This window comes from Cyprinus carpio, chromosome A24 (assembly GCF_018340385.1).
Source record: "Cyprinus carpio isolate SPL01 chromosome A24, ASM1834038v1, whole genome shotgun sequence".
Taxonomy (NCBI): domain Eukaryota; kingdom Metazoa; phylum Chordata; class Actinopteri; order Cypriniformes; family Cyprinidae; genus Cyprinus; species Cyprinus carpio.
In genome coordinates, this window is record NC_056595.1 from 3,163,128 (window position 1) to 3,235,216 (window position 72,089).

At 34.7% G+C, this 72,089-nt stretch overlaps 4 protein-coding genes across 4 annotated transcripts; 3 read left to right on the forward strand and 1 right to left on the reverse strand.

Annotated features, from left to right (window-relative positions):
* Positions 1-1,970: 1,970 nt before the first annotated feature.
* On the forward strand, positions 1,971-16,955 carry dipk1c (divergent protein kinase domain 1C). The gene is made up of 4 exons (XM_042714885.1): positions 1,971-3,090; positions 11,545-12,279; positions 14,841-14,981; positions 16,701-16,955. The coding sequence occupies exons 1-4, from the start codon at positions 2,905-2,907 to the stop codon at positions 16,953-16,955; spliced, it is 1,317 nt and encodes a 438-aa protein (XP_042570819.1). The 5' UTR covers positions 1,971-2,904.
* Positions 16,956-46,065: 29,110 nt separating this feature from the next.
* Positions 46,066-52,957, reverse strand: LOC122135442 (uncharacterized protein C18orf63-like). The gene is made up of 9 exons (XM_042714886.1): positions 52,940-52,957; positions 52,662-52,773; positions 51,787-51,828; positions 50,342-50,415; positions 49,555-49,557; positions 49,401-49,509; positions 49,072-49,166; positions 47,204-47,292; positions 46,066-46,305 (listed from the first exon to the last, which is right to left on the reverse strand). Exons 1-9 carry the CDS (start codon positions 52,955-52,957, stop codon positions 46,176-46,178), a joined length of 672 nt encoding a protein of 223 aa, XP_042570820.1. The 3' UTR covers positions 46,066-46,175.
* Positions 52,958-54,704: 1,747 nt separating this feature from the next.
* Positions 54,705-58,373, forward strand: LOC109049123 (cytochrome b5-like). The gene is made up of 5 exons (XM_019066816.2): positions 54,705-54,934; positions 55,574-55,702; positions 57,440-57,469; positions 57,595-57,629; positions 57,820-58,373. The coding sequence occupies exons 1-5, from the start codon at positions 54,800-54,802 to the stop codon at positions 57,902-57,904; spliced, it is 414 nt and encodes a 137-aa protein (XP_018922361.1). The 5' UTR covers positions 54,705-54,799; the 3' UTR covers positions 57,905-58,373.
* A 5,565-nt stretch (positions 58,374-63,938) lies between these two features.
* On the forward strand, positions 63,939-65,088 carry LOC109049117 (protein phosphatase 1 regulatory subunit 3G-like). Its single transcript, XM_019066810.2, has one exon. It carries the CDS (start codon positions 63,975-63,977, stop codon positions 64,791-64,793), a length of 819 nt encoding a protein of 272 aa, XP_018922355.2. The 5' UTR covers positions 63,939-63,974; the 3' UTR covers positions 64,794-65,088.
* Positions 65,089-72,089: the final 7,001 nt, after the last annotated feature.

The window sequence follows — 72,089 nt, forward strand, 5'->3', positions numbered from 1 at the left end:
CAAATACTTTAGTTTTCCATAAATGCAGCAATGCACTTTAACCATATTTTAAAAACAAAATAAATAATAATGATATATTACATATAAAGATAAGAACTAATAAGTGGTTTAAAAAGCATTTTATTTAATAAAATTTCATTTAATACACATTTAAACTATAAAACATTTTAATTTAATTGTATATAAAACTTTACATTCAGGTCACACTTAAGTAAATTTTTATAAAGTATACTATTCCTGTAATAAGCATTTTTTAATTTTATTTTAAATTAACTGCCTGGAAACATCCTTAGAACACATCAATAGTCCATCTCAGATACTACTGTATACTAAAATAAAAGAGGACACATGCAGAAATGTGCTATGTCAGGTTAAAAACTGTTAAAAAAAATGTTTAGTCGTTTAAAATTTCCTTTGTGATAAAAACCTAAAACTAAATTATGGTAAAAGTGTTCTGGGCTGTTATTGATGTCTTCCACCAGGGGGCGTTTGATGGCTGAGAAATTATGATCCATTGAGCCACATTCAAATGGGAGTTTTGGTCTTGAGTTAAAGAGAGATGTGCAGTACTTTCACTATTTGACCGTCTGAACAGTAAAACACCCTCCTGCAAAGCAGCATCTTTTAATTCATCCTCTAGTGACAATCCACAAGCACTGTGTTTATATGATATGGTATGGTACTTCAAGCTCAAAACAGTCCAACAGCGTACAAACACAAGCTTTTCCATCCTGCAGCTCATCATCTTGCTGTTTTTGAACACAAGATTGCTCACTAAAGACAGTTTCAGTTTAATAAAAATTAAAATAAGAGTTAAAATAAGAGATTATCACAACACAGCAGCACTTATTATGAACAAACCCAAAGAAAAATCTCTGAAGCAATGCAAATGTATTAGCCTACGAGGAGAAGCTCAGTGTTTATAGTAAATATTCATATAGGCACTGATGCCATCATTAACCATATGTTGCTGTATCAGTAATCCTACCAGTTCTAATAACAGACTGAGCAATATTCTTGAAATAAAGACTTTTATATGTTTTTTCAGAGACCGGTAAAGATTTAGAATGCCTTGGAATAATGGAGAAATGATTCAAGTACCAAAGCTGCTTCAGAACACCACCAGAGAACCATAAAAACCCTGAAAGGAGAGGATGAGTTCTTTCTTTCTTTCTTTCTTTCTTTATGCATGCACATTTATAACACAATATTATATTATTATATTACCCTTGCATCTAATGCAGCGTCTGTGGGAGTGATGGTAAATTTGTGTGTAACAGTATCAAAGAACCACAAGATGGCAGGATTAAACTTTGTGTAAAAAAAACTCAGTTTGCTTTTTCTGTGACCTCTAAAATTGTGTTGTTTATATATTTCTCAGACCATAATTATTGCTTTACAAACAATACTATATGTAAATAAATGCTTTTATTCAGCAAGGATGCATTAAAGTAAATACATTCTGTTACTTCAAACTTTCTATCCAAGAATCCTGAAAAATAGAATACATCACAGCCCGTTTTCAAAACTGGTAATAATCAGAAATGTTTTTTGAGCAGCAAATCAGCATATTCGAATGATTTCTGAAGATCATGTGGCACTGAAGACTGGAGGAATGATGCTGAAAATACAGCTGCACATCACAGAAATAATTTACATTTTACAATATATTCAAAAAGAAAACAGCTATTTTAAAAATTTAAATTTTTTTCACAATATTACCATTTTTACTGATCAAATAAATGCAGCCTTGATGAACATTCAAAAACCTTAAAAATCATTTGAACGGTCATTCAACAACTTAACTACCATCCAAATGACCTCATACGAGCCCTTAAGCAAGCCCCTGAAGGTGAAAACAAATACAAGTCCATGTGCAAACAATGTGCTCATTCAGCGCTTCACAGACTATGAGAAAGCGCAGGAGATCTGAAGAGTATCGGTGATTTGCTGATAGCATAAATATGTTTGAAGACACAATCGCTCACAGAGTGCACAAGGCTATCTAATTGGCAATTAAAGTAACCCGAGACACTTGTCTCCGACGTGTCTAGATTTAAAGAAAAACACATAAAACAGATGAACAATGCTCGCTCTTGGCTAGAAAGCACTTTCTTTTATGAGGCGAGTGATTAGGGATTCTGTTCACCTGCGGCTGCTCCTGCAATCGAAGGAAAAAACGACCGCTGAGATTCCCACCGCTGCTGTTACCGGCAGAACTGCAAGCTCAGCCCTCAAGCAGCGATAGCAAATCAAATATGTGGGCATTACCACCGTGAGAGAATCTGTCCCTAATCAAATAACCATTAATACTGCTACACGCCGGCTTCTTGTTTTGTTCGCAGTGCTACACCTGATGCAAACAGATTTCAAGTGAATAATCCGAGGGTCTACGTCTGGCACAAGGGACGGATCTGGCACTGTGCGCCGTCAGGAAAGGCCCGGCTGCCTTGGAAACAGAGAAGAAGGCGACCCAAAGGAGGAAAGCACTCAAGAAGGGGGCGGGAGGCAGAGGGAAAAAAGGTGGAGTGTTGTATGAAGAGAGAGAGGGAAGAGAGAGCCAGAGGCAGAGTGAAAACACATTGGAGCCTAGAGTGAGAGTAACTGAATGAGGCAGAGCAAGTCTGGCCTTGACTCTGAGGCGTTCTTCACACTCCAGCGCTCGCCTCGTTCATTCACAAAACAAACGCAGGAAGGAAGCCGAGAGAGATATCCGCACCACATAACAGGAGGCAGTGCAGCAACGGAGCGCCGTGACCAGGCATGCGAGGAGGAGGTTAACTGCAATCACCGTCCCCGAGTGAGAGCAGCGAAGCGCACATCCTCCACAACGCCACAGATGCCACAGACTCCCTCATCCTTGAGTGCAAAACAGAGGGCTCCTGCCGAAGGGGGTCCCGACAGATGCGGCGGTCCCTGCGCAGGGCCCTCAGGTGTCTGGGGGTAAAGGTGTGCCGGAGGAGCGCTCTGCTGGTCATCCTGCTGTGGTTGGCCTCGTGGCTCTTCCTCAACGGCCTGGTGTTCGTGCACAGGAACATGTTCTCTGACTTCTGCACTGACGACAAGAGCAAAGAGATCCTGCAGAGGGTGGTAAGGCTATCTTTGCCGATCGTTCTTTTCGATATTTAATCAAGGAGTCTCTACTACTGGATATCAACTTGATGAGAGCAAATAAAAAAGTATTTGTCTGCATTTGTAAATTAAGGGAAGACACTAGAGGTGAACAAGGTGACTACTTTAACTAATAGAGATCAACATACTTTCTGGAATTTTATGTTTAGATATGCCAATGAGGCTTTATACAAACAACTATGCACTAATTTGTATACACTTCCAGAATCTGAACAGTGGATAAAGCCAGGTTCAAAAATCAGGTTTCATTTTGTTGACATATTAGAAAAGGATTTTAAAGAGGGGATTTTGGATTCCTCTATTTCCTCATTGCATGAATCAGAAAATACTTTCAATAGCCGGGGGGAAAAATCCCCATGTTTTAGGAATAAAATCTTGTGTAAAAATAGTGTTGTTATATTAACCAAGACTAAAATGTTAACTGAAATAAAAATTTTTAAAAGTCTATTTCTTTTTATTAGTTATTTAGTTTAACTTTATGTACTAAAATAACTAAAGCTTGAAATTCAAAAAGAAAAACAAACTACTCAAAATTACAAACACAACAAAATAACTCTTAAGTTTGCTTTATGTAAATGCTTCTGAAGTAAACTCACAGCCTTTCAAGTTAACTATTAGAATTAGACACAAATAGATAAATAAATGTAATAAAATAAACATGTGTATTTTGGATGCTTTCTTTTCACCAGTCTTTGCACTAGAAGCAAAATAGGTTTAAATCTCAAAACTGACCAGTGCACGAAAAACACCGGTTCGTCTGTAGTATTTTGCTTTAAACTTCAAATGTCCTACAGAACTTTAACAACAGATCAATTGGCACATTTTTCAAAATATAATTCAATACAATCAGCAAATCAGCTGTCATGTCACAGTTGTAGCTCTATCTCAGGGGATTTTGATGAATCTTCCACCAAAAGACACACAAAGAATTTCATCGGATTATTCAGTCAAGCATTGAATCATGGGTACCAGCAGAAACGCGCCTCCATTAAAGGCTTAAGCTTTGTTCCTCGGGGGAAACCTAAAGCTCTTTTAGAGCCACTGGATTATGTGATGTCAAGTGAGTGCTGAAAGAACATTTTGTTTTTTGTCACATTGGGAGCCGCAAATTCCTGGTGGCCTTTAAAGGGGGATTGAAATATGATTACTGGCATCAATTAATGGGAAAGTTTTTGCACGCAAACTATCATTACTAAAACTGAATGTGTTGGCAGGAGCAGGCTCACCAAGTTTATAAATAATATTAACACTAAAATGTGAAACTGTAAAAAAAAGTTTTTTTTTTTAGTTTTTAGAAATGTAAATAAAAATTTCTACTTTCTACAAAATTTCATGTTTAATTTAATGTTACCTGATGTTTTAAAAAAAAAAGAAATTTGATTTTTTTTTTTTTTTAAGTAAATCTAACATCAAATGTTCTGTGTAGTACAATTATATATATAATGAATGATTAGATACAGTACATTAACTGATATACAGTATATATATATATATATATATATATAAAAAAAAACACACACACACACACACACACACACACACACACACACATATATATATATATATATATATATATATATACACACACACACACACACACACACGCAAACATATATGTATATATATATATATATATATATATATATCAAAGTATGTGTATATATATAACTATTTCATTTTATATCATACTTTTGAAGTAACTCTGACTGCTGCAATCTTTTTAACTGTCATGAATGTGAAATATACTGAGTGAATTACATTTTTTGCTCCTGTAATATCTACGATCAGGACACAAAAGTCGTCTAATTCTTAATATTTAAGCAGGCTAAGATAAATATTATACTGGATTCAACAGCTGCAAGCCAACAGAATACAAATGATGACTGGGTGGAGATACTAACTATGAGGTGCATGTCATTTTGGCAGTGAGGATGAAGTGAAAATAACAGACTGGCTGCTGTAATTGTTGGGTCGTAGTCAATTTGAAATTCTCAGGGATGTTTAATGAGAACATTTTGGTTCAGGTTTCACACTTCAAGGCTCTACAAAGAGTTATGGACAAGGAGTTAATTCCACACAATATATTTTAATTTAATCATTTTATTTTGTGTGATTTTCTTTAAATAGCTGATAATAACCCATACTCTTTGCTAAAACATTTTCAACCTGCGCAGCCAAAAGGTACACTGTAACATAATTGTAAAACGTAAAATATAGAAGAATGAAGATCCGCACACATCAAGATCTACGCACCTGAAGGCATGTTTACAGTTTTTCCTGGATTTGTGTTTGCTGCTACTGTATTTTTTCTTCTTAGTACTTTTTACAATAAAATTATATTTAGTTTTTTTTTTTTCTACTTTTCAACATTTTCATGTTTAATTCGATGTGTTACTTGTCATTTCTTTGTAATTATTTGTGAATTTCTTTTTTCTTCTATTCCCATTTCACACTGAAATTCAAAACACCTCTCTCATTAATTCTGTAACATCCATTGTTTTACAAGGAGAGAAAAACAGTCATCAATAGGATGGCAAAATTTAGTTTACATGCATTAATTTAGCAGATGCTTTTATCCAGAGCGACTTCCAAATAAGTGTAATATAAGCTTTAGAGTTTTGATTTGTTTATCCTGGAGGTTTTAGTTATGAAAACGTGCCTTGCCCATCATTCAGTACATCTTCAAAACACTAAAGCCTACTTCTCAGTTGATGAATTGTAAAAACATTCTGATAATCTCCTAAACAGTTAGCTTTTCTAAGGGCTTCAGCATTGCAATAAACAGCGCAGAGTGGTGGATGTTCACACAATAAACTGTTTATAGTTTTGGCAGCATGTGGCTGAGAAGCTTTGGGCAGATACTCTTTGAACTACACAAGAGCTTTTTTTAATCAGCGGTGCCATCTGTCACCTGTGCAACCAGGCCTGTGTATAATAGAATTGTTGGCATGAGTGTTCTTTCAGTGGCGCGCTGCTGCAGGCTCTCGAGTCGGTTTCATGCTTTGTTTATACTCTAATGTGAAGGTTAAGCTCAGATGGTCTTTCATGCGGTGGGTAGACATGGTCCACTGACTTGATGGACTTTCATGGAAAGATAATTGTTTTGTAGTAGGTTTAATGCTTCAGATGTGTCATTTTGATAGTTTCAAGATATGAAATTGTATTTGTTGGAGAGAACAAATATTCATTTGCAGATATACAGCCATATACTTTATATAAGGGCTACAAAAGTCTATTCTGCTCACCAAACCTGCATGTATTTGACCAAAAATACAGTAAAAACATTAATATTGTGAATTATTATTACCATTTAAAATATCTGTTTTCTATGTGAATATATAATAAAATGTAATTGATTTCTGTGATCAAAGCTGTATTTTCAGCATCATTACTCCAGTCTTCAGTGTCACATGATCTTCAGAAATTATTCTAATATACTGATTTGACACTGAAGAAACTTTTCTGATTATTATCAATGTTGAAGTCACATGATCTTCAGAAATTATTCTAATATACTGATTTCACACTGAAGTATATATATATATATATATATATATATATATATATATATATATATATATATATATATATATATATATATATATATATTTATATATGTTTAATTTATTTATTTTTTTCATGATTCTTCGATGAGTTCAAAAGAACAGCATTTATTAGAAATAAACCGGTCACTTTTGATCAATTTAATGCATCCTTGCCGATTAAAAATATTAAAACTTATTCAAAATATACCTGACTCCAACATTAAAATGGCTCTGAAAAATGTTACAAGAAATATTATTTGAGCATGTAATTTGAGCATCATTTGTTTGCAGATCCCAGCTGATTTAATATTTTGTATATAATAAAATGTAATGTTTTTAAATTGAGCTTTTTGGGGCCACTGTATGTGTTTATTGGCATACGAGAGTATACCGGCAGACAATAGGCCCTTTTCTCATTTTGTATCCCAGTTTTAGTGAGTTTCTTGTAAAGTGAAAATGATGGAGTGACCCAGAGCAGCCTATACAGACATTCTTGGCATGCCGGGACTGGCCTGCGCTCAGGCCAGATGGCAATAGAAATAGACTGCTATTCTCTAAGGGGCTAATGTTTAATCATTACCTTACATGCTCAGAAGCATAAAGAAAATATTGTTTCCCTCTTATTTCATGTCCTCACTCAGCGCTGGAGTTGTGCTTGCTTACTGGTGCGACTCTCAAGAGTCTTTTAGTTTTCTGCTCCCTAGATATGGCTCAGTATCTTCCCTTCTTCAATGTGCGAGTGTGGGTTTTCTGTTTTTTCACCAGCTGAAAAATATATGTGTGTGAAAAATGGAAGTGCAATTGCTTAGTAACAGCACACCTCCCTTCAGCAATACACACGGGTTGCGGTATCATTCATGTCTGTCGCACAAACTGTGCAGGATGAGTTAGTAAGAGGGTTTAATGCTGTACAAATCACCAACTCTAAGTATAAGCTATAGTATTAGTGATGCTTGATGCAAACAGTGCTAAATATGTAACTATCAACAGCACGACAGGATAAATGATGCACACTGACACCAAACTAAAAGTATGCATGTATGTCACTAAGCCAAAAGTATTCACTGGTTGTAGATTTTTCCATGACAACAAAAATAAAATAATTACCTAAATATGTTAAGATTATTATATTCAGTCAATGCAACCAAACTTTAAAAAATAAATAAATAAATAATGTAAAGATAATCACTATCGAATATGACTGTAGTGGATTTAATATATTCAGATTAAAAGCATCATGATGTGCCAAACCAACCGAATGTATGTTATAAGTTATTCAAAAAGTTATTTCTGAATGTTTTCTAAACCTTCAAAATGTCAAAAAAAAAACTTTTTTCTTTATTTTGTCATTCTTTATTAAAAAATGTTGGAACATTGTATTTTTAGAATTCTGCAAACATTATGGGAACTTTACTTTTGAATGTTCCCTGAACATCTACGTCTAGTAACATTTTAAAATAATAATAATAAAAAAAAAACCTCTAGATGTACGTCCAGTTAAACTGTTTTAGAAGAAAAATGTCCTATGAAATATATATAAATACATTTTTTTGCTAATGTTTTGAACATGATTAAAGACCAGATAAGTTTGAAATAACACAGCGTTACTGGAAAACATTTGTTGATCATTTTGAGAGAACCTTGCCGGAACGTTAGCCAAAGTTCCGAGAACTTTCAAATCCAGCAATTAATCTTCTTTCTTGAACCGAAGGGAAAAAATGACCAGTTTTTGTGATCCTAACCACTAGATAACAAACACAGCCATGATTTACAACAAACGAGTCACTTTCTCTGAGCCGAGTCTCACTCCTCAGTTTTCCCTGCCTACACACATTCATTTCTCAAATCTCTAAACACAGTGAGTGTGCTTTCAATACTGAACACACAAACATACAGTGGATTTGGGCCTCACAGTGGGAAAGTTTACATGCAAACGTGAGCTGTTGTCCCATCTGAAGCAAAGTCTGGGAATTAAAACATATGTGGGAAATTTAGCTGGCACTAAAAATTTAGCTCCCCACAAGCCTAGAACAGAAGCCTCGGAGTGACCACAGAGCTCAACATGTGTGTTTGGCCCACATAAACACCGTGAGAGGCCCATGAGAGGGTCTGTAGGGAGGAAGCTCTTTCTATCTTTAGACTCAGTCGAGTTGATAACAGACCGCTGAGATTCAAGTATGTTGTCATGGTAAAGCCACCAGCTGGGAGTAATTCAGGTAATTACTGATGCTGGCTATTATTATTACTCACTCACTCACTCACACCGTCAGATATAATATGCGTCTTTGGAGAGAAAGTGTACAGTGATTTAGTTGTCTTCAGTATGGTCTGTGATTGCTTTAAATGCATGATCACAATCAGAATTAGGAAAATGCTAAATTCACTTTCAAAAGTGCACATGATGGTAATTTAATACACTGTTGTTAAAGGAATATTTCAGAATGAGAGTCCAAACAGCTGATAAAAACATCACAATAATCCACAAGCAACCCACACCACCTCCAGTCCATCAAGGAACATCTTATGATGCCATAAGCTGCATGTTTGTAAGAAACAAATCCATTATTGAGACATTTTTAACTTCAAACCATTGCTTCCAGCTAAAATATGAGTCCTCTACTCTACCAATAACACTTCCACATCCACATGATGTTGGCATAGTGACATTCGCTCACATTGTCTTCAGAGAATGCAAAAATCTAGTGTTATTACTGCCATTTTTAGCCAAGTTTATACAAATGTGTGATTATATTTTATGTAGGGGGACAAGCAAGTAATGGGAGAGCATCCACCGAACCATTATGATTGATAATGATAACATTCTAAAGCCAATGCAGATTCTGTAGGAGACGGACCAGAGCCGGACTGAGTCCAGATAACAGCTGTTTACTCTGGAAGGTGACAGAGGACGATTTGCAGTGTGATCTCTGTGGAACTCAAATCATCCGAAGCCCTGGAGCCCCTGAACTGACATATATATGTGCAAACTGCAGCAACAACCAGTAATTAGCTCATTTTTCATGAGAGGGTTAAAGAGGAAAGATGCAAGAGTAAAACCGGGGCTGTTTTAACAACGTGCATAAAATGATTATTAGACTGTTTTGCGAGATTAAATGTGTGAATTTACTGCATGCCAGTAAAATATGCTGACAGGTGGCATTGGTGCCATTTCTCAACATAGACACATATTCAATAAGTGTGATATGAGACGGAATTAAAAACCGAAACTATGAAAGCTGACACTTACACTTGACTTGCATATTAATTGCTTTAATGTTTCAAATAAATTTTGTGAATATAATATAATTCTGACCTGTACTGAAAGAATAAGTGATCATATTAAATTGTATCTTATGAAATTTGTATTATTTCCCAAAGTTACAGTAAAAGCAGTAATATTGTGAAATATGATTTCAATTTAAAAGAAATGTTTTCTGTTTTAATATATATTTTAAAATTAAATTTTCAGCATCATTACTCCAGTCTTCAGTGTCACATGATCTTCAGAAATCATTATAATATGCTGATTTGCTGCTCAAGAAACATTTCTGATTATTATCAATGTTGAAAACTATGGAAGCCCATTTCCGCCATTGCATAAAAGTAAAAAAAAAATATTTGTGACTTTTTCTGTCACAACTCTTACTTTTTTCTTACAATTGTGTGATATAAACTTGCAGTTCTAACTTTTTTCACAGAATTGCAATATAAACTCACAATTAGGAGAAATTAAGTCAGAATTGCAAGATATAAACACATAATTGCAAAATATAAACTTGTAATTGTGAGAAATATAGTCAGAATTGTGAGATATAAACTCGCAATTGCAAGATATAAACTCACAATTAGGAGAAATAAAGTCAGAATTGCTAGATATAAACTTGTAATTGTGAGAAAAAAAGTCATAACTGCAAGAAAAAAAAAGTCAGAATTGTGAGATATAAAGTCAGAATTGCGAGATATAAACTCGTAATTGTGAGAAATAAAGAATTCTGAGAATTGCGAGATAATAAAGTCACAAATTAGGCGAGATATAAACTCGTAATTGTGAGAAATATAGTCAGAATTCTGAGATATAAACTCGCAATTGCAAGATATAAACTCACAATTAGGAGAAATAAAGTCAGAATTGTGAGATATAAACTCGTAATTGCGAGAAATAAAGTCAGAATTGCGAGATATAAAGTCAGAATTGTGAGATATAAAGTCAGAATTGTGAGATATAAAGTCAGAATTGTGAGATATAAAGTCAGAATTGTGAGATATAAACTCGCAATTGCGAGATATAAAGTAAGAAATGCGAGATAAAAAGTCAGAATTGTGAGATATAAAGTCAGAATTGCGAGATATAAAGTCGTAATTGTGAGAAATATAGTCAGAATTGTGAGATATAAACTCATAATTGCGAGAAATGAAGTCAAAAATGCAAGATATAAACTCATAACTGTGAGAAATAAAGTCAGAATTGCGAGAAATAAAGTCAGAATTGCGAGATATAAACTCATAATTGCGAGAAATGAAGTCAAAAATGCAAGATATAAACTCATAATTGCGAGAAATGAAGTCAAAAATGCAAGATATAAACTCATAATTGCAAGATATAAACTCATAATTGTGAGAAATAAAGTCAGAATTGCGAGATATATAGTCGCTACTGCAAGAAATAATATCAGAACTGTGAGTGACTTTAAAATATGCAGTTCTGACTTGTGAGTTTATATCTTGCAATTGTGAAAAGAAAACCATCATATATATATATATGATGGCTTGGTGTTTTGACAATGGGGTCTAAGTCACTGCTGATAGACGCCGAAACACAACCACTGTGCACATTTGTCTTCTAATGGGAAAAATGTCTTTGTTTCAGTGTGACGAGTATCAGCAGGGAGTTCTGACCGGTGACCTCTGCGAGGACCTCTGCGTGGCCGGTCGTGTGGAATACAAACGCTGTCTCTATTACGAGAATGGCAAGAAGGTCATGGCCGCCAGCTGGCGTGGGGTGCCTATCGTTCTCAAGTCAAAGCTGGAGAACTTCTCCTCCTATGAGGCTTTAGCTCTGCTGGAGTACCAGGATACAGCGGGAGGAATGGGAGGCGAGGAGGAGCTCTCGCCGCTGGATGTCATCTTCTATGCCACGCTGGAGATCAAGAACTCTCTGGGCTTGGAGACGGGAACTAACTTGACGTTGCCCCGCTTATGGGGCCAAAAGCTGAAGGAGAACGAGCGGACGTACTCGCGAGCGGAGCTGGCCTCGCTCTGGGCTCTCCTTCAGCAGGAGGAGTACACCTTCCTCAGGGTCCTGCAGGATTTAACCCACCACGTGGCCAAGATCCTAGGCTCCTGTGGTCACTTTTACGCTGTGGAGTACTTGGCGGCCGGACATGCGTGGGACCAGCACATATTCTCATTGGAAGAGCTGACGCTGAGCCCCTCTCCGAACCCTTGGGGCGGACAGGAGAAGATGATAACCGCGAGAGACATGGTGCCCCGAGTGGCTCTGAGCTTTCTAGAGATGGTGGAGCATTTCGAGAATGACTTTTCTCACCACTTACACCTCTGTGATATCAAACCAGAGAACTTTGCTATCAGGAAGGACCTGACGGTGAGTAAACACTTAACAGCAGAGATTCTGCAGGGTTTATGAAGGTATATTTAAGACTTTTAATATAATTTTAAGACCAAGTAATACAATTGTAGTCATAAATTAAAGGGAATACAATACGTCAATATATTCTCTAAATGTAAATGTCTAGGGAGCAACAATGACTTGTATTAGCAACATTTAAAAGTCTGAAAATATAGATTTAAAAAAAAAAAAAAAAACATTTTAGTGGTGGAAAAAAAGCTTGAGGCTTGAATAGCTCCTTTTTCAAACACTTTGATCACACCGCAAAAAAGTGATGTACGTCATTAGTATTTTTTGCTTGTGTTCCAGTGCAAATGTTTAAAGATTCTTCAATCAAGATATATTTACTTGAGAAACAAAATGACACAAGATCAGAAGTCTTGTTTTTTGAGAAATTGAACAAAATGAACTGAGTTTGTGATTAAAACAAGAACAAACATCAATGGGCTCAGAAAAATCTACTATATTCAAATGGAATAAAAGTTTGTTTTTAAACAGTATCGACAGATTTTTAGTTTGTAAGCATAAACTCACTTGATTTTGTTATTCAAAAAAAAACAAGATTTAAGGATTTTTAGATATTTGTATTTGAAAACAAGATTGTATTTGAAAACTGAGGAAGAGTGATTTTTTGCAATGCAGTTTATGACTTTTTAAAGCCTTAAATTGTAGAAGGACAAATTAAGACTTTTTAAGACCCGCAGAAACCCTGCAACAGGCACATCAGATCAATGAAATCCAAACGGTTCAAAACTCCCACTCCAACATAGAGTATTATACATCAAATATGTATTGATTGGCTCTTATTGTGGCATGTAGCAGAGGAAGTTACACAATTTTATTGTGGATAGACATATTTCTTCACTTCACTAGTCACTAGAAAATGTATGCTCTTAGACAGAAGTAATGCACATTTCTCCTCCAAACTGTGTATTTAGCCACAATTTAACCGTAATTACCGAGAAACACCATCATTTTTGGTAGAATTTGTGAAACTTGTTATAGACATCATTAATGTTCATCTCTTATTTGCTTAAAGTTGAGCATTTCTCAACTTTTCGGCACCTTAACCAGTTGGTTAAACAATGCTGATAGTCATGAAAATAATGGCAAACTCATTCAGGAGTGGATCTACCTTACAAATGATCCGCCATATCATTTTATTTAATCAGAAAACTATGAAGTGATGAAACAGATTTAAGAAGGACGTAAATGCAAGTGGTTCACAGTTTATTGCAATGTGAATGTAGTTAAATTAAAGGATCCAAATCTTATTAAAACATTAAAGATGAGTACATATTCAACAATGTTTCTTTCCAGTATCAGATTAGATTGTTATTGTAATAATTAGATTATTGTTCTTAGATTATTCTGCAGTCTTTTTTATAGTCAAGTATTATAGGAATTAGATACAATTAATGAGAAATTCCATTTTCCAAAGATTTCCTTATAAATCTGCTGCCTGGGGCTTGTTATGGTCCAAATATTCCAGGTTTAGATGATTATGAATTATGGATTATTATGTTTTATTATATTAATTATTATAACGTGGAGTTCATCAAATACAAGCCAAGTTATTATACAAGCAAGATAAAATATAATGTGAACTAAAATATTTATGACTCAAAATCGGATGAAAGGTTAATATTTAGAGTCTGTAGATCTATACATCAAATGATATTTGTGTTCCAGCGGAGCCGAAGAGATTGAGATAAATGAGGGTTTCATGGGTTTTTCTACCACACTGTAAACAACACCTGACATCATGCAGCTTGTGTTGCTATGACTACCATCAATCAATGCCAGATCAACCATATGCCATTTTTGTAAATGCGTTTAAGATTCTTCTGAAGATTTCTGCTAGTCTGTATTGGCTGTGTAAACACTTTGGCCATATCACAGACTGTCCTGTCCTGTTATGTAGAAAGATATGTTAATTTCATTCACAAATTCTTATTAATATTCAGATAGAACAAAAAGTTCAGCATGAGGCAACAGAAGAACAGCTTTGTCAATGCCTACTGCATCTTATTTGTCTAAGAGCTGACCACAGAGGATTTGTATACAGTATCTATCTAGATCTGAAATATATTACATCATTAATATATTTTTTCATTACAAATCAATGTATAATTTCAGTTTCATCTAATCTTGATTATAAGTCTTAGTATTTGATTTTTTTACAATGTAAGCAGGAACATCTGACATATACAAAGACGCTTGTCAATTTGTCAGAAAATTGTCTCTTAGTTGATTAGAGTCCTAAAAAAAATAATGCAGAATATTATATATTCTTTTAATTTGTTATTTTTCTGCAGCCTCTTCTTCTTGTTTTTTATTTCTAGATTTCAATTAGATTTTCAATACCAGATTATTTATGTGACCCCGCTGTGTGTGTGTGTGTGTGTGTGTGTGTGTGTGTGTGTGTATATTTATATATATATATATGTTATATATATATTATGTGACCCCGCTGTGTGTGTGTGTATATATATATATATATATATATGATTATTATTTTGTTTTTCACTGGTCAGGTGGTGGCTATAGATGTGGACATGGATTTTTTTGAGCAGAACTGCACCAGCGACAATGACTGCAACTTCTTCGACTGCATTTCCAAGTGTGATAAAGCTAAAAACAGATGTGGGCCGAAACGCAAAAACAGTAACCTTCAGGTGAGTGAGACATTCATTATTCTGCAATGTGTAATTTTTATTCTTCTATATTTTAGCATTCGATAATCTTATGGCGTATGATATGGTTAGCAATTATGTGATAAGGTGCTGAAAGTGGAAAGAAAATAACTTTGTTTTGGAAAAATGTCACAAAGGAATACCAGTAAAATAGCCGGAGGAGACAATCATTCTTCAGCTGTAAAGCTGTGAAAAGATGAATGGGAGGATTGGTTGATTGTTAATGGTTAATGTTAAGGGTGTAGGGTATCGGTTTGATTTGTGATTAATGACACAATGGGGGTTAACAGGGTCGAATAAAGGGAGCTCCTTATATTAAGCGCGAGTAACAGATCATCATCAGTTGTGGCTACGGTCAACTAGCTAGACGTTTGTGTAATAAATCGTTATAAAAAAAAAAAAATGGCTGTATTCAAACTGCAAACCAACAATTCCAGTTTTCAAATTTTTCTGAGAGGTTGTTCACATGACTTTTTAAAAAACATAGCACATATCAGATGTTTCTAGACTGACCCGTATGTGAGAAACACCCTACACTGGCATGTTCACCAGCGGCAGTCTTAGTTTTATTGATTCAGATTAAACATTTTCAAAACTTATATTACATTAAGAATAAAAATTAAGCCACACCGAGTGAAAATTACAAAAAATTGTGACTATACCACTTAAGTTAATTAAAAATAATATTTATAAAAGGTAATTGAGTGTTTTTATGACAAAAAAAATTGTGACTATACCACTTAAGTTATACTGCGATGTAATTCTGAGAAAAAAAGTCAGAATTGTGAGATATACTGTAAACTGAGAATTGCAAAATAAAAGGTTCTGTGGTGGAAATAAGCTTCCATAAAAACAGATCTGTGCCACATTAGGGAAAAAAAGTTCCAAAGCTACTATTTGCAATGAAATTACTCGAGACAGATGACCGTAAACAGAGTAACTATTTAACTATTTTTATGAATGCTGCCACAATTAAATTTATTTGCTACTTTTTTAACAGTTCTTTTTCTTGCAGTTTTGATATGTCAAAAGTTTACCTCTTTTTTCCCCAGAATTCTGTTTATATAAATTCTGAGAAGAAATCAGAATTGTGAAATAAAGTCGCAATTACCTTTTTAATTTTGCCTCACCTTAGTGAAAAAAAGGTTCAAGCATACTGTACAACATCGGTGAGCAAAGTTATGAAAATACTATTTGCAATGAAATAAGAAGAAAATAAATACTGTTTTCCAGAATGCCGCCACCATTACCAGTAAATGCAGGTTTCAGTTCTCCATAAGATACTTTGCGGCAGTCACGCGACGTCTTTCATCTGTTCGTTGCGGTTTGTTGGTAGTCATCACCTGCTGTCAGTGCCAGCTCCCTTAAGGAGAACAAGCTAACAGACGAGTCCGGGCCACAGGTGGCTGAGACAGAGCCCATCTCTCCGTTCCCGATCACTTAACGCAACCCTTGGTGACCTCTACCTTCCCATTGTATGGCCTGCCATTCAGAACAATGAGGGCTTTGTAATGTTCAGGCCGTTGGGTCAAGGAGACCATCGCTTTCAAACGGTACGCATAGCGAATATGGCTGATGATTGCTCTGGAGATGATGAAACGAGACCAGGATGGCGCTAATGGCCGCTTCCCTCATCCATACCCATGCTTTTCCCTTTGGGGTCGATAGCTGTCATGCTTCTCTCTTTCTGTCTCTCTGCAGGTGATCTGTGAGAAGATCTTCAGGCCTTGGTTTTCTCCCACGCTGCTCGGTGCTAAAGCAGGGCTCCCCCTGCAGGTGGAGCTGCAGCGGGCCGTGCAGGAGTGCGCTGAGATAGACGGCGGGGAGGACGCCAAGCATATGTGGGCCGTGAGAAAACAGCTACAGGATCTGCTCGTGGAGCTCATTCAGGAGGACACGGGAAACCAGGGTGAAGGCCAGGAACACAAGATGAGACGCGTCCATACGGCAACTTAATTTTCTAACTCTCGAAAAGGCTACGAAAGAACAAACTCATTCATGTGCAATTCTGGAGAACATCTCAGATGACTATCACAGTCGAGATTATGGTTTTCCAACAGTCAGATACATTAGCATAGTAGTTATACTACTAATATTCAAAATGTCTGTTAACCCTCTGGTGCTGTTGGCTGTTCAGTCATTTTGAAATTTTACATTTAGTTTTTTTTCCACCCAATTTTTTTTTTTTTTTACTTCATCAGAATGGTACGAAAGTGGTTTTGGCACTACCTATGGGAACACACAAAAATCATGGACATGATTAGAAAAGGATAAATAGTTCAGAAAAAAAGTCACATTTCTACTGTTTTGTGGTCAAAATGACCTTGTCTGTTTTTTCAGTTTTGGAAAAAAATTCTTATAAGATTTGTAAAAAAGTATTTTTGTGCATTTGTAATAATGATACACTTCTATTTTTTTTTTTTTTAGTTTCAAGTTTTTTTTTTTTCTTTTTTTTGTCTGCCATGTGGTTTATTTATAAAGATACCAAATGTAATCTGTGCTCCAAAGCATTCAAGATTGTAAATTTAATTTTCAGGTCTATGCTCAAAAAGCGTCTAATAAATAATGAATGGATAATAACTATTTCATAAATATAATTTAGTACCATGAAATCCCCTTAAAAATTTAAAATATCAAATAAAACATTATCAAACTAAAATATAGTACATTCATTTCATTGGGAACAATAAATAAATAAATGAATAAATAAAATTGGAGCAGCACCAGAGGGTTAGTTCAGCTAAAAATTAAGATCCATATTAATTTTTCTCACTGTCATGTTGTTCCAAACTTGTACGAGTTTTTGTGACCGACAAAACACGTTTTTTTTACGTGTTCCATAGAAGGAAAAATCCATACAGGTTTGTAATTTTTGGGTAAACTATCCCTTTAAAGGTTAAGATAAGGTTGTCATCTGCCCCTTTAAATACTCAAGCTTTTTCAAAGCAGGAGGGGTTCTGATTGGCTGTCAATGTTTATTTCATTCATCACCCGGTAAAAAAAAAAAATATTTTGAAAGTGATTCCAGCTATATTGTTCCACTATGTTGTTATAGTTGAGTGGAAATTTTTAATGATTTTTAAACCTATATCTTTATTGTTATCGTAAAAGTCATCGTCCTTGGTGTAACAGACCTAAAGAATAAAAGTGAGGTCACATTTATCATTGTTCGGTAAATTTTTGCTGGCAAATCTAATAATTTCACAAGGAATCCCACATGACTGGAATTTTCGAATGAGAGTGAAATATTCAAGGTTCAAGTTGGACATGAACTGATTCATCACGCTAACCGGCAAAACCTGCTTGGTTTCTTCTCTGTGAGCTGCTTCATACCTCTCTACACTACTGACAACAGACTATGGACATTTTTTCCAGTGAAATTTCACTAATGTGACTGAACCTTAAGGCTTTTACAAAAAAAAAAAAAAAAAAAAAAAAAACTCTGGATCATCTCAGCTAATGTATCCCTTTTATTTGCTTAAGGAAAATTGTCTACCTGTGATTTTGAATAAACATTTCAATAAACCATGGCTCAGGCACAATCCTTCTGTTTGGTCTCTTACCCGCAGCGGCACGCCGTCACGCCACATTATAGTCTGTTTGCATATCTACACTATGCAGAGGATCTAACCGAAAGCTCAAAGATCAAACCAACATTTGGTTCCTATTGACGGAAGAGGAACAATCTGTAGATCTGTTTGGATCTACCTTCAGCCTCGTGGTCTTCACAGGAGATCAGGTTCTGGTCTGCCTCCAGTCTGTCAGGAGACGGGGTAAGAGAGACCAAACACAAGCATTGGACCAGGAAAGGATGAAACCAGTAATGCATTACAATACTGCATTACTCCCTAAGAAAGTAACTAATTGTGTTTCGTACTTACTTTTTATGGAAAGTGATGCGTTACATTACTTTCACGTTACTTTTGCTCATCTTGCCTGGGCTTGTTTGTTTGTTTTAATATAAAAACATTCTATTTTTGGCAAATGTAAAAGACCTTTCACATGTGAAATGAATGCGCCTCAGGCTGAAGGAAATGTAAATTCAGATCTGTACAGTTGAGGGAGCAGCTCAAACAAACCTTTCAGGAAGCAGGAGAAGAGAGTTTATCTAAAAGTTTTCAAATGTTTATCTAAGATATTTTTGTATATTAGTATGGTTGGATTGGATCATCAAAAGTCAGCAGCAAAGACACAGATGAATAAAATGGGATTAAATGCATAAAGTATGTGTTATGTAACTTATTTAATTATAAGCGCACACAACACCTCTGCACTCACTCCTGATTCTTTCTCAACATGAAGAAAAAGAGAGCTGCCAGTCAATACACGGAAAAAACTAAGTAACAGGCATTACTTGTTTGAAAAAGTAACTCTTTCTAGTAAATTAAAAAGAAATGTGTTACTTTACTAGTTACTTGAAAAAAAGTAATCTGATGACATAACTTGCAACACTAGATGAGACGCATGGGTTAGAAAGACTGGAGGCTGGAGCTTATAGGAACAGATCACCTGCTGGTGAACTTCACTGATTTATGATCTTCCTGCCTTGTTTGGACTCCAAACGTTTTCCCCAGCTTTGGCTTGCAGCGGTCATCAAATTATGCATCTCCATGGCAACGACAGGGGTCTGGTTTTGATCTGCTCAGACGTAACATACTGACGGCAATGAGGACATCAATTTGATGTATTGTGCTCGAATGTGGTCAAACAATGATTAAACCAAAGAGCGGAAATCAAGAGGATTTGGTCGAGATTCATGTAGTTGTTTATCTTGACACGGATTGGCAGTGAATCCTACATTTTTCAAGAGGTATTGCATTATTTCAAACTAGCTGTGAAATAATGAAGCACAGTGCAATGGTTATCTACTGTTTACACCACCGCTCCAGTGTTTAAAAAGCTGGAACAAACTGCAGGTTTTATTATTCAACTGGCCACATTAACAACTGCTTTGTGCTGAATAATTCTGTCTTCAAGCTCTGAGAAATGTTGGAGACTTACTCAAAGCTCTGGAAGGCTTCGCAACATATAATACTTTACAACCATGTACAGTGACTGATGTGTTTTCCAAAGCGCAAAAGCCAGTACGTGAGTGCACTCAAAGTCTTTAAAGGAAGCATCTGAATATAATTTGACCATAATTTCAGATTTTGTTTTTAGAAAACTACAGAAAGCTATTCAAGTGGAAAAGGAATTATATTGATTCATTTGTAAATAAAATTAAAAGGACGAATAATACTGCTTGGCTTTGTGATGACAAAATTATTCTTGAATTTGAATTAACAGCATGTAAATAAATTCATAGTTTCCCTACTTTAATTATTTCTTATAATTGTGACTTCATATCTTGTGACTTTTACTTTGTCATTACCTTCTAAATATTAAACCAAGTGGAATTAATTTTAATAAATAAAATCTAAGAAACTTCAAGCAAAATATTTCATGAAAGAGGTTTCTCATACTGTAGATAATTGGTAGATTGTTCAGAATTGAAGCAAAATATTTGGATATTCTGTGGTTGTCAGAAGCCAGTAGATAATGTTCACAGGTAATGTGATGAAGGACCTGTGGTTACTCTGACACTTGTGTGAAATTGCGGTAAACTGCAGTTCCAGGTGAGCTACGGTGAATGCAAACATTGAAATCTATCAGTTTATAAATCATGCACTAAAAGTGTTATGAGGTGATAACGTAGTATTAGTATTAACACTGTAGAATTGTGAAAGGAACCTTGTGGAAGTGAGACCTCATTCATTGATAATCTGCCTTGTGATCATAATTTACTCAAGAAAAAAAATATATATATAAAAAAAAAGATAAATAAATGTAGTTGGTGTTTACTGTGTTTTTTTTTTTTGTAAATTGTATTTATAGGTACATTTTTGGAGTTTTGCAAAAATGTTGGTAGAGGCATGTTTTTCCAGTGAGTCTAGGATGGTTATTTTACATAAAACAAAACAAAAGGTGAGTGATTAACTTTACATTCGTTGTCTATAAGCTCCCTTGAGAAAAGCCTTAATATTACAAAAAAAACAGCACAGGATATTAAGATATTAAAATAACGTTGCAAAATAATTAATATTCACAAGATTTCTTTGCCACTATGTTTCACATGTTTCCAGTGCAACAACTTGGCTACTTTTGTATCATCTACAATTCATAATTTTCCTGGTGTTGATGAAGCCTCTGTTTTCATAAGTTATGAATGCCAATTAAAGGACTGTTTCAGATCTCTGTTCTGATGAAGAAAAACAACTCATCTACATCTTGGATGGCCAGAGGGTGAGTAAATATTCAGCAAAATTTTGTTTTTGGGTGAACTATTCTTCTCCCAAAGTCGTATTTGTAAATTCGCCCTCTGCACTTTGGTAACAAATTCACAACTACATTTCAGGATAATTACTGCCCGTCTTAAAATCAACTGTATGTTTTTTTTTTTTAAGGTGTAATTATGTTTTATTTTGTTCATGATGTCTAGCTTATTTGTGGCTCTTCCTAATGTAAAATGTGAAAATGTAACATTCAAAAAAATTGAAATTTCCTGCAACATAACATGCTTTGAACTTTCTTTCACAATAAAATTATAGATCTGATATTGCAGCACAAATCTAAGCCATCTGAGTGGTACTCTCACGCTGTGAAATTGCTCCCATATTTTCTTTGTTTTTGGTCTACCGAGAGTCATTACATGTTATCAAACCCCAGATGCAGAGTTTAAAGGGAACACAAAGCCACATTTATTTCATGTTAAGAGTGACAATCTAATGCCAGTACTCCCTGAATTACAATGGAGAGCAGATATCCTTTCATTTATGAAAAGCAGATTTCAGGATCATTTCAGACATGGAGGTCTGGAAGGAATTGGCTGCTTTGTAGACAAGCATCTCTGAGCTGAAGTATCCAGTATTTGGGTATTGTGCAAACAGGCAGCACCGGCTGCTGCGTGCATGGTTTGGATGGCAGAATGCCAGCAAAGAGCACTGCATTTATAATCTCTAAAACACATCTCAGTTCATCGCAATCTTTCAAATATCTGTTATAACACAATAAATACATGCATAATGAATATATTTTATTATGTCTACAATCATTCCCGCAGGAAGTAGGGGTGCTGAGGGTGCCCCCTGTTTTTGGATTTTCCCCTTACTTCAAACGAATGCTTAGTTTGTCGCTCATTATTAGCCTATTATTACTAATAATAAAACATGCGAAAACAGTACGATGACAAATTCACTTATATTAAACTTTGAACTTTTATTAGCAATATGAATAAGGAAAATGTTTTATCCGCATTGTAACAAAAAACGTGTGGTTCATTATTAGCCTATTAATTAAAACACATCAGCCATAAAACAATACAATGGGAAGTTCGCATAGGCATTTAAACATCTAACTTTTATTAACAAAAACGAATAAGACAGATATAGCATTGTTACCCAAATAAATAAGGTATTTTCCCTCTTTTAAAACAAATGCTTAGTTTCTGGTTCAATTTTTTATTTATTTATTTATTTTTAATGAAAACAGCAACAATAAAGACAAACTCGCTTATATTAAAGGAAGAAATTAAACTTTTATTAACAAAGGTGCACTTTTGTATCAGTATCTCGCGTCACTCCAGTCAGGTGACCAACCAAACCCTGTTATAGCCTAAATAGAAACTCTGCATACGCTTGCACCTGTTAATCGTTTATATTATATATTAGTTCATGCTGTTTTTGTGCAATAGATGAATAACAATTTATTTGTACATTGGCTATGAATGAACATTAAATTACAACTTAATGACCAAATTGGAAATAACAAGCCAAATAAAGGTATTTTGAAACAATATGTTTTGTGAAAAGTGCTATATAAACAAATTAACAAGAATGTCAACGCTACAATGTAAGTGCATTTACAGTACATGTGAATTCTTATTACTTACTTAATGGTTAAAACAATTATAATATTACAATATTAATATTAGAAGATATAATGGAAACTTTCTTTAAATAATTGCGTTTGTGTCATTTACATCCAAGAACATGCAGCTTTTCACTTCACAAGATGTTAACTGATGGACTGGAGTGCTGTGGATTACTTGTGGATACTTGTGTGATAAATTACAAAAATCTGTTTAGATAAAGAAATGTTCATTTTTTGGGTGAATAACTCCTTAAACTTGCTTGTGTGCGGTCATTGTATAGGACACTAAAACTTAGAAAAGCCTTCCACTTAAATAGGTTCTTGTAATAAAGAAGTATCTTGAAATTGGCAAAATTATCTCTGAGTATCAAATATAAAGCTTTGGCATAAATATCATGGCCTGGAATGATCTGCAAGTCTCTGCAAGGCTTTAACAACTAACCTGTAATTGTATCCACAGACTACTCCCAAGTTGTTCATTCATTTCAGCTTTTATGATGTTTATAAATACTTTTAACCATTCATTTTGGCAAATGCTTAAACCTGTAAAAACTTTACACTCATTGTAATTAAATTTTGATTTATTATAGGTGTTGTTTTATGACATTTTTGGATCTAATGTTTCTGCAATGTATTAATTGACTCCTATGAATAAAGACCGCATCACGTCTGTTACAGTCACACAATGTTAGAAAGTGTATTCAGGGTTAATGTGAAATACAAGCTCATGCCAAAAACCATGCATATAATCCACACTACAAATGAAATTTTCACTATAAAACGCAGCTGGCAGAAGGTGGACAGGCCCTGCTGTGATATGAGCTGAAAGAAAGAAAGAAAGAAAGAAAGAAAGAAAGAAAGAAAGAAAGAAAGAAAGAAAGAAAGAAAAAGAAAGCTGTTTGGAGTAAACCCTCAAAAATTAAAAATAAATAAATACATACAACACATTCTTTCTGATGAATGAAAAAAAAGAAGAAGAAAAAAATCTGGCATTCATCTTAAATTCTGGTATGGTCTGAATGTGGACAACTTATCAGTCAACAGCCCTGCTATTAGCAACATTAGACCTTGACAGAATAATGGGATGCAAAGGGAAAACTCTGGAGCAGATAGTGAATGCAGCTTGCATCGGTCTTCTCCGGTGGGGCTGCTGATAAATAAGAGTACGCTCTACAAGCGCTGCCTGGGAAAATGGCAAGAAAAATGCACTGCAGCTGTTTTTTGTGGGATGTTCCTCAAATTACAGAGATTCAATTGTACAAAGAAAATACCGCTGTTAGTAGGGTGTTAATCGCAAAGGTCAATGCAATTTGCCTCACTAAGCATATCTTGAAGCCATTATAAAGGAAGTATAGAAATCACCATATGGGAAATATTACTCTAGCATCTTTTATCCTGCACAGCCAAAATTGTCGCTCTGGTGACATTTTAACCTCAGTTCAAAGCATTTGCAATCTTTGGGTATTATATTATGTGTTTTTTTATATATTTGAAAGAATTAAAGCACATAATTATTATTTTTAATTGCTTTAAATTATTTTTGGAGCCTATACCTTTGTTATATAGAGAGGAGAAGCTTTTTTTTTTTTTTTTGTTTTTTTTTTTGCTCTATTCAAAGTTGGCATGAAATAAAAATTAACTTTCTATTTTTTTAAATTCTATCCATTTTCTAAATGCATGTTGCATATATTAATCTGAAACATTCAACCATGCGACCAAACTTCATTTTTACCTGCTGCTTTCTTACAGTCGACTGCAAGCTCTGATTCTGATCTGCCTCCATCATCAGACAGGATCTTGTTCCCACCTTACATTTTTTCTGTTTCAACAATATGTTTAACTCGGATGTACATCACTAAACAGAAGAAAATATCTGTTGCTACTTCCGTTACATTGTGTCTTTAAAGATTAAGTAAAAAAAACAATATACTAAGGGAAACGTTTTTTTTACTCCATAGTCAGACACAAAGCTTTTATTGGGAGGTGCTTCTCTTCAGCTCTGAAAATGAAAGGCATCATTAGGTAATGGAAAAAGAGCCAGTAATGGAAAGACACTGAACGAAGGAAAGAAAGAACAGCGTCTGTTTCCTTTTACTACTGCTTTTTGACCTGGAACATGTATCGAGTCTCTGGCCAAGGGAAAATCACCTGACTCAAACTGACAGTTGCCTTGAGCAACAGAGGAAAATATATAAATATGCTGAAGAAAGACGGTGCATAACTTGCACTGGCTAAACAAGAATAAGCCCTGAAGCAACACCTGAGTCTAATTAGGCTTTTATGTGAGCTGATCTTAAGAGAACACCTGAGGTGATCGGAAACCTGCTCTCGTTAAGCTCATGATAGCTTATATTTCTTCTAAACAAACTGAATAGATCCCTAATGTTTAAATAAGGACAAAACACAAATGAATATGATTATGAAACAAACACAAACAATGCATGATAAAAATAATACCACTACACCTGATTATGACTTTTTTATGAGATTTCTTAAAAATTAGTTTTATTTGTAAGCAAAACTAGGGCTTCTGAGACTTTGAATGTCGTTGTGAACAATGGGGTGCCTTGGAGTCAAAAAGTCTGAGAACCACTGATCTAGGTAATACAGATATTTCATTGAGAAATAAAGAAACCTGACATAGCATATTGCAGAAAAAAAAGAAAAAAAAAGTATCATGGTAGATGACATGATATTCTAAACTAAATGTCCAGTAAAAGCTTCTTGAGTCCCTCATTATTTATTCATTATTCTGAATTTAAATTTGACTAGCAGTGTTGTAAAGAATGATTTCTTTCAGCTTAGAGCTATTGCAAAGCTGAAATTTCTCATTTGGTGATCTTGGGCATTAATCAGTCCTCACTGTCTCGTCTGCAGCTAAATCAGAATAATGCTACTGGGCTCTTGACTAACACCAGGAAGAGGGACCATTTATCACGGGTTATGTATCTGAACTCACTGACTTCCAACACACCCAGAGATCCCTCAGATGAGGCAACCAAATAGATCATATCTATTGACTTCAAAATATCTATTTGCACTCCAGAGCAAATGAAGAGCTTAGGCAATTAAAACCCCAGGTCCAGTGTGGGACGAACCAATAAAGATGGTCTTGTAAAGAACTGCAGTCTTGTACCACTGCAGATGTTTTCAAAATGCCAATGCTATTAGAAACCACAGAGGACAGCTCTGAAAAACAAGAATGGATGCATTCATTGGTAAAGACGCTCCAGCTCACAAACTCGAAGCAAACAAAATGTCCAGGACAACCTACTGAAGTGGAACACAAGAAATGTCATCCAACAAAACGAAGTGTCTGGCTCAAGGGCAGAGAAAGACTAAAAGCATTGTGCGGTTGCCAGTTCCTTTTGTCCATTGACTTTCAAGGCCAGCCTTTTAACTGCACTGTAAAAAATGACCGTGAAATTTACAGAAAAACTATGTAAAAATCCACTATTTAAACCCCAAAACATATCTATTCACAGTGGAATTTTTGTAAAAACCTTTCGTTATATTTACAATAACAATAGATTGTAATCAAAATTATTTGTTAAAATTACTATTGGTATCAAAAACAGAGAATACTGTGAACTCATAACAAAACAATTTTGATTGACATGCACCTTTGGCTAATAGTCACAGGTCACTTTACAAGTTTGCTGTGACCTAATTTTAGCATGATTGATGAAACGATGCATTTTTTTTCCACAAAAAAATAAAAATAACTGCAAACCTGAGAGGTGGCCATCTATAACACATTATTTGTTTGTAGCATCATAAGTGTCATTTTAACTGTCAATTTTGTAAAAACGCTACAAAAAAAGTGTGTAATAGGTTATTGTACTTTGATCATCTAACCAGACATTTCATGTAATTTACAGTAAAATGCTGATAATTTTACAGTTTTTAGAATGTTATAATTGCACTGTAAACTGATATTCCCCAGAATTCCCACACTCCAAAAGTATTTTGTTAATAATCATGTTTTTTAATAGTTTTTTGTTATCTACATGTGGGCTTTATGTTACATCTTCTGCTGTTTAATGAAAGTTTATTGAAAGCTAAAGTCACCATGATGGTGTGTTTGTGTTTGCATGAATGACTTTGTGCACCCTTCTATATAAAATAACTGCTTGTGGCGAAGCTACTTGTGATGAACTTCGATTCAATGTGGCTTTCTCTTTTTAAACCAGTGTGTATTTCAGTATGTTTAAAGGTCGATTTTAATAGCCGTGGACTGGTTTACATTCATAATTTTCTTGTTTGTAAATAACAGTTTTTTTCTGTCAAAACTCAGTTTTTGGCCGTAATTGTGTTTACAGTTTTTCTGTATTTTTACAAAATTTCTGGCAACCACACAATTTTGGCCATTCTTTTTTTTTTACAGTTGTAAAAGACAGAATTCACAGTTTTTCGCAAAAGTATTCTCAAAAGCTGCCGCTTTTTCTGTGGGGATTCCAACTCTTTTGCAAGCTCGCACAGAAGAATGCTTTCACCTGCTTATTGATCATAGCAAACCCAGGTGGCTGTGACCGAGAATGCATTTAAATACTGCAAATTCATTTGATATTTATCACGAGAAGGATAATCACTTAAATTTGTGCACAGCACACTCGTTGAACTGAGGTGAGTCACATTTCTATTGGGTGCTAAAGCTTTAAAGTGATTATAACACACAGCAAAGTTTGGCAAGGCTCCAATGACACATAGTTTTCTACTCAGGTTTTTTGAGGATTTGATTTCTTGAACACATTGGACATTATGGGTAGGTTTGTAATAATTTTTTTGCTGAGTTTTTTTCTTGATTGATTTGTTGATTAAGATGGGTTTTAAGGGAAGTTAGACAGAATTCACTCACCGCTCAAGATCTCGCTGTGAGATCTCGATGAACTGAGGTGAGTGAGCTTTTTAGTGATTATACACTGTGAGATCTCGGATACCCTCGTCGAAATAGCAAATGATTAACCCTCAGTGACAGTTGTCTTAGACTGCATTAAGCCTAGAGAAGCACAAAGAAACTTACAAATTTCAGAAGCGTGGATTTCTCTACCAGCATCAAGGATGATTTTTTTGTTTTATTAAATGAGGAAAGGAAAAGGAAAAGATGGGTATGTTATTGGGTACATCTTATTTTTGAGAAAAGAGAAGAGCACGGAGAGTTCATTAGATTAACAGTGTGTGTGTTATCTTTCTACTTGCCTTTGTTAGAAAAAGAAGCAAATTATGCTGTTAAAAAAAAAAATTGATGTTGCATTTTTCTCAGTGTTGTTTATAATAAAATAATGTTATATAATACAGCATTTTTCTTCAGTGTAAACACTGGTTTTCAAAACAGCTTTCTGTGCTATAGCGCCACCACCCTCGCCCCCGGGGGAAATATAGGCTATATATAAAACAGCAAACGGGATTATTGAAAATGCACATTTATTTTCTGCCAGCGGGAGGTGCTTTAGGAGCAGCAGAAATAGTGGTTTCCCCGGTAACGGCTGTAAACAAAACAGCACTGCGCTCATGAATGCTGCTTTATCAGGCATTATTACAGCGTTTTCGTTCAAGAAGGATGATTATGTTATCGCCCACTGTTCTGTTGATCATAAGCATACGATGCAGTTGTTGTTTGCTTTAAATGCTGTGCTCTTTAAAGGTGGATTCTGATTGGCTGTCAATGTTTTTTATCATTCATCAGTAAGATAAAGTTGTTATGAAAGTGTTTTTATTGTTATAGCTGTAGTGTGGACTTCCCTATTCTCTAAAACTTTGACAGAACAGAAGAAGGACAAGTCAACTTTTAGCTTAAGCTGGGCGCCTAAATGGTCAAATACAGGTCCTTCTCAAAAAATTAGCATATTGTGATAAAAGTTCATTATTTTCCATAATGTAATGATAAAAATTAAAGTTTCATATATTTTAGATTCATTGCACACCAACTGAAATATTTCAGGTCTTTTATTGTTTTAATACTGATGATTTTGGCATACAGCTCATGAAAACCCAAAATTCCTATCTCAAAAAATTAGCATATCATGAAAAGGTTCTCTAAACGAGCTATTAACCTAATCATCTGAATCAACTAATTAACTCTAAACACCTGCAAAAGATTCCTGAGGCTTTTAAAAACTCCCAGCCTGGTTCATTACTCAAAACCGCAATCATGGGTAAGACTGCCGACCTGACTGCTGTCCAGAAGGCCATCATTGACACCCTCAAGCGAGAGGGTAAGACACAGAAAGAAATTTCTGAACGAATAGGCTGTTCCCAGAGTGCTGTATCAAGGCACCTCAGTGGGAAGTCTGTGGGAAGGAAAAAGTGTGGCAAAAAACGCTGCACAACGAGAAGAGGTGACCGGACCCTGAGGAAGATTGTGGAGAAGGACCGATTCCAGACCTTGGGGGACCTGCGGAAGCAGTGGACTGAGTCTGGAGTAGAAACATCCAGAGCCACCGTGCACAGGCGTGTGCTTTTGAACCAGAAACAGCGGCAGAAGCGCCTGACCTGGGCTACAGAGAAGCAGCACTGGACTGTTGCTCAGTGGTCCAAAGTACTTTTTTTCGGATGAAAGCAAATTTTGCATGTCATTCGGAAATCAAGGTGCCAGAGTCTGGAGGAATACTGGGGAGAAGGAAATGCCAAAATGCCTGAAGTCCAGTGTCAAGTACCCACAGTCAGTGATGGTCTGGGGTGCCATGTCAGCTGCTGGTGTTGGTCCACTGTGTTTTATCAAGGGCAGGGTCAATGCAGCTAGCTATCAGGAGATTTTGGAGCACTTCATGCTTCCATCTGCTGAAAAGCTTTATGGAGATGAAGATTTCGTTTTTCAGCACGACCTGGCACCTGCTCACAGTGCCAAAACCACTGGTAAATGGTTTACTGACCATGGTATTACTGTGCTCAATTGGCCTGCCAACTCTCCTGACCTGAACCCCATAGAGAATCTGTGGGATATTGTGAAGAGAAAGTTGAGAGACGCAAGACCGAACACTCTGGATGAGCTTAAGGCCGCTATCGAAGCATCCTGGGCCTCCATAACACCTCAGCAGTGCCACAGGCTGATTGCCTCCATGCCACGCCGCATTGAAGCAGTCATTTCTGCAAAAGGATTCCCGACCAAGTATTGAGTGCATAACTGAACATACTTATTTGAAGGTTGACTTTTTTTGTATTAAAACACTTTTCTTTTATTGGTCGGATGAAATATGCTAATTTTTTGAGATAGGAATTTTGGGTTTTCATGAGCTATATGCCCAAAATCATCAGTATTAAAACAATAAAAGACCTGAAATATTTCAGTTGGTGTGTAATGAATCTAAAATATATGAAAGTTTAATTTTTATCATTACATTATGGAGAATAATAAACTTTTATCACAATGTGCTAATTTTTTGAGAAGGACCTGTACATGCAAAAATGTGTCAAAATGCGGTGCTTGGTGATTATTCACATAAACCCTCGTCGGTTATGTAATAAGTGAACATAAACAGTTGAGAATGAAAATACGTGCTTAACCTAAGTAACAGCACGCATATATTCCTGCTGCTGACTGTGTGATTAATATTAATCAAACAACAAAAGACAAATCACTCACTGCTCTTGACTGAAGGACTTTAGTAGCTTTAATAAGAAACAAAGAAACTGTAATTCTTAGAGTGAAGACTATGCTGTTTTATTTTACATTCAGTTATTCAATTTCTGAAGTAGGCTGTTAGCTGAATACTTTAGACTTTTGTAAAAAAAAAAAAAAAAGCTTAAAGCAGTTTGTTTAATTTGTATCTATTTTTCTATCTGTTTTGGACACAATCAAGCAGCCCTACAGAAAGCCTCATACATTAGTGACAAACAAACACAACAGGTTACAAATATCATTGCCTTTTCTTACGTTAAGAATAAAGTGTATATTTTGAAATGAACACTGCTCTTATTTCAGGGCTTTAATCCAAACTTTTGAATCCAAGCTCTTGTTAAATCCAGTGCATGTCGAGCCTTGCCTTAAACTGCTCAGAGGAAGGATTAATTCACCTGTCATGCCTGCCTCCACCTGCTCTCTATCTCCACATACATGACCTGAGCATTTCCCATTGAACATATCTCACTAGGGACAGACGTTTCTTTCAGATTATGTAATCAAATGTCTCTGTATTCTATCTCAAACCAGAACAATGCATGCTTTGTGCTTTATCAAAGAAATAACGGTGTTTGGCACCTCAGTTGACTGCCGGGTTTCCATTAATATCAATGGGAGTTTTTTTAAATGCTTGTGATGATATGAGGAGATTTTTAACAGAATACAACAAATCTAATGAATGAGAGATTCTGTCAGGATCCAAAACCCTCATGTCGTTCCAAATCCTTTGCTTTCTTTCTAATGTGGAACGTTAATGAATTTACTTGGGGTGAACTATCCCTTTAAGGAATATAAAAGAGCTGCCAGTTTCTGCTCGTCTGGGTGTTAAATATGGATGAATACTTTTTTCTCTTTGTATTGAAGGTCTAAAAGACAAGCATAGAAATTATCTCTGTCTTTACGACCACAGTCCAGCAACTGTGATTTCGAATTCTCCTCATTTTGTAAAAGCTCTACACAGGGAGCGTTTAGGTCAGATCAAGTAGGTGGAGTAATTTATTTTCTCAGAAGAAATCGATTTATTTTGCTCTACACATAGATCATTCTTGATCATTTGCATAAATTGCATCTTTCACTTCCAGAACCGTATGGGCAGGTGAGATGTAGCACGGAAACAAAAATATGACAGGCACGTCCAGCAAGTCAAGAACAAAACAACACACGCATAGAAAACACATAAATAAACAATGACTTGGCTAGTGAAGAGATGTTAGATATCCTATGAGAAATGCTCTTTCTCACCAGAAAAACTAAAAACAAAGTAAAAAGAGCAGCGAGGAGCTTCTCAGTTCATTTTGATTCTGGAAGGATATCTGCAGTGAATCTTTTGACTCTGAATTAAGACTTACAACATTAAATATCAACAGTGCTGGACTGGAGGCTTGACTTGATTGGAACAAATGAATATGATTTTTTTTTTTTTTTTTTTTTACATGGTACAATTAATTTTAAATGTAAAAAAAATGTAAAAAAAAAAATGCATGCATAAATATAAAAATGTAAAAAAAAATAATATGTAATATATATAAAAGAGAGCGATTCTCGTTACATAACAAGTTTGGTATTATTCACTATTAATAAGGTAAATAGTTATTGCAAATAATATGCATCTCTGCAGATAACAGGATATCTGTCTCATCTATGTAGAAAGCAGAATCACAGAAGTCACATGTTCTGTTCAGAGATGAAAACACAGCTGATATTCTACACCACACCGTACCTGTCATACACACATACTTGATAGAAACTCTTCAGCGTCTGGTTTACATCAAGATACGTGTTATCCACACTATGATCCTGAGCTTCACAGACTCTCACTCTCCTCTTTTATTTCTAGATGTGAGAGTGTTTGGCTCTACAGTATGCTGAGAGGCATGAAAGTCTGTATTGAGGAACAGTGTATTATGGTGGAACACAGTCTTTTACTCTTTGACAGAGTCCTAAAACAACTTGACATGATCTCTAAGATCAGAGGAAGAGAGCTGAGCACAAAGTGTGAATGAATTTGCTCTTTGCAGAACATGAATGATACTGTACCTCAAACGATGTTGCTTGTAGAAGAGAAGTGTGCAATTGCCAGACAAAAAATACCTTAGACATTCATTGAAAGAAAATACAAAACATCACAGACTTGGGCCTAGCAATCATTCAGAACAACCTAGCAACCAAAAACACCATGCTAACACTCACTCGAATCACCAAAGCAACCAAAGTAGTGAACTAGCAGTGAAAAGCACCGAGAGAAACAGTGTTGTCAAGCTTTACTGTCATTCCAGTGTATGTGGAAACATATAAAGCAATGAAATGTCATGCGTCACATGACCAGGATGATACATATATAAATGACTATAACATACATATACCTAATTTATTAATCTAATTAGACATAAACACCTTACATATGCTAAACATTTAAACACATCCTGTTATCGTTAACTGAAAGCAACACTGTTAAATAATGTGTTAAATGAAATAAAACTGAAATAAAATTTAAAACCTCAACTTAAATATCTTCAATGGAAATTAGAAATGTTGCCTTGGAATCTGAATGAAATAAAATAAGCTGAAGTACTAAAATGACTAAAACTAAAACTGAAATAAAAACTAAGCTATATAGAAATATACAAAAATAATAATAATAAAATTGGCAAAGCACATAAAATTACTAAAGCTAAAATTAAAATAAAAACTGAAAATATAAATATAAAATCTAATTAATAATAATAAAAATGGCAATACTAACAATAAATATATAAATAATACTAAAATAGCCCACACACCTTTAAAAAAACGCTTTAATAGGGATTTTTTTTTTTATTTTTTTTTTGCACGGCCATTTAATAGACAAACAATAAACATAAAAAAAAAAAAAAACTGTGGTGACCAGTTGTTTTGAATGCAACTGATTTTAATTGTAAGAATGCTATTAGATAGATTTGTGTAATTTCTGTATCACTTGCAGCATAAAACTGAATTAAAATAAAATTAACATTTTTAAAACAGGATACTCTGTTCATTGTTTGTCCTCCATCATTGTTCAGCCAAACAGGAAGTCCCGCCCCAAACACACTCCATCAGTGTAATCAAAAGTGACATGTTAAAGTGTATATACTCTTCAGGAAGTCCGCCTACCAATAGCTTACTCATAACTGTCACTACATATAGGGCAGGAAAAAGTACACTGCCATCTGAAAATGTACATATTTGCAAGCTTTTCATTCAATTTGTCTTGAACTTCCTGGAGTGAAATGTTAACACATACCCATATATCTCAGTGGCTGTAAACTAATGGCCATGAAATCCTGCTGAAAACATTTCTTTTTCTTGAGGCGGACTGCTTCAACAGAACCCATTCTTGCATTGGTGGCACAGTTCAGCGAGTTTAGAAACACAATGGAGCGTTTTTACACACTGACCTCTATAAACCAGTCCCTCCGTGAGAGCCAAACTGAAAGAGTGACATTGTGATATTTTATATAAGGAGCAAAGTGAACTTAATGGAAAGCATGAGCATTTCTTTCTTTTTTCTCAAAAACCTCCAAAAATTCAGGCAAGGGCTGTCAGCATTCTTGTGTGGAAATGGAAACCAGACACTGGGATAGTCTGCAGATGCCTCAAGGGAAAACGCAAGAGCCCTCAAACCACAAACTCTGTAATTAACTTATGACCGACTTTCACGAACACTGAAATCAGAACAAAAATGAAAGGCATTCATCTATGAATGACAGAGCCAACATGCTGCCATTGCTCTAGCTATTCTCTTTGTGGGACAGATTTACAATTAGGGCTGCACGATTATGACAAAAATCATAATTGTCGATTATTCCCTTGAAATTGTAATTACGATTATCACAATTTACATTGAATGATGTTTATACCATTGTTTGATGCAACTGCATGCCGTATTTTTATATGAAAATAAACAAGCTGAAGACACTCTAACTGAAAAACCTTTAGTGCTTTTCTATAGGATTAAACCTCAAATGTCAAATATACGTCGGATTGCTTTCTTCTTTAAATGATAAAAAAAGTAAAAATATGAATGGTATTATAATGTTCTACTAAAACTAAAATTAAAATAATGGGAAAAACCCTTAAGATAACATGTAGAAAGAAAAATAAGCATCTTAAGCTTGCAAAAATAACATAAGTGGACTTTGAACGATTACATATTTGTTGCATCCACAATTGTAATCGTGATTAGAAATTCAATTAATTGTGCAGCCCTATTTAAAATCACACAAAGAGTAAAAGACATTGAACTCTTTACAGTTGTTGACCAGATGCACCTCATCTAAGGCACTTTTAAGCCTAAAAAGAGACTTTTTCAGCTCAGTATCCACCTAATAAAATTCAGCTCAGTATCCACCTAATAAAACATGGAAGCTTGGCTGCTAAGATTGAACATTGGAATTAATAATTCTTAAGAATTCTTTAGGCTTTTTATTTTTCTTGTTTGTAAAGATGTTTTCAGTTTTTTTAAGCAAACATAATGCCAGATGACCAGTTTTGAAATGAGACCCTTTTCAATGCTCTTCATGTAGGCCTGTGAGTTTTTATGTGGCAGTGGCCTCTTCTATGTGCTGTGTACTGATGCATGCGCAGGTTGTGGGCTTTTTGTGCAAAGGGCTCCATGACTTCTTCAGATGTTCCCGATTACTGGATCAAGATGTTATAAATAATTTTCTAGAGGGTGCAAAGCTGAGAAAATAATTAGAGAAAATGATATTTGCTATAATTTATTTTAAATTTAAATAAACAATATTAAATTAATACTTTTTAATAGTTAAAACGTTAAAGATGTTATAGTTATAATGTTAAATATAATATGTTATAATATTAATTTGAGTGAGTTTTATAATATTTTTGATATTTTTTTGTTGGATTAAATTTGTTTTTTTTTTGAAAACATTAGACCTTTTTTTTTTTATTTGATTAATGTAATATTTTTTTTAAATGTTTTTGTTATAATTATGAATGTTTAACATTCAAACAGTTTTGCTCTTGCAACACTTTTTATATTTAAATAAAATCAAATGTAACGTTTAATGAAATTATTCAAATTTAACATTTTGAATGTTAAATGTAATATTTTTGATAAATATTTCTGGTTAAATTTGTTATATTTTAGCAGACATTTATATTTAAATGTAATAATTTAATATAAAAAATTTGAAATTGTATTTTAAATTTGATGTAAAATATTTAAAATGTTAAATGTATTATTTTTTAAATATAATTTTCTTTTTAAACGATCTTATTAATTAATAACTATGAAATTACCTGATATTTTCTGGTTTTCCCTTATGTGTTTAAAACCCTGGGTGTCATATACACACAGAACTTAAATGGAGCAACCCAACAGAGCAACATATAAAACTAATTACATGTGAATGTGCCAGAGGCTGTACACCTAAAAGGCTGACATTTTCGCAAACCTCTTTTAAAATTATGTTATTATTTTACAAGCATACGTACTTTCCACACTGCAGTGCTTTGTGTTACACTGGGGCTGTGAAGGGTTAAGAGCAGATTTTCGAGCTGGTTGAAGATGACCAGCTGCCACCTGCTCCGCTCTGAGGCTCGGCGCTGGGAACGTCCCTCTGGTATTTCATACATTAGGGCACATTAAGCACGGAGATTGTTCTTTGCTTGGCAGCAAAACGTAGCCATGTGTTGAGGATGTGAGAGAGAACTACAGCGTGACCGAGCTGCATTTTATCACGCTCAGTGGGTGTTCAGCTGTAAGACATTAACCTGCTCTCAGGGGCAGCTTTCCCACCTTTTTGGTATATCTAACCCTATCATCCTTAATATGGCTCCTAATTTTACATTTAAACATAATAATACACACAATATTAATAAAACTACATTGTAATAAGTTGTTATACTTAACTACAATACACACTGACCCACTCATTCGATTTGATAATAGATTGTTTTAATTATATTTGATGCTTAAGCAATTACTGTACCACCAGCACAATAGCAGCTGGGAGTCACAGCATAAAACGCCTCTAGTGTATTGGCTGGCATGCTTGTGGTATTCTACAATTTGCTTTGACTTCAATTATACAGTTTAATTTGGGAGAAATGTATCCACATACATTTGTCAACTATGTCAGCACAGATGGGGTGTTCAGCACATTTGAAATGTATAAAACACAGTGGGACCAATTCACTCAACCGCTGCAGCATTTTTTTGTTCACAGTATATCAGTTCAAAAACCTCTTATTTGTCAACCACCCGCAATCCAGTTTAACCAGCTGCTGCTGACAACGCTTTGCCATTCACTTGCAAATTATATAATTATTATTTACCTACTTGAATGATTGCACTATAATTTCTTGCTATCACTGAGTCAGTGTTGTTTGTGTACGTTTTTGCATTCGTTTTCTAGTGATCACAGCAGCAGTTATCCACCAAGTCAGGGGGTTCTCAGACTGGGGTTTGCAAATTAATTTAATCAAATGTAACATTAAAATGAACAAATGGGGCTGCACAAATAATCTAAATAAAAATGAAATAGTTATGTATCTTATGAAATTGTGATTATCAAATCAAAGGCTGTAATTGAAGCAGATAAACTGCTGTGGAGTTCATTTACACACATACTGTACAGCTTTTAATAGTTTCACCTGCATTTGGCAGCGCAATGTGCGTAGGTTCACTTTATTTACATCCACATATTTCCAATATTTCTGTGGACAGAAATTTGAAGAATTTTACCAATATTCTGTTAAAATTGAGGATTTAAAAGTTGGAGACTTTGTAGACAAAATAATTACAGTATATTTTTTGTATAACTAAGTTTGTCAAAAAAAAAAACTTTGAAAATTGAACTTTAGAAATTTTGATTTTTCAGTTTGAAGATCAAAGTTTGAATGTTTTGAAGGCAATACAGTCTATAAGATCATTGCTGCATGTACTTATGATTTTATTTTCATCACCTCCGAACTCACGAAGAGCTTATAAAAGGCACTTTACCTCCTCGTTGCTCCACGGTTGCCCTCTGCTCATTTTGTCTCAGATACACCGCTCGTTCCGTGTCATCAAATCATGTCGCATAGCCTCTCTTCTTGTCATTACTTCCTATTTTTGGTTCGTTTAGAAGTTCTGGGAATTGCAAAAGAGTGAAACGGTCAGAAAGAGTGAATACAGTCTTCCTACATACTTCTTGCTGATTGCTTGGTGTGGTAGACCAAATTTAACTCCTTTTTATACTTCAAAGAGTAAAAAAAATGACTAAAATGTCCTACAAATAAAAGAGTTATATAGAAATAGCCCAGTCTATCCAGCATTTAATATGGTACTTAAATGCTTCAGTTGTAAAAGCTCATCAATTTTAGCAGCAGACTCCTTGACTCTGTATATTAATCTGGTTGTAAGTAGAGTCAGAACTCCTGTAAACAGTCTAAATCAGAGTCCCGAGGCCTGTACTGTCAGATGAGAGCATGAACTGGCACGCAGGAGATGGGAATTTTTACCATGCTTTGTGGTGATTGGCACCTTAACAAAAGTGCATTCTAGGGTGCGCTGATGTCAGGAAATGATCGAAAAAATAACAGAAGAGCGACCGCATGTGAATATACGTATTGTAGTCTCTGAGATGAAATATGACAGACTGATGTAGATTGTGTTTTAAAAACACCATTGATTGCAACATATCAAACACATCATCTATCAATTGCTGCATTTGCTGATGCAGACCAAAAAAGGCCTGATTCTGCAAAGTGTGGGAACCATTTTCAAGGAACATTATTCTTTAACTGTGACGTGAGGTTGAAGACTTAAACTAAGAGTCGATAAATCAACTAACCCCTGTTCGCCCCCATAAACAAGCCATACATCAATTAAACATGCTGATATTAGAAGCTGTTATGGTAATGAATAACAGTCACCCTGTTAGTCACAGCGTGGTGGGTAGCAACTCTGTTTCACATTCAAATCTTTGATGTGCAAAATGCACTGCCCTTTTTCAAGCCTGACAGTATTTGCCGTGCAGAAGTGCATTCTTGCTTCTGCATGACCTCCTACTTAGTGCAAAGCTTTTCAAGTCAGATGTGAAAGGGTCATTAAGCTCTGTCAGTATAAAGGATAGTAGAGACAAGAGTAAGAGTAAGCAAAAGCAGCGTACTTTAGCCCCTATCATTAGCCATCAAAGTAGCTGGGCCTGATTTCCATCTCAGTCAAGAGCTCCTGACTTGACTCTGACTCATCTTTGGGAGTCTGCTGTGTCATTAGCATTGAGGAAAGTCACCTTGAAGATCTCAAGATCTCCTATCAGATGAGATTTCAACAAAATACTGACATCTGCAATCAAAAAGAAAAGATTTTAAGATAAACTCCCTACATGTTGTTATTATATTCCTATGAGCTGATATGTTTATGAATTATACAGCTCTATAATCTTGCATGTCAATAATTGTCTCATTTGTGAACGATTTTACTTTGAAAGAACTTTAGGATAAACTTTTGTGAGAAAGCATTTGGGTCTTTTCCAAAGTCTTGATTAAAGTCTACTATACAAAGAAATACATGTTTTGTTTTTCTTTATCTGTAGCTCTCTCTAAACTCTGGATCCAATTAAATAACAGATTTTAGCTTGAAAAAAAGCTGAAGCTAAATGTCATGTGCAATGAATGTGGTCTAAGTCATGGCAAATGTATTGAACTGTAAACAGAGTTTATCAATGGAATAAGCAAAAACTCAGTATGCTAGGTCTCTACAGTGTGTTTTTTAGGCGAGTAACCCAAACCAACACACCTAAGTTTCACTCAGACACTTCATGACCTTTGACCCCAGCTCCTCTTTCTTATCCTTTGATCACACATTGATCCCTCGACTCTTCAACCATGCCTGCAGAATTGCTGAGTTGACCTCTGAGAGCTGAAAACAGAAAAAAAGAAATAAACTCAATGTTGCGGAGTAACACATTACTAAATTTTACATGCAGCCTGAAACTGATTTACATAACAAAACAGAATCTGCAGAAATTTCCCCCACTCTGTTTGTACTGTACTTATCTACAGAATTGATTTAAACATGGTAAAAATATGCTAAACTGAGCATCAAGTGCTACATTTACTAGTAGCTGAAAGCATAAAATCATACAAAATATTTAATTAATGAAAAGGTAAAGGGCGGAGTTAATAATTTTACAGGCATTTTATGAATTTTCTCATGATACTTTTTTTTTTTTAGGATTCTTTGATGAATAGAAAAGCTCAAAAGAGTTCAAAAGAACAGCATTAATTTGAAACTAGGGCTTTTAAAATTTTTGATCTAATTAATTACACATCAAATTTGACTGAGAAATTACCCACAAAAAATAATTTGAAGCCATTATTGTGTTACATGAGAAAAGCATGAAATAGATATTACAAAAAGTAATCTCATTAATTCGTTTCTTATTAATATGGATTTTTATTTTCAGATTCTTATTAATATGCAAATATGTTATTTTTTTTATTTATTTTTTTTTAAATGAAACAATACTCTAAATAAGAAACTAAAACTGGCAGTAGGTGGCAGGGCAGGAAATGTCTTAATGAATAAGTCACTGAGTCATTCATTCATTCGATTTGTTCAAATGGCTGATTCATTCAGGAATAAAATAAATAACTCTCTAAGATTTGTTGCTTGGAGACACACAGTAGTTCTGCTGTGGCTTTAATAGGTAATATTTGCAGTGGCAAAACTGAGCAAAAACTGAAAATATAACACAACTTTAAGTTCTTATTTATTAATCTGTTGTTTAAAATCAATATGACATTTGCACTCATGCTATTTGGGACAAAAACAGCACTGCTGTGATATTGCTAAACTATATCATATGATTTAAATATGAGACAAAATCTCATACGGGGCATTTTTCCCCAATCTCTTGAATTTTAGGGGAATATAATTGCATTCTGTAGGCTCCATCATGCAGTGAGTTGTTGTCTTGCATCATGTTTGTCATCAATCAACCATGATATCGGCTTGAAGCAGCATTGCGCAGACCGATCGGTGTAAGAAGAAGAAATGTTGTATGCTTTCAAATCACTCTTGTGGTACTTTGATGTCAAACACTGATCAATCTGCACAGCTCCACTTCAAGTCGAACACAATGTAAGATGACGTACGTGGGGCGGGTGCATTGATTACATAAAAATGTTAATGTATTATTTTTTCCAAACCTAATTAACTAGTTTAACGTATTAAATCAACAGCCCTATTTGAAACCGAAATTTTGCAACATTACAAATGCCTTTACTGTCACCTTCAATCAATCAATGTAATGCATTGTTTCTGAATAAAAGTAATACTGTAATTTCTTTCTAGACTTTCTTTCAAGACTCTTCAACTTTTGAATGGTATTGTATCTTGATGCAAAACTCTGCTAAGAGCTGTACACACTTATTATTGTTCCTACAGTTCAAGGTCACCCATCAAGCCATAAAATGAACCAGCCATGGGTATGATATGGGTTTTTATTTGGCTGCACCTGTTAGTAACCTCCATCATAAAGATAAAATAGGAGCTCATCTTCTCTCTTAATGACATCCAATCAAAACCATGAACACATGCCAGGCTTATAATGTTTTCATTATAAGTTTTCATTCGACTAAGTGTGCCAATGAGCAGTCACACTGCCTCTGGACTATAGCACCCTGCAAAGGTGAAACACGGCAACAACGCCAACGCTCAAACTACAGCTTTGGAGTTTTTGACTAAAGATAGTGGGATGCCCTTATGAAGACTATTTCTGTGGTGAATTTTCTACATGTGCAATGTAAAAAAAAAAAAATATTAAAAAAAATAAAACACAGACCAAACTATTAGACTGTACTTCCACGTCCTGCACACTCTGTTTGAGCTTCTTTGGTTTTGACTAAAACATGTCTCCCTGAAAGATGTCGAGACAGGATCTATTAGAAGCATTACACCAGATTTAATCATTCATGTAGGTTCATCAATTATTTTCAGAAAACTGCACCGATTAATTTGCCTAGTCTTTCTGAATCTGTGCCTCGTGCCGAGTGTGTAAGATGTCCCATGAGAAAAAGAGCAATTTGCAAGCAAAACTTTTACATGAGAAAATGTAAGCAGTGCTTGCCTGTGCAAAACTTACCATGCATTTTCTAAGGATTTCTGTTTAACTGCTTAGAAATTAGGGCCCTGTGATTTCCCGAATGGAGAAAACGCGGACAGAATCACAGAATCAGGTCATAAAAAGGAATTTACTCTATAACGTATAAGTGTCTGTGAACATTAAATCACAAAAAGAATATTTAAATATGAAGTATGCATGTTCTGCTTGTCTCTGTGTGAATAAGCACTGCAGTTTTGTCTGCTTCACATATAAGCAAGCATGCATCACACCCGAGTTGTTCTCAGCATTTGCCATCTCACATGAGGACATGAGATGCTCTGATAGTTACTTCATGAGCATTTTTCTATTTAATTTGAGAAAATCTTTTGTCAAATATCATACACAGAAACTTCACAACAAAATGTTTGGTTTAATGTGAAGATGTGAGAGAATACAGTTTAATACATTCAATAGAATGTACTACTCATAGTAGAAGTAGTAGTAGTAGTAATAATAATAATAATTTTTTTTTAATTTTGTATTTTTTTTTATTTTTTTTTTATTTTTTAAGGAATAACCAATTTTTTTTCCATGTTTTTTTTTTTTTTAAATGCAATTTTTTGTTGTGCAGCGCTTTGTTTGCTAAAAAGTAAAAAGAATTGCATAATTTTTATTTTATTAACAATTTAGGGCCAGATATACTGAACAAGGCTACTTTACTCAACTATTGCCAGAGCGCAATTCCATAAAATAATGGTGCAAATACCAGTAAATTGTCTACCGCAAACCTTAGCAAATCATGTTGTGTGATTCATTTAAATACTCTCCTCCCATACATCTTGCATCTGAAATGGACACTCCTACAAATGCATAAACAATAAGGTCAGCTGCAAAAATTACATGCCTATTTCTCACTGCATGTCTTTAGTAAATCCTGACAGTCGTTTTTAAAACCACAAAATAGGGATTGCACTGGCACAAACTGTTAGTAAATCTGACCCTTAATCTTTTAAAATGCAATATTTTATGCCTTCATTTGATTACCACCATTTCTGATAGTAAATTGATTCTAAAACTTTTTGATAATAAAACATCCAGAAAAATTTAAACGCATAATTAATTTAAAATAAAATATTTAATAGGGCCCCATTTTTATAATAATTTTAGTTATGAAGTTTATATTGTTTTGAAGTTTGTTTTGATTATTAATGTTTTTTTTTTATTATTATTTAATTAGACAATTGAATTTGGGAAAATATAATAGAATTTGAGAAAAGATAAAACATGTTTTATTGGGCCCTAAAAATGTAATTTTTGTTAAACTTTTAATAAGCTGTAATTGTGAAATGGTATACGTTTAATAATTTCTTTGATTACTAAAATTTTATTTAACCAATAAATACAGTCCAGAAAAATAAATAAATAAACAAACAAATAAATAAATAAATAAATAAAATGAAATTGGGGAAAAAATAAAATGGATTTCATAGGGCTCTCAGAAATCCAACAGGTTTTTGGTACAGGACAGATTGCTGTTTGTTTGCATGGCTTGAGAACTGGTTAGAAGAGGATGGTGGTGTGGAGCATTGGGTTTATAAGACGATGACAGAGGCCTTATAACTGCTGTCAGCTTCTGCCCTTCCGGCCCCTGCTGCTGTTTCCCTGCAAGCATCTCAGTCACGTTCACATGGCGGGTGTGTGATTTGTTTCTGAAGACTGGCACAAGCTTTGGTCTCGGAAGAGCAGACTGTGACTGGATGTGAGTAAAATGAACATTAGTGGGAGAGGAAGAGGGCTGAGTTGCCAAGTTGGAGGACGTCCAGCCTTTGTGGTCAAGAGACAAATCCAAACTGGATCTCTTTTTCTTTTCAGTCTGTTTTCCAGTTGAGTCACACTGACTGGAGCGGTGTTGCACTGCGTCGCGTGGGCAGCTGCTGGGAAGCAGGTTCAGAACAGCTGTGCTGCTGTTTTCTGTTGTCACGTTTGCAGGCAGCGGCACAAAGCCCTAAAAATGTAAGGAAAGAGGAGTTTGTGAAAAGGGAAATATTTCCTGTGTAAGTGCACACATATGGTTGATTCTGTGGGTATACAAACCACCAATGTCTAAAAAAAAAAAAAAACTTTTATAGATTCACAGAATTTAAATTTACCATTATACTTACATTTTCATTATCACTACTCTAAAATAATATTAATCAATTCATAAACCTATATTGGGTAACAATACAGACATGATATCTTGAGCCAAAATTGACATGAAATATATAATATGTGGTATAATTTATCAATATTTCACATCATTTTAACTATAAAATAGTATATTTATTTTATGTAATAAATCAACTGTAAAATTGTGACTGTGTACATTATTTTTAATTATTATTAATTTAAATTATTATTATAGGATTATTTTTAAATCATGTTTTCCTTTGCCTAAAATAAATATTCTACAACAACTACTCCATTTATATTTAAATTATTTTTTTTTATTTTTTTGTTTTGTTGATATATTGTATTGTTGCAAACATGCATTGCAACACTTAAATGACCCAAAAACATCCTGTTATATTAGGGCAGACTGACTCTGCCTCCACATCTGTGAGCTTTCTCAGAGACGTGGAAAAATCATTTCTCCATAACGAAATCTGTAAGGTTCCTCTTAGTTAAACAATTATTTGTGCTGAACATGTATGTTGATAATGATGCTGGCACTAGTATGCTTTTGTACATCCAACATAAATTAACCAGTCAGTTAATCATTGCTGCCTAATGTTGCCATTATCAATCATTACAGTCTGTGAGATTAATGAAAGTGTCCTCTACGCCAGCTTTCCATCTGTACTAACAAACAGCACATATAGTGTTTCAAATCACGTTTCGCAGCATTTGTCAAAGTTTAATAACATCAACCCCCAGCTCCGGCCAGTATAAATTAAACCTTAAACCATCTGGCCGACTGTTAGACTCTCCTCCATGCGCCAACAACAACTAAAAGGAAGAAATGATCTAATGTAGTATCAGGTATTGGAAACTCTTACTTGTATTCTGTGTAATAAATGTTAAGCGTCAATTATCCAGCAAACTCAAGGATTGTTTTAGCAGGCAGACCACACCACTTTGCTCACTGTCCATATAAACACTTCCCATATGTGTGTGATGTCATTCCCTCCATGCTCACTGTGAGTTTAGGCAAGCTATTATATTTTAAGAAATTTTGTATTTCATCTGCTAAACAAGGGGTCTTTATTCTTGAACGTTTGCAGTTTATGAAATGCCACTTTTTAAATATTATCTTTAAGAAAAAGAAAATATAAAGTGCTTGCTACTATAATCTATGCAATGATATTATAGATTAAGCTGAGGATGTGTCCTCAAAAAAACTTGTGTGCCAAAGACCAATAGATGAGTTTTTGACCTGTTTATTTGCATATAAATTTGATCTTTTGCATTTTTTATAGACAATGAGAGTATAGAAAGGAAACTATGAAGAAGAGGGGGAATGTGATGAGGAAATGACATAAGCTTGATCTGGGTCACTGATACACCACTGTGCATCCTGTCAGAGATTGTGCACCACCCTCAAGGCCATGTCTTTGACTAAATACTTACACATTGAAGTGGATGGTTCTGGTTTTGTTGGAAGCTGTATTCATTTATAAGCACTGGATGTGCAGTGAAGTGTTTTGAAATGCTGTCTCTTTTGAACATTTATGTGGGCAGTTGATGAATTACGTGTCCAAGACTTCAATCAGCATCAACATTTTAGATTTATATCGGAGTAAAAGAGAACGTGCTTGTTATCTGTCTGTAACAGGCCAAGACAAGATATGAAATCATTGTTTTTTTTTATATTTTTTGTCTAAAAGTAGTAATCTACTTAAAATTTTAATACATTTAAATAATTCATTTTCATTTATAAAATATGGAATTGCTCCAACATAGATTGTAAAAGGGAATGTACATAACTGTCTGTAACCGATCACCATTTCTTTTAATTTAATCACCGTATTTAATTTTTTTTTTTTTTTTACTTTCCTAAATAACTGTGGTGTGACAAATATATTAAATCAGGCCATCAAAGCTGCATGCATAATAGTTAAGAAGGTTTGCTGTACAAAATAATTAGAAGATGTAAATCTATGTAATAAATTAACTCAAGAAATGTGGCTGTGGACATGCAGTTTAAAATGAACAAGGCTTTATTATATTATTAAAAAAATAATAGTAATTCTACTGTCTGCATAATCCACTTATTTCACAACATGAATGTAAAATCTGGATAACACATGCATCTCAGTGGCTTTGGAACATCCATAAAGCTACACATCCAGCTGCATCTGTGCCACTGATGAGCATAGCCAAAACAAACCGGGCAATGTCAGAAGTAATACTAAACAGCAGAGTGCAGTACTTGATGTCAAATTCAATTGATTGCTACTTTATTGCTATAAGCAGGAGAGTAAGCGAAGTGATGGCATGTTTGTGTTTATAGACGTGTGTGTGTGTGAGTGTGTGTGTGTGCGTGCGTGCGTGCGTGTGTGTGTGTGTGCAGTACCTGAGTGTCTGGTCTTCTCAGTTCATTGCTGTAGTAGCACTCTCCAGTCCGGCCTGCAGATCTGATATGAAGGTCCCCAGCACCCCCTGCAGGTCCACTTTGGGAAAGCACTGTACTGGCTGAGTGCGGATACAGCACAATGGATATCCGAGCAGGAGGTCAAGGATATTTATCTCTGACTGCCAACATAGAAAAAAACAAACAAACAAAGAACAATGCGGTTATAATTAAATAAGATCCAAACGCAGCATGATAAAAAAATGTATGGTGTGTTTATAATCTTTAATTTGTCCTTGCAATGTGTGATGTAATTGCAGTTCTGATTCCTTATGTCAGAGATCTAGCACATGATGTGAAAATGAGGGTTACGTAATATTAATAATGAGAAACATGTTTGGGAATAGGGTGAATTCCCAGAATTCCGGGGCTCAATGCACTGGGATGAAACACAGATGAAGTCTCCTACGTTGTCTATTTCTTCAGTATAGAGCATGTATATTGTGTATAGTACTGTAAGCAGATTTTCTTTATGTATTTAAAATAACCATGTAACCACTGAGAAGATAACTGTACATCACCAATGAAATTAATGCAATGTAATAAGGTCACGCGGCAACAATGTGTCATACTAATGTTTGAAATGTTGCATAATGCAAACTGTTTCACATGATGGCATTGTTCAGTGTATACAGCACAATATGTGATGTCTGAACACAGCTAAATTCTCAAGAGTTCAAGCCATCTCAACTACTGGACCTATCTGGCTCATGTCCACTAGGTGTCATTATCATGTTGCATGAATGTCAATCAAGATAGACTGCTGTACTACTTTTCACATTCAATTTGTAACAATTTATATTACAACCAACAATGCCTTCAGATTGATGATAAAAAAATAATAAGCACAAGCATAAAAATATCATAAATTGGTGCTTTTGAGAAGTTAATGCTATTTTATTGAGAGCAAATACCGTGCCAAACATAGCTGAAATCAATATTATTGACAGTGAGCTGACCGTAAACTAGAAACATTTCTAAAGGACACGTGAACAGCTTGTCACCTATTGGTTTAAAGTACACACTGCAGTAGATGACTTCCTCTTCACTTACTGAGGGCAGCTGATAATATCTATACTAAACCGAGAGATAGTGATAGTTAAAGAGACAGACAGAAGAGCAAGACAAGACAGTTCCAGAGAGGCAGGGACATTAATACAGTTTAGTGACCTCTGGTTTCACAGACAAAGCTTAAACCTAGTCCCAGACTAAAATGTAAGTCTGATCTTTTTAAACTGAAAGAAACTTGCAGATTGATCTTAATTGAACTGTGGCTTAACCCTGGCTTAGTCTAAGCCCTGTCTGTGAAACCAGGCCATTAAGTTATTTTAATGGGCAGATTATCTTGTGTTTGTCTGTGTTAGTGTGTATTTGTAAGCATGCAATCACTTTCAGACAAAATATTTGGATGTGATTTGGGTTTGAACAGATGGTGAATATATAATATAAATGGGCAATCGTGCATGTCTGCACATACATACAAATTCTGTTTGATAAAGCCAAGCCCCATGATTGAGTCTGTTTGTGATCAAAGGTTACATCGTGACCTCTAAACCAAACAGAAGTGGATCTGAGTGCTGAACACACACACACACACACACACACACACACACACACACACACACACACACACACAACACACACACACACACACACACACACACACACACACACACACACACAAACAGTATTATACGTACACATACAGTATATACCACAAATTAACAGACTGGCAAGAGAGAGCAACACTTCCAGAGTCCTGTGAATAAATAAAAAATCCTGAAACTTTCTAATGATCTGTAAATTGTTTGCTCTAATTTAATAATGCAGTGAAAAACTTTTCTGAATTTGTTGGAGATTAATTCTGATTAATTTGGTGGTTAACCAGAGAATATGTCACTCAACACCACCATTACACAATTAATAGGGCTGATTGCTAAGGCAAGCATAGATCGCTATTGCTTATAAAATTTTAAAGGAACAGTTCACCCAAAAATGACAATTTGGTGAAAATGTATAACCCTCAGGCCATCCAAGATGTAGATGTGTTTGTTTCTTCATAATATTTGAAGAAATTTTGCATTACATCACTTGCTCACCAGTGGATGCTCTGCAGTGAATGGGTGCCGTCAGAATGAGAGTCCAAACAGCTGATAAGAACATCACAATAATAATCCACACCACTCCAGTGAAAAACTGTGTGTGTTTTAACATCAAACCGTTGATTCTGGCCAAAATACTAGTCTTCTATTCATAATATTGCTTCTCCAGAGAAAGGAGAAGTCTTCCTGTCTGAATTAGGAGAGAAATATGCTCAAATCAAGCACTGTTTATAAGCAAACAGTTCTAAACAAATATGTTGACGTGAAAGGACAACATGGAATGGACTTTTCACTGAAGGAAATGTTATTATGGATAATGAACTCGTATTTATGGCATGAGGAGATGGTTTATAGTTAAAACATTTAATAGGAAATATCTAGATGGATTTATGACAAACATGCATCTTTTCACTTCACAAGATGTTAACTGATGGACTGGAGTGGTGTGGATTACTTGTGGATTATTGTGATGTTTTTATCAGCTGTTTGGACTCTCATTCTGACGGCACCCATTCACTGCAGCGGATCCATTGCTGAGACACTGATGCAAAGCTATATTTAATCTGTTCTGATGAAGAAACAAACTCATCTACATCTTGGAAGCCCTGAGGGTGAGTAAATTTTGAGCAAATTTTCATTTTTTCTGGGTCCTTTAAAACACCACTCTGTGCTATGTGCTATAGGCGTGAAACAAATCATGAGGCTTATTGAGGACAGCTGTGCGCTATTATTTTCTTCAGGTGGTAGTGTTTACCATATTGTTCCAGTGCTTTTGAAACTCCATATAAGATTGGAATGGGCTTTCCTGTGGAATCCTGTGACTGATGCTAATGATTTGGCCTTTCTGCTCTCTCTCTCTCTCTCTCTCTCTCTCTCTCACACACACACACACACACACACACAATGCAAGACAACAATTCACACACACACACACAAACAACAACAATGCAGGAGAAGTAATTCAATGCCAACATAGGATATTACAAAAAGGACCTTTTCCCTCCATGATGCCCATCAGTACAGCTCTAGAAAGTGTAAGAACAATGTATAAAGCAGTCTGATTGCACATGCATTCAAACACACCCCTTGGCAGAATGTGGCACCAGTTATTTGGTATGACTGTGTGGTACACAGCATCATCAGTGCAGAGGAAGTTTTTCACCACAGGAGCAGGAATATCAAAATCCTTTATCTGGCAGAAGACAGCCGAGCATGAATTAATACCTCACACTGTGACTAACTGGTCTCATTTTATGTTAATTATTATTTAAAAAAATGTGTTCAGTGAAAGTGAAAGTGAAAGTGACACTTTAACAGCTATTTGTTAAAATAAAATAAATATTTACCAAATGATTTTATGCAAATATATGTTCTATGTATCATAGTTGTATATGCAGATAGTAGAAATGTATATATATATATTTAAAAATGAATATATTTGTAATTAACATGATGAAATAAACATATAATCAATTACTGAAATTTTCATATGATTAATATTTTCTATGATTTATTCAGATTTTTATATGCAAATAGTTTAAGTTAATATTTAACTTACATTATAGATGTATTGCATGTATTTTAGTATATTCATTACATTCGTGTATAAATCATAAATTATGAATGACTACTCAAAATTATTTTTGCATATATACATATTATTCATATATGAATATTATTTAAATAATTTTATTATTTATTTGTTATTATTTAATTTAATAATTTGTTACATACTAAATTGTTTACATAAATCTTTAAATAATCTTAGATGTTGTTATAAATAAGCACACCACTTGGGCACAACTAGTCATTTAAAGTAACAAACACTGAAGAGAAAAGCTTTTTCTTCTCCTGTTCATTCAGCACAATCACGCTGACGTAAGGTAGATAACTGACTAAGGCAAAGGGCTTGAACTGAGGCAAATGTGTAATGCATTGCATGACAGAAGTATATTGGTTCATAGGTCATAAGGTCTAGAATGGAGATTGTGAACGCAGGCTGGAGGGGTTTGAATTCTTCCCACAGCTGGAGGAAGTCTGACTGTGTTGGCTTTCACACTGACACACAGTTGAGTCTCAGTGAGACTCAGCTCAAGCACTGTGAATGAATATACAAGAGAACAGATGTGAGCATGAGTCAGTGAGAATGAGAAAACGTGTCTGTGTCACCCATCAGTTACTGAGTGTACTCTGAAAGGCATCTAGGCTTCAGGGTGGAGCATAACATGATAAAACTGGGGATTAAAATGTGACAGTCTAATCTGTCCCGTACACAGTTTCATAATAAACCGAAGATATATTTATACTTCTCATATAACATAAAAGTTCTTTAACATTGTGTTTCATGCCATTGCTTTGTCAAGTATCCGTCAAACGAATTAAAGGGTTACTCCACCCCAAAATGAAAATTTTAATCATTTACCCCCATGTCGTTCCAAACCCGTAAAAGCGCCGTTCGTCTTCGTAACACAATTTAAGATATTTTGGATGAAAACTGGGAGGTTTGTGACTGTCCCATAGACTGCCAAGTAAATAACAGTGTCAAGGCCCATAAAAGTTATGAAAGTCGTTGTCAGAATACTCCATCTGCCATCAGACGTGAAATCTGGGTTAAATTAAGTGACGGGAACACTTTTTGTAAGCGAAGAAAAAAAAAATAACGACTTTATTCAATAATTCATTTGTCAACGGTCTCCTCTGTGTCTCTGCATGTCACCGTATGCTGCATATGTTCTTCTGTATCATCCGCACCACAAGGATGCGCTGTTTTCTTTCAAATCAAAGCTAAATACACGTAGAAACATAGGAGACCGTTGACAAACATATTAAAGAAAAAAAAGAAAAAAATATAAATATTGGGGTGGGGGTTTAAATGAATGCATTTCTGAAGGGAACTGACTTCACAAAAGTTTCGATGGCATTTTTTCTCCTTTTATCACTGCTGATCCATAAGGGCCACCTTCTGTCAGAGAGTGAATTTGCGTTCTTGTTCAGCCTGTCTGTTTCTGTTTCATGCAGGTTTTATCTTTGTATCTTTGTTTGTATCGTGATCGTGATTGCAGTGGTTGGTTCTAATGTCAAATGGTTTCTTTTTATTAAATATGTTTAGTTGTTGTAGTAGTAGCAACTCTCCGTTTTTTTGCAAAAACAGTTTCATGGCAAGGAAAAAAATATTTATGGCCGGTAAGTTTTCTCAAGTCACCAGCCACTGGCAGATGTGAAAGTTAGTTTTAGGCCCTGCTTGTAAGTGCAGAAATTAGGACGAAAGTATTGCAATTTCCCTACTGTAGAGTAAGGTAAAATAATATACCCAGGGGGAAAAAAATAATTTTCATTTATTTCACAGTGCAATTGTTTTACAATATATGGCAATTACTGTCATAGGAATAATAATATAAAACAGGTTCAGTTTGAACACAAACGGCAGCATCTCGTGCCAAAGTATACAGATGCCTCCCACCTACTGTACCAACTGCACTGAGTTTTCCAGAGTCACTGAGGAAATCCTTTCCTGGGAAAGAAGGAAAAATCACTGTTACTCTAAGATGATAAAACAACATGCATTGAGATTTCTGTGTAATTCATTAAAAACTATGTGATGGGGGAGTGTTGCGATCTGGTAAGATCGTTAAGAAGAATTTGTGATGACGTGATTTAAAACCCTGACATATTCACTTGGAGAACAGTAATTATGGTGAATTCTCTCCACTGGCCTTTGATAGAGAACTCCAAAGACTTCTAAAAGAGCCACGAATGCAGCTTTATCTGAGATCAAGGATGGCACCACACACATTTTCAAGGCACAGCCTCCAACACAAGGCCATCAAACTGTCTGATCTTATCGTGCACTCACTTTAACTTATACATAAAATATCTAATATGCATTCAATCTTGGATAAGAGACAATAGTGAATGGCTAATTGACTCTTGTTTAGAAGCATTATACACACTTTCCGACAACATTGATGAATGCCAAAATTCAATGTGTGTGTGCTCATTTCCACTAAACTGGGCTGAACTGACACTTGCTAACCTTGAGCTGAGGCAATAAAATTATTAACTCAGCAAAGATGAAGGGATCATCCAGTCTATTAAACTACACGAATTACTCATGTCTGCACTAGAAAGAAGGCTCAAGGTGAAGCGAAAAAGATTACACACCAGCTAAATCACCCACAAAGTGAACATTACCCTTAACTTACACACTAGTGAATGACTGCCTTCACATTCAGTGAGCAATAATTGTTTTGTTTGTAATAATTTCTATTTTATGTACCATGCATTTTTTTTTTTTTTACTTCTACAATCATGGACATGTTTCAGGGGTTTGTAAGTGCTTCTCACCTGCTATTAGATATTGTCCTGCTTTGTTCCATTTAGGGGCCAGTCTAGCAGTCACAGAATAAGACAAACACGTCTGCAGAATTGCAGGAAATACCCTTTGAGGAGGGATGAACTTGGGACAAAAAGAAAGAGATTATGAGAAGCACAAATGCTATGTTAACACTGCGGGTAAAAGTGGCCCAAATCTGAGATCTGTTTATTTATAACTGTTTGAATAGTACAAATCACTTGAAATTTGATCTTTTTGATTCAAGCATCTGTGGTCCTAAATCAGATACAGTTCTGATGTTTTGCATTGTTACTTCGGTCTGGACAATTACAATTATTCATGAGAATTTTCAGTCATTCTAAATCCATATTCTTAGCAATTCTGCAGTCATTTATTACTATACAATATTTTACATAATTATCTGCAGAATATCACATTTATTTACACATAAAGTACACACACACACACACACACACACACACATATATATATAACACTTACTTTAAATTGTAGCACTATTTCACAATAGTACTGTTTTTACTGCTTTTATTATCAAATAAATGCATTCTTGGTGACTTCTTTTCTTTTGCAGGAGGCTTTCAAATATATATATATATATATATTATATATATATATATATATATATATATATATAACTTCATGCATTTCGTTGAGTTGCGTCGCTACAAAGGCATGTCGCCTTTTCCCTTTTGGCTACACAAGTACAAAAGCCAAGGAAGTTAGCTACATAAACACAGCATAATTATTCAGCAGTGCACCCACTGAAGACTGACAGCACATTCACAACATTTGTAAAATGTGCATCTGATTCAAATCATAGGCACTACTGAAGGTAAATGCTTTAATTGGCCTTAGTTCAGGACAGATGACACAGTGTGTGGAATGTGCCTCAGATATTTTGCTTTGCACGGGACATGCCTTCGCACGAGCTGTGCTGACACACACATATACACCCTCAGATGAAGAGTCACGCAACAGCACGAACTTCACGCAAGGTGATGCACATACTGTACATGTGCATATACATACATACCTGTATCACGAACACTGAGGGAAAAAGAAGAAAATAACATTTTTTTTTTTACAGGAAAAGCATTAGAAATCATAAATGATAATATATATATATATATATATATATATATATATATATATATATATATATATATATATATATAATCAATTGGGCGTTAATTCAAATCATTAAATATAATTATGTTACACTTTATTGAAAACAATCTTGTGAGCAAGAGCATTTGCCTTCTATGTACTGTATGTAAGAATGCAATTTAGAGACACAAAGAATTAAGTGTACTAAAATATTTCTTCAGCCTTTTTCTTCCTGCATGACTCTATGGAAGACTGTTTTTGCCATGGGAAGGAAAAACAGGGGAGGAAAAAAAAAGTAATTTCTCCTTCATCGCAATTGTTCGGAAAGAACAGATTTACACAACATACATTCCTCAGCTCCGGAAGACTGAGGAAAAACAAAGACTGTGTCCCACTTCCACTCACTCTGAAAAGAAAATGATGAGGGCTAAACTGGTCGAACCAACACGGTCACTGATCTGTGACCAAAATAATCATTATTGTAACCAGTAACTATTTTGGTCCAAAGACAAAATTAAACTGTGCGCAACCTTTGCAACAGTGTTAAAGTAGACCAATTACAACAGTGCTGTGAGGCTCGCGTGCCACTGTTTCCAGTGAACACACTCTTATCTGACAGAAACACCTAAACAAGATCAACAACAGGCGGCTAAAATGGCTTTAAGGGCAACCCACTTCATCTTGACTAACGGGCACCACTAGATTAGCATGATGCGATAAACGGCAACGCTTCCGTATTGCGTGAGAACTGCTCTATTGTGAACTTTAGTGAACTTTTGCCGAGTTTCTTCTTGAGCTTCACCGAAACTATTACTGATTGACAGCCCTCGGTCCAATCAAAACAGACACGCTGGGCGACCCAGGCCTGACATCATCCAATCAGGTCTCGCCTTGAGCGGAATGGGCGTTGCCTGGCGAGTTGGGAAATGCAATTGTTGGTCCAGTATTGAAGTAAGTGAGGTGATCGATCAGCGAGCGAGCTGTAACCTTACGAACAAATAACACACATTTAAACAAACCAATGGAAAACAACGAAACAGACGGAACTGGTGTTAAATACTATCGACTGTCAGAGGTGGAGGAACGGAACTCTTTTAAAAGCACATGGATTATCATTCATAATAAAGTGTACGACGTCACGAAGTTTCTCGAGGAGGTGAGTTTTAAAACAGAGCCTCAGATGATCAGTTTTAGTGCTTAAACATTTGCATTAAGTTATTGTCATTTTGGAAATGTGTAATGCATGCATTACGTTGATGTACTGCATAGTGTAAAAAAACAGCACCTTTGCACTGGAATTGTGTAATGCATAATCGGACTAAAATATATATGTGCATTATATAATGCAATAAATGAATACATTTACAAAGTCAAAGTTGAACCGAGGAGATTTGATTACAGCAGTTGCCAGCTGATGTGTTTGGTGTGAAATTAGCAATAGTGCATTAACCAAGTTTAAACCTGAATACAACTAATTTAAAAATTAGATGCATAGTTACTTTTGGTTAAGATTGATTAGATCAATATGAAGGGAAGCCGTAGTTGCACCACCCACTGTGGTGCACCTTGCTGTGATTGGATAATAAAACCTGACATTTCACCTCTATCCATATTATCTAGGTCTAGAGAACTACATAATCTAGTAACAATACTCTCGCTAGATCTAAAAATGCACACAAGTTGCATGATATTATCACCTGATAATTTCCTAGGCAACATTTTTAAAGGTCAGAAGGGTCATTAAGCATTACTGGGTTTGAACTGGATGATCTGATGTGTTTGCTGGTGTCCACAGCACCCGGGCGGAGAGGAGGTGCTGCTAGAGCAGGCGGGTGGAGATGCCACAGAGAGTTTCGAAGATGTGGGACACTCGAGCGATGCACGAGAGATGGCCAGTTCTTTTGTCATAGGAGAGCTACATCCAGTGAGTATTACTGTTGAGCAATAGTCTGAAGAAGCCACAGATAGTGAAAAAAACAGCTGATAAAGTTCCTGTGTGCTTCCTGAGAAAAACATTCAAACATAATTTCATAATATACTCTATTTCTACTCTTACTGAAAGTAGAAAAAAACTAAAAAGCTAGAGAGCTCTTAGTGGCTGTAATTTTAAATTGCACCTTGCATGCTTTTCAAAGTCTGTTTTGTGTGTTGATTTGCAGCACTGGCATACAAAGAGCCATGAGTAGTCTTTAAGTCATCATCCATTTAGTTATGAGTCATGACATCACACCAATGGATGCTATTGAGAACCTACTGTATGTGATTTAAAAAATAAAACCAAATAAAAAAAGCATGACACACTTCCCATTCCCCCGAAATATCTGGGAATGATCCAACAAATAGTTTTAGTTTTTATTTTTATCCTGGACCGCATCCGACCTGTTGATTCAAAGTTGTATCTCATGAAATCCGAGATGTTTTCCCAGACCTACAGTGGCTTGAGATGCTATCAATAGCCTGGAATCTATTTTTATTCCTATCGGAGGATCTGTAATGCTGCTGGATTCGGCGCAGATGCTATCAGACAGTTTTTGACAGGAATGGAGACCGGATGTGCACTCTTCAGAACTGAACTGAGAACGGCTTTTAGATTCCAGCTCAATTCCTGAATTAAAACTGAAGTAGCAAACTGAATAATAAAATAGTTACTTTTTAAATAATAATAATTGATAATAAGATTTCTTTTTTTTTCTTTTTTTTTTTTCCCAAATCAAAAGCAATGATGCTGAATTAATGATCAAAGTAATGAAGCTGAAAATTCAGCTAATAAATTACACTTTAACATATATTCACACAGAAAACAGTTATTTTAAATTGTAATCATATTTCACAATATGTTTTTACTGTATTTTTGATCAAATAAATGCAGCTTTGGTTAGCACGAAAACATTATAAAATAGAATAAACAGTAGTGTAAATATATTTACACACACTATGGATAGCTATATAAAATACATGTGTGACCCTGGACCACAAAACCAGTCTTAAGGGTCAATTTTTGAAAATTGAGATTTACACATCATCTGAAAGCTGAATAAATAAGCTCTCCATTGATGTATGGTTTCTGGAACCTAAGGGTGCAAAAAAATGAAAATATTGAGAAAATCATCTTTAAAGTTGTCCAAATGAAGTTCTTAGCAATGCATATTACTAATCAAAAATAAAGTTTGGATATATATACAGTAGGAAAATTAGAAAACATCTTCATGGAACATGATCTTTGCTTAATATCCTAATGATTTTTGGCATAAAAGAAAAATCAATAATTTTGACCCATACAATGTATTTTTGGCTATTGCTGCAAATATACCCCAGCGATTTAACACTGCTTTTGTGCTCCAGGGTCACATATATACATTGTAATTTTTGCTTAGGCCTGATAAGTAATCATTTTGTCAAGTTGATTTATATGCTTTAGTCAGAGTGTGCTCTGCAAGACTAAGCCTGCGTCCCAATGTGTATACTATCCATCCTAAATTCTATGTGAAATTAGTAATTTTCAATACTACAGTATTTAGGGCAGACAGGGTGGATAGTATGCACATTGGGACACAAGGTGGGACTAATGCTAATTAATTCGAACTTTGTTAATAAAATGTCAATGTGTGACAAAACCTGTGATATTTGTATTCATGCCTCTCCTCCTCTGCCTTTCTCTCAGGATGACAGGGACAAGCTTGCCAAACCACCAGTACGTAATTCATTTTTTAAATAGATTTTTTTTTTTTCCATTTTAGCAAACTCTGTGCGTTCTTTATTTTGGACTTGCATTGGACGGCAACACCTAAACATGCATTTGGTTTGTCTGTTTTACAGGAATCACTTGTGACAACCGTTGAAGAAACCACAAGGTAAGTTCAAATTAATGACCAAACACTATGCTTTCAAGAAATGTGGATGTGTTGTGACTTGTGACATGATTGATCATTATTTTCACTAGAAACTTTGCATTGTAGTACAGAAATAGCAAGATTCCAGTTAATAATTCAAGCTAATAACCAAGTGCTTTGTTCCAAACCTTCCACTGGTCTCTTGTTCCAGCTGGTGGTCAAACTGGTTGATACCTGCCGTCGCCGCAGTAATCGTCACATTGATGTACCGTATATACACGGCTGAGGAGGCATGATGGGGTGTTTTTCTCGCTCTGCCTACAACTACAATACCCATAATCCATTTCAGGTTTTCCAATTACCATAAAGATTCTACTAATGAAGGCAACCTTTGTGTTAGTTTCAATGTTTGTTGTCACATTTCTCTGGAGATTTAAATACTGATATATGCAGATGTTTTTATGATAAATGAAATGATATTTTAGATCTATGCATACTAAAGATGAAGTTTTCATTTGTGTACTTGTGTAATACTATGTGTATACCATTTATAACCTCCACGGTGAAGTGGGCAATATCCTGAATATTATCACATGCACAAAGACAACATTGTGTTCCTCAGAGAAATCATTTAGTTTCACTTGAAATGTTGTTGATCTTCATGTCATTGCGAGTTGATTGTACTTGGACCAGAGAGAAATGATACAAATGTTGAAGTTCTCAAAAACCAATGAATAAAATGCAAGATGTTACTGTTTAACAAAATAGCAGGTAATTATTTAGTCATTAATATGCCAGTTATGACAGGTTTATTGGATATTCTGCATTACTAGCAGGGTTAATCTAATGATATTCATATTTTATATATAATCAAAGTGAAGTTTTTTTTAGTGTGTGTGTGTGTGTGTGTGTTTTAAATAACAGTGTCACATTTTGCATTATCATAATGAGGGTGGGAAAGGAATTTCTTTAATTGTCCTTTGGGGGGAAATATGAACCGGACATGTTCAGAATGTGTTTGTACACAACCTAAACAAAAATATAATGATGTGCTTAATTAGACATTTAGCTAGAAGTCACCACATGTTAATTTCTGTAGTGAAGAGCAACACGGTTATAATTATATTTTTGGCTGCCAGTTACACATTGATGTGTCATTTAAAGGCATATCAGTGTACCACTATGAACAGTGCTTATACATTCCCCTTTTATTTTAACAAAACTGAATGTAATGTACGTGTATGTGATATAAGGTACAAGCAGCTTTCCCGGAGAAACATCCTTCCAGATGTTTACTGTGTATAGACTTCTGCTACCACCTTAATGCTAGCGACTGAGAGAATGACACACTGTAACACTGACTGAAATGCACCAGTCAAATCATTCAGATTTATTGTGTCCCAATAAACAAATACACTGATTATGGGACTTATACACAGTACAGACCAAAAGTTTGGAAACATTACTATTTTTAATGTTTTTGAAAGAAGTTTCTTCTGCTCATCAAGCCTGAATTTATTTTATCAAAAATACAGAAAAAACAGTAATATTGTGAAATATTATTACAACTTAAAATAATAGTTTTCTATTTGAATATACTTTAAAAAAATAATTTATTCCTGTGATCCAAAGCTGAACTTTCAGCATCATTACTCCAGCCTTCAGTGTCACATGTAACATCCAGTCTATCACATGATCATTTAGAAATCATTCTAATATTCTGATTTATTATGAGTGTTGGAAACAGTTCTGCTGTCTAATATATTTGATGAATAAAAGGTTAAAAAGAACTGCATTTATTCAAAATAAAAAAAAAATTCTAATAATATATATTCTAATAATATATTTTCTTTACTATCACTTTTGAATCATCCTTGCTGAATAAAAGTATTGATTTTATTTAAAAAAAATAAAGAAAGAAAAAAATAACTGACCCCAAATTACTGACCAGTAGTGTATATTGTTATTACAAAATATTTATATTTTAAAAACATAGCTTTTTTTTTTTTTTTTTTTTTACTTTTTATTCATCAAAGTATCCTAAAAAAGTATCACATGTTCTGAAAAAATATTAAGCAGCAGAACTGTTTCCAACTTTGATAATGAATCATCATATTAGAATGATTTCTAAAGGATCATGTGATAATGATCCTTAAAATTCAGCTTTGCATCACAGAAATAAATGATAATTTAAAGTATAATAAATTGAAAAACAATTATTTTAAATTGTAATAATATATCACAATATTACATTTTTTTCTGTATTTTGATCAAATAAATGCAGGCTTGATGAGCAGAAGAAAACTTCTTTCAAAAACATTAAAAATGGTAATGTTTCCAAACTTTTGGTCTGTACTTTATTATATATATATATATATATATATATATATGCATTTTTATAACATAACATTTTATAGGGAAGCTATTGGTCCTGTACACTTACAGTAAGACCCAATATGAATGAATGTCATTTCATCATATAATATAAACTAAGTAGCATTCATGTTTAAGAAAGATAGAACAAGACCATTTTCAAAGCAAAATATTTAATAACTGAAAAAGTTAAAGAGGTAATTGATGATAAAGCACGAAATGATGATGTTTCTAGTTGTGAAACGTACATGGATCGTGTCCACAGTTAATGTAACGAACTGCATCTGTGTGAACTCAAAGAGAACTGACTTCACATGCACTAAAAATCACTTTGACACGAATAGCTCAGAAATGTAAGGCTAGCTCTGAGAAAGCACCCAAAAATGAAACTCTGCTGATCTGCATGTTTTAAGAAACAAATCCATAATTAAGACACTTTTAACTTGAAACCATTGCTTCGCGCTAAAATATGAGACCATAATCCATAATGCTTTTTCCACTAAAAAGTCCATCTCCTGTTGTCTCTCACATAAAAATCCACCTACACTCTTTTGAACAGTTTTGGTTTGTGAACAGTGCTTGAACAGATCTGTGTAGATTTCTCTTCTGATTCAGACAATGTTTTCACTGGAGAAGCATTATTGATTATGATCTCATATTTTAGCCATATTTTAGTTGAAAGTGTCTTAATGATGCAGCGTTTGGCTTCACAAGACATGGACTGGAGTGCTGTGGATTGCTTGTGGATTATTGTGATGTTTTTATCAGCTGTTTGGACTCTCATAATGACGGCACCCATTCACTGCAGAGCATCCATTGCTGAGCAAGTGATATAGTGCTGAATTTCTCCATATCTGTTCCTATCAAGAAACCTAAGAAATCATCTACATGTTGGATGGCCTGAGGATGAGTACATTTTCAACACATTTTTATTTTTGAGTGAATTATTCCTTTAAGCGGAGACATCTGAATTGATATTTTGTTATCTAATGGAATGACAATCAGTGTGAAATAGCTTTGAACTATAGACATTTACAGAAGCAGTAAGAATGTTACACCACTGACATCTGCTGGTGAAGTAGAGCTTCTACAACATCATCACAAAGACATTATTTTATATTCCTTTGGTGTTTCTTATAAACGCTTGCGGTGGCGGTTCTACATTGAATTACACCCTGGGCGAAAAAAATACATATATTTTATTATAACAACATACAGTAAGTGAAAGAGAGAATTATATTTCTCAATTGCACAAATCCTTCATTAGAACATTTGAAAAACACACTTAAGAGAATCCAGTTATTTAACTACTGCAATTACAACAGGAAACACACTTTTTAAGGTGCACAATCATCTCCAACATTGCCAAAAGACAATGAACACAATTCTGCACAAAATATGACAGTATAAGTTATCCGAACTGAAATAAATATACACTATATACATAAATGTGCCAAAAATGTATACAATCAGATATATAAAAAATGTAACAAGAGCAGAGTTTTTTTAATTTAGTTTTTTTTTTCATGTCATCACATTGTTTAGAGCATAAACAAATGGTATTTTTTTTTTTTTTTTTTTTTTTTTTTTTTTTTTTAAATGATATTTTATTCATATGTTATGCTATGTCCTCTGTAGTGACTGTATAGGCAAAAACAATTTCAATCAGCAATAACTTTTTGGGTTTCAGGATTTTTTTAAACCAAAATTTGTATAAAGATGATTCTCAACTATTTTATGAAAGATATAATGGAATGAATTGATACACCATTTTACTTTATGCAATATGTGGGTAAAATGGCCATAAATTAATATTCCCATTCAATGCGATGTATCAATACACTGTATCTAATTTGCATATTAATGTGTTCTTGGAGCAACATTTAATGAAAAAAGAAGTGTAATAATTGGAAACATTGTAATAATAATATCTAATATTTCATAGGAATATTGATGTATAATTTTCCATATTCACTTGTTGTGTCTCCCAAAATGCCTGATGAACATGATTTAAGTCCAGATGTCCTCTACAGTGGACATGTATGAAATCAATGCCCTGTTCTGTTACAGAAAGTCATTTTTTGATGTGAAACCCCATAACGTTTTGACAACGTCTGAGATGTTGGTTTATGAAATAGGCCTAAAAATTTAAGAAAGCAGTCAGATTTAAATTATGATTACACAGATTTTAAAATTCTGTTGGCTTATTACAGGGCCAAACATTAACCCAACCGATGGAAATAAATAAGAACTGAACTTGTAACAGTTTTGTTGCAAAGCACAATATTATGGTGAAACTGTCCCCCACTCCCCTTTCCCCTTCTCACACATTAGTCCACATTATATCATGATTTGTGCTTTCAGCCTGTAGTTACATTTAATCTGCTTTGGACTGTGTACTTTACACAACGCATGTGCTCATTACATGTAAAGCTAAATAAAAAGCCATTTTAGGTCGTGCTGTAGCTTGACATTAATGGTGTTGTAACAGTGTGTTTGTTTTGTCTGTGATAACAGCGTGTTTTGAAGATCTCACTGACCTGTGGACACTGCTTTCTGCTGCTTACATCTGCTCTGAAGCCTGTTGCCCATTTCCAGCAACCAAATTGAATTTCCATTTAAAGCACTTTTATTGAATGTCCATCTCTTGTAGGTCTCAAGCACTGCAGGTGCAGATATTCAGACCAAAGACATGACTGTGAATGGGATGTTTTCACACACACATACGCACCACGGCAAGTAGAGTAGAGTGATACAACCCAGTGATGTTATACTGTATATCAAAACTCTTAGAACGCAGCATGAGCAATGAAATCTAAAGACAAAAACTGTTGTATAGGTCATTTAATTATATTATATTATTATACTGAGGAACAACAAATAAGCTCAATCATTTAAATAATGTCACAATGCAAACAATTTTAATGGTCCAATTGTTCCATTTATTTATTTATCTATCTATTTACAACAAAATATATTCTGATGTGTATTAAAGGTATATTTATTATATATTTAAGGTATGTGCTAAGTTATTCCTGAGATGGTCAGTGAATTAGATAACACATTATACACACTATAAATTTTCACATTACAGCATATACTTGTATGTATGTATGTATGAAAGTATGTATTATTTATTTATAAGCAAAAGCACTGTCATGCTATAATTTATTTATAAATTATATTATACATAAAAGTGCTGCAATGCTGTTATCTGGAAATGTTTTACATTATACATTAAAGATACTGTATCATATTACATTATATTATATTATATACTGGGGAACAAATTAGCTCAATCATTAATGTCACAAAAGCCAGTGATTCCAAAACTAGGCTTCAAAATGTTCTTTTAAATACAGAGTGCAATGTGCCACACATGGGTTTGACAGGTTTTATGAGATTCACCCACACAGATCTAGAGTATATTAAAGGTATATTTATAGTTTATTTAATGCACTGTATGTAGTGTAAATGTAGCCTACTAGTTTTATTTATTTCTGAGATGGTTAGTGAATTGCATAACATTACACATATTTACAAATAGTTATTACAGTTATTAAGTTATTATAGTTTTACATTACAGTCATAGTAATATTTTATATCGAAATCTTATATATATATATATATATATATATATATATATATACACACACACACAACAGCTGTCCATGTGGATTGCCCTTTTTGGTTTTTATTTTTTACTTTTAGGTTACAAAATGTGGACCATTTATATAAATATGTGTATCTTGTGTTATTCTTGTGCTTGTTGTGGAAATGTCTCGTTATAGAAACTTTATAGAGTTACTTTTTCCTGCAGAAGCTGAATAAGTTGTGCATGTTGACATCTGTCTCTCTCTGACGCACTGCATTCACTCCATGTATCTGTCTTGTGTCCAGCAGCGGTGGGCGTAACCAGCATGTAACTGATTACTAGACAAACCACCAATATAAGACTGCACATACAATATTAGCTCATAAGACCGCTCCTATATGCGCCTCTGGAGTGATTCTCCTGGAATGACGCATTCTGTCATTGGAGATTACAATCCTGGGATGATGGACATAATGGACGAGGAGCAGATGGAGAACGGAATGGATTCCGATGGTGATCTTCAACTCGAGGAGATACCCGAGTACCTGAAAGACAGGAGAAGGGCCAAGTCCTTACCTGCGTATCCAGAGCGGGTGAACCTGTACCACCAGATCTCCCAGAACTGCCCGAAACACGTGAAGTTCGCGGACGCGCTCGGCTTGAATCTGGCGAGCGTCAAGCACTTCAGCACCAGCGAGGATCCTCAGATTCCAGCCAAAGTCTTCACCAGGCTGAAGAGCTTCCCTCTCCACAAGGACCAGGAGTTCATGGATGACTTGTGCGTGAACATAAAGTCCACTCTGTCTCTGGGCTATCTGGTCCCGGCGTTCAAGACGCCCGTGGACACCGGCGACTTGGAGACGCGGCTGACGCGCTGCCGCGTCGCGCTGGAGAGCGTCACGGTCACGCAGTTAGATGTCCGTGGGATCATACGGGCGATGGGTGCGAGAGAGGCTGGGGTCAGGTATACTTTCAACGACTGGCTGTCGTTCGTGGACGCGCAAGCCATCCCCGTGCCCACCGAGGACAAAACGCATGGAGAGCGCTTCTCCTTCACAATGTACACGCCTCCTTTCTTAGGTCCGAGCGCTGCTGTGCATTTCGCCGTGTACATGAGGGATGATAACTCTGAGTTCTGGGACAACAACGATGGGATGAACTATTCCCTGAAGCAGCCTACGACAGCTCGTCATCCAGCCAGACGCGACATGAAGTGATGCGCTTTTACGCGAGGATTTTCACCGAGCACCGTAACGTGCTTTCAGAGAGGTTATGGATTGACATGTCCTAGTATTAAAATCTGCTTTAAATAAATAGTTTACAGAAAATGAAATTTCCTTTATCATTTAGCCACCCTCATGTTGTTCCAAACCCATTTGATGGTGTTTCTTTCTGGAAAGATATTTTGCAGAATGTCCAAGATGCTCATAGAAAGTGAATGAGGGCTGCTGAGCCCCCAAAACACCATAAAAGTGCCATAAATGTGGTTCATATGTCCCTTGTGTTATGTTCGTCACATACTTTTGTGTAAGGAACAAACTTAAATGTAAGTTATGCTAAAAGTCGTCTTCTGCAGGCATGCCACATTTTAATTGAAGCTTGTTTCTGTCATGGGGAAGAAAAAAAAAAAGGTAATTGCGAACTTTTTTATCTCACAATTCAGAATTTACAGAACCTAGAAAACTCAGAATTGCGAGATATAAACTCGCTGTTCTAAGAAGAAAAGTCAATTGTGAGATAAAAGTCGCAATTACTTTTTTTGTTTAATTCCTGAAAAAAATTTAGAAAAAAAAGAAAAGAAAGGAAATTCACATGGGGGGAAATTCAGAATTGCAAGATTTCTTTTTCTTTTTTCTTTTTTTTTTTTTTTTGAGAGAGAGAGAGAGAGAGAGAGAGAGAGAAAGAAAAAGTCAGATTTGTGAGATAAAAAGTCACAATTACCTTTTTATTAATTAATTGATTATTATTATTTATTCTTTTATGCTGTAGCAGAATCAAGCTTCCATACATTTGCCTTCGGTTCAGGGCATTCAGATGCATTGCGATATGCCTCCAGACACATAGAACCAATGAAATTTGACACTTTTGACCATGCAAATCAAAATGGGAGCTATGGGGGAGAAGCTTTTCAGTGTGTAAATTAATTTCAGACTGTTTTTATCTCACACAAACACTCCAGAGGACTTTATGGTGTTTTTTTTTTTTTTTTTTGTCCTTTTTGAGCCTTAGGCTATTATGTTTTTGTTGTATGGAAAAGAGCAGCTTGGACATTCTCCCAAACATCTAATTTCGTGTTCCACAGAAGAAATAAAATCATACATTTTGAAATGACATGAGGATGAGTAAATAATGACAATTTCCCATGTTTTTTTTTTTTTTTTTTTTTGGGGGGGGGGGGGGGGGGGGGGGGGGGGGGGGGGGGGGGGGGGGGGGGTATACTGATATGATGCATGGACTCACACACATTACTTTATGGTTTTCTTTCACTAATGAGTCATGGCATTTATTAATAGTGCAAAATGTATTTTTCTTGCAATTCCAAGTTTACATCTTGCAATTCTGACTTTTTTCCATGCTGTCACATCACCATTATTATTGTCCTGTGGTGGAAACATGCATCTATAGTATAAAGGGTTGGAAAACTAAATGTTTAGAGTTCCCTCAATGTGAGGACAGAGATCAGCTGTGTTGAAAGTATTGCAGGTCTGTATTCAGTCTATATATGTACACACATGAGATAAGCTATCTATCATTTTAACTAAAGTTCAGCTTTGTTGTCATTTCTCCAAGTGTTATATGCTCTATGCATCTGTTTGACTACGAGCAGTGCAGAGACTAGAAGGCCTTCTGTTTTGCAACATGCAAATGTTTGTTTGAAAATATGCAAATATTCTTCATGAATGCACAAGTTCTTTAATTTAGCAGTTAGGATTATACTCCGCAAATGATGCTTGACAAAGTGCAGCACAATCCATTTTTGCAATGTTATGTAACCATTTCCTTTTTCCCGATTATGTTTGTGACAACAGTACCAGGATGAACTTACAAACATTGGGATGCAATTAAAATATCTTTGGATATATAGTGTGCATGTTTTTCATTTTCTCTGCATATCTGCACAGTGGATATAACATAAACCAAAGCAAAACTGAAATAAATAAATAAATAATAATAATAATAAAAATAAATCATTAAACTGTGGGTGTGAAAAGTTCCAGATCTGTAAATAAACAGCTCAAGTAAATATGATGTCAATAATGTAAGATTTGGTTGTTAGACAGTATTACATACACAGAATTAATGGTTTTGTCATTTACCATTTAAAAGATGAATGTATAATATTTACCATATGTTGGGCAAATGCATTACATCTTACGTGAATATGAATATGTAAGCTACTAAAAGGTAGCAAAAGAAAGAAATAATGATTAAGAAATAATGATTGTATATTTTTTTTTTATGTAGCTCACAATACAATAAATGTCCAAATTAAATGAATAAGTCTGTATAATAACACTGTATTGATTAATGCATGTTACTTTTTGTCAATGGTACCTGCCTCATGAATTAAATGCATGTGCATAATTTCATTTAGATCTCTGTTTACATGATGCACTTAGTTTAGGCTCAAAACAAATGAGTTTTAACAAAACTGCTTGCTTTTGCTACACACACTCTGTTCGTAGGCATTGGGTAATGTGATCTTTATACCTGTCAGCTTTTACTAGGCCATCGCTGGCTGGAAACTAACATAATAAGCTATTTTTATCCGCCCGGTCTTGTCAGACACCTTTACCCTTTGTGAAACAACCCTTAAGGAACAGATCAATGAAAGCAGTCATTTACAGAAAACTCACACAAATAATTGACATGAATTTATTGTAACATTAACCACCAAAGCATGAAAAATACTACAGTATGTACAATTATATATCAGTTCATGAACACAGACTCTTAAATGACTGTGTAAACAGGAGTGGATGTGGGATCGACCCTGATGCAGATGTTTGAAGAGCAAACACGAAGACAGACAGGAGACCCTCAACCCCACAACAGTCCTGTGAAGTCAGAGAACACCTGACCGCTGCTCCCACACCACATCAGTCGCTCTCCTCTTCCTCCTGTTCAACGACCATCTTCCCTACGCACACCTGTGGACAAAGAGATCATGTCAAATTACTAGAGCTGCCAAAGTAAAAATAAATAAAAAATAACCTAAGATTACATATGTTTAACAATTTAATATTTACATTATTATTATTATTATTATTATTATCATGAAATTATTGAATTCAGATTTTGTTGATAATTTCCAAGGCAACTTAATTTTTGATAATTACTCGGCTATACTGTAGATTTCCTTTGACTGGTCAAAAATAATAAATGAATGTCGCATACGTATACAGACTCATGACTGGTTTCTTATTTGTCAGTAAATGTTGGAGAAAGAACTTTTCAATGGCTAATTCCTTTAGAAATTAAAGATGGGGCTTTTATCAAAAGAAAAGGTATTTGAAGGTTTTATATGGCAAAATTTAATTATCAAACTCAATATTAACAACAACAAACAAACTGCACCAGTGACAATACCAGAAGACCAATAATATCTTTGCTCATTTTTGACATAATTTGGTTTTCATAATTTTTTTTTAATTTATACACATGATACACAATGATACACATTTTTCATTTTATTGTGTTATAATATATATATATATACAGACCAAAAGTTTGGAAACATTACTATTTTTAATGTTTTTGAAAGAAGTTTCTTCTGCTCATCAAGCCTGGCATTTACTTTGCATCAAAAAATACAGAAAAAAAACAGTAAATATTGTGACAATATTATTACAACTAAAATAATAGTTTTCTATTTGAATATACTAAAAAAAATATAATTATTCCTGTGATGCAAAGCTGCAATTTTCAGCATCAGTACTCAGCCTTCCTGGGGGGGGGGGGGGGGGGGGGTCCCCCCCACCCCCCACATGTAACATCCCGTCTATCACATGATCATTTAGAAATCATTCTAATATTCTGATTTATTATGAGATGTTGGAAACAGTTCTGCTGTGTAATATATTTGATGAATAAAAGGTTAAAAAGAACACTGCATTATTCAACTAAAAAAAAATTCAAATAATATATATTCTAATAATATATTTTTCTTTTACTATCACTTTTTAATCAATTTAACCACATCCTTGCTGAATAAACGGTATTGATTTTATTTTAAAAAAAGAAAGAAAAAAAATTAACTGACCCCAAATTACTGACGCAGTAGTGTATATTTGTTATTACAAAAAATATTTATATTTAAAAACAGAGCTTTCTTTTTTTTTTACTTTTTATTCATCAAAAGTATCGCTAAAAAAGTATCACACATGTTTCTGAAAAAATATTAGCGGGCAGAACTGTTTCCAACTTTGATAATGAATCATCATATTAAGAATGATTTCTAAGGATCATGTGATAATGATCCTAAAATTCAGCTTTGCATCACAGAGAATAAATGGATAATTTAAAGTATAATAAATTTAAAAAACAGTGATATTTTAAATTGTAAATAATAATATAGTCACAATATTACAATTTTTTATGTATTTTTGATCAAATCACCCCACATTCGACCAGGCTTGATGAGCAGAAGAAACTTCTTTCAAAAACATTAATATATATCTATATATATATCTATATATCGCTAATATATATATCTAATATATATATATATATATATATATATGATACTATTATATATATCAACAATTTTACACTAAATATAATTAATCTTTGCACAGCGCGCTGAGAATCACACTCTTACAAAAAATAAATAATAAAGGATAATAACAAAATAAAATAAAAAAACAATAATCATAAAAACAAATACAGGAAAAGATAGAAAAAAAACCTACTCGACCAAAAACGATACCTTTGATTACTAAAATACACTGACGAAAAATGGTTCGTCTATGGTATTGTGAAGCAACAGAATCCCTTACTTGGTTTTGCTTAGCACTTTTGAGAACTAAAATATTGAGAATTTCACCCACTTTTATTTTTGAGAACTGAAGCCATCCACGATGTACAGTAAATGAGTTTCTTTCTTAATCAGACCAGATTTGGAGAAATGTAGCACTGCATCACTTGCTCATGGATCCTCTCCAGTGAATGGGTGCCGTCAGAATGATCCTTATAGCGTTTTATAAACTGTCTCATTCAGCTAAAATATGAGTCCATAATCCATAATAACGCTTCCTCCAGTGAAAAAGTCTCTCACATCAGAATCCAGCCACATATTTGTTCAGAGCTGTTTTTTTTTGCTGAATTTTTCTTGTGATTCAGATGAGATCACTTTCTCACTGGAAAAAGCATTATTATGGATAGAGGACTTGCATTTTATTATTATTATTATTTATTTATAATTTTTTCTGATAGATTTGTTTCTTAAAACACGCTTTTCGCTTCACAAGTCATTAACTGATGGACTGGAGTGCTGTGGATTACTTGTGGCATTATTGTGATGTTTTTTATCAGCTGTTTGGACTCTCATTCTGACGGCACCCATTCACTGCAGAGCATCCATTGCTGAGACACTGATGCAGTGCTACATTTCTCCAAATCTGATGAAGAAACAAACTCATCCTAATCTCAGATGACCTGACGGTAATGGATGGCCTAAGTAAACATTTAGCAAATTCTCATTTATGGGTAAACAAATGTCTCATACTTCATCGACTTCAACATCTGACTGCATTCTGGTATGTTGCATCCACATTCAATTTCTGAATCAAATCCTGATGGAAAAATCAATAACCAACATTTCCTGATTGAAAAACCTACATTATTTTGTTGCTGAATACCCTATTTGTCTCTGAAATATATTATGGTCCTGATTGAAAAACCTACATTATTTTGTTGCATATACATATATATGATATAATTATTATATAGACTATATATATTATATATATATATATATATATAGAGAGAGAGAGAGAGAGAGAGAGAGAGAGAGAGAGAGATTTCATGTAAATGAAAACATTCAGAATAATGGAACACACTTTGAATGGAAAATATTGAGAGGCAAATTTGAAAAATTAAAACTCCGAGATTACTTATTGTACCTTATGAACATAAGATAAATCACAATTAATTTTTTAACCTATTAAAACCCCTAAAAAAAATCCCTTTGTTCTTTTAAATATGCCTGTCGCAATAATCAATATATCGACTTATCGCACAATATATGTACATGACCTCAATAATTTTTGATGATGAAATATATCGCCCATTATATTCACATAGGGTAAAAATTAATGTCACCATGTTTTTTGCATTCCACTTGCGCCTGTGTCTCCTGCAGCTTCTCGTACCTAACGTGGTGTAGTCATGAGGTGCTCGTTCAAATGTTTAAAAATGCCTCTACGAACAAAGTTTCATCTGCAGATATGGCCTTGTTTAAGGATCTGTGCCTTCTGAATGCTAAGTAGTGATTGTGTTTTCCAGCAATACAGTGCACCCTTAATTTACTGAGAAAAGAAGGTCAGGGAAACATCTGAAGATGGAAAAATAAGTTAAAAGTTATTTATGAATTTTTCTTTTTTTTCTACTTGTTACATTGCACTTTTTATAAGAAAATGTTTATGTACTATTAAATGAAATTCTGCAAAGGTATCTAATATTTTGACTTAATTTCCATGATCTAAATATTCTTAAGAATTAATAGTTTGTTGTCATTTGAAAGTGTGTAGGCCTTCTTGCCTTATTATGCTGTTATATTATGATTATATATTCAGTGGCATAAAATGGTCTTATTATAATGACAATTATATTTTTTATCATTTTTTTTTTGGTTTTGCAAAAAAAAGTTTTTTTATTGTGAGGGGTATTTTTTAACCTTAAGCTTCAGAAAATGTTGTGAGGGGATTTTCAGCACTATATTTGAATAAGACAAAATACAGCTGTGTTGAACGGCAGATATGCACGTAATATCAGAGCAATTGTGTTAGAAAAGTGCACTTAAGTCCAAAGAATATGTTGTAATCTTTATTTGTCCATGTTTTCAGCGGACGGGAAAGAGGCCAGCAGCAGGCTAAATCAATACTGAACAGAGAGTCAGGCCAGAGATACGGCCTTCACGATGAACGAGAACAAACCGTGTGTCTGAAAACTGAGTGTTCGAAACATCCATCACCAACACTGCAGGAAAGTACAAACTGATCAAACCGTAAGATCAGTCGAACTGATGAGAATGAAACATGAGCTAAACACAACTGGAGCACGTGACTCAGAAAGGGACAACAGAGACAATATTTGATAAAGAGCTGCTGTTGAAAATGTTGGTTATGAATCTGTAAAAAGCAATGGTCAAACAATGAGAGTTTTTCATTTGCTAATACTGGTACCAGTAATCTAGAGAGCAGAAGATGAAGTGTGTTATCAGAAATTTAGATTGAGGCAAAAACAGGCAAGATGATATTAATCTGCCTGGATTCTGTTGTGAAATTCCTAAA

What these genes read in the sequence shown, in the direction of transcription:
- dipk1c (XM_042714885.1), top strand. Translation starts at nt 2,905, where the DNA reads ATGCGGCGGTCCCTGCGCAGGGCCCTCAGGTGTCTGGGGGTAAAGGTG. An exon ending in AAGAGATCCTGCAGAGGGTG is followed by an intron (nt 3,091 to 11,544) that starts GTAAGGCTATCT and finishes TCTTTGTTTCAG; the next exon opens with TGTGACGAGTATCAGCAGGG. An exon ending in CTATCAGGAAGGACCTGACG is followed by an intron (nt 12,280 to 14,840) that starts GTGAGTAAACAC and finishes TTCACTGGTCAG; the next exon opens with GTGGTGGCTATAGATGTGGA.
- LOC122135442 (XM_042714886.1), bottom strand. An exon ending in AGGACAATATCTAATAGCAG is followed by an intron (nt 51,829 to 52,661) that starts GTGAGAAGCACT and finishes CTTCTTTCCCAG; the next exon opens with GAAAGGATTTCCTCAGTGAC. An exon ending in ATAGGTGACAAGCTGTTCAC is followed by an intron (nt 46,306 to 47,203) that starts GTGTCCTTTAGA and finishes CCTCCTGCTCGG; the next exon opens with ATATCCATTGTGCTGTATCC.
- LOC109049123 (XM_019066816.2), top strand. Translation starts at nt 54,800, where the DNA reads ATGGAAAACAACGAAACAGACGGAACTGGTGTTAAATACTATCGACTG. An exon ending in ACAAGCTTGCCAAACCACCA is followed by an intron (nt 57,470 to 57,594) that starts GTACGTAATTCA and finishes TCTGTTTTACAG; the next exon opens with GAATCACTTGTGACAACCGT. An exon ending in ACCGTTGAAGAAACCACAAG is followed by an intron (nt 57,630 to 57,819) that starts GTAAGTTCAAAT and finishes CTCTTGTTCCAG; the next exon opens with CTGGTGGTCAAACTGGTTGA.
- LOC109049117 (XM_019066810.2), top strand. Translation starts at nt 63,975, where the DNA reads ATGCGCCTCTGGAGTGATTCTCCTGGAATGACGCATTCTGTCATTGGA.